General features: G+C 44.0%; 1 protein-coding gene across 1 annotated transcript; it reads left to right on the forward strand.

Annotated features, from left to right (window-relative positions):
• Nucleotides 1–637: 637 nt before the first annotated feature.
• Nucleotides 638–30704, forward strand: zgc:110329 (tetraspanin-15). The gene is made up of 8 exons (XM_014161670.3): nucleotides 638–1019; nucleotides 10695–10880; nucleotides 11220–11294; nucleotides 11647–11742; nucleotides 15068–15184; nucleotides 16273–16323; nucleotides 17008–17124; nucleotides 28963–30704. The coding sequence occupies exons 1-8, from the start codon at nucleotides 933–935 to the stop codon at nucleotides 29335–29337; spliced, it is 1104 nt and encodes a 367-aa protein (XP_014017145.1). The 5' UTR covers nucleotides 638–932; the 3' UTR covers nucleotides 29338–30704.
• The last annotated feature ends 32420 nt before the right edge of the window (nucleotides 30705–63124 follow it).

The following is a 63124-nucleotide window of genomic DNA, read 5'->3' on the forward strand; positions in this document are numbered from 1 at the left end:
TGCGTTGGCGCTGCGCTGTTCAGCGGCTGTGGTACTGAATCGGGTTCGCGGCGCTGTCCATGGTGCTGAATGTTTGTGAGCTGTGTTAGGGCACAAGCCGGTATTCCCACACATGCTAGTTAGATGTGTTCACTGTAGGCCTACCTGCGGCTTCTAAAATGTAAGCTACAACAAAGATTACTGACCTAGTAATAGCCTAGTATCCAGCATCCACATCACATACATGTGTGCCAAAAATACACCAACAAGAGCCAACCAACAACTGATGCAATAATGAGCAATAGCAGGGATGAAATGCTCTTTGTCCAGTAACAGTGACATTTTTCGGGTAGTGACACAGCCTATTTAGCGGCCAAGGGGAACCTTGGATGTGACCCATTTCCCTTAAGATGTTCGTTCCAAAGGAAAGCAAGCAATGCATGTCTGGATGATGAAAGCAAGCTCCTTTGTCTACCATCTGGGCTGTTGCACGTGATGATACTGTAATAATCGAGTGTTGTTGGATAATTGCTATAAATAGCAACAACAACAAAAAAACTAAATTGCTATGTATTTGGATAATTATTTTTAAAAGATAGAGTGAGTTGACGCGTTAATTACATCGTTAGTACAATGTACTTCACTGCTCTGGCCCTTTAAATTATGTGGCCAAATCAGAGCGTGCACGGAAGTTATTGTTTGTGGGAGTAGAGAGGGATTTGTGTGTGTGAGACAAAATTGAACGGGAATAGCTATTTGACATAAATTAAAGCGTTGACGTCCTCGTGCAAAATTGAGACGTTTTGAAAATTAAATCCGATAATATAGCTAGCTAATTTGCTGAAATAGCTAATCAGTGCAGTGTTGTTGATATTCTTCTTCTAGCATAGCTAGCTAGCTAACGTTAGCGTCCTGGCTAGCTAGCTAGCTAGCTTCTTCAGCTACCAAGCATTATGCCTTCATACAAAGAAGTGAGAAACAGCAACCGCTTCTATTATTTCATCAAATTCACCTTAAATGTCTACTCAATGCTCTTCTCGGTAAGTGTTGTTAATATGGACTTGTTGGTTTCAGGGACAGGGTTGGTGACCACTAGCTAGCTCTCAAGAACCCAAGCAGGAAATTGCCGTCTATTTGAATGGGCTAGGGGGGACCACATTGTTGGCTGTCAGAAAACCACCACCTTTGTTTAGCTAGCTAGCCAGTGTAGTAGCTAGCTAGTATAGCTATCGGTATCTTCCTAGCTCGCTAGCTAACTCTCTAATGCCAAATTGCCTGCCAGAAGATCGAAAAATACCAAGGAAATATTACTGTGTGTACACTTTGTCTGATGTAGTCGTTCATTTACCTCACTAGGCTACACTCTCATTTCTGCTTTCTGGTACAGGGCAGGGCGTGGGACTACTGAGTGATACAGTGAAAAGGGGTGGAGTGCGTCCCCTATTCCCTACATAGTGCCCTACTTTTGAGCAGAGCTCTATCTGGGTCATGGTCAAAAGTAGTGCACTATATAGGGCATAGGGTGCCATTGGGACAATAACTGTGTGTTGAGAGTCCTTTACTCTGAGAGTGAGGGCTTGAGATTGAGAGCAACCTGCCCCAGTGCTCCTAAAAGGGATGAACCGTTCACTCTGCTCTGCTTTGTCTTTGCAGAGTATAGCTATCTGTACTGTATCTTCCTAGTTCGCTAGCTAACTCTCTGGCGTCAAATTGCTTGCCAGAAGAACAAATAATGTCAAGGAAATACTACTGTGTGTACACTTTGTCTGATACAGTCGTTAATTTACTACACTAGGCTACACTCTTTCCTTTCTGTGTTGTGGTACAGGGCATGGTGTGGGACTACTGAGTGATACAGTGAAAGGGGTTAAGTGGGATATTTTATTTTTGCTAGACAGGAAACATGTTTCTAGCTGTATTCCATGAAAAAATATTATTGTTTCAGTCTAACTTCACAGCCTAGGGCCTACATATTGCAATATTGTGACAGGCAGGGCCATTCAATGTAGCTATCTATGCTATGCCTACATATTACTACGCTACATTTGATGAGGGCTCCCGAGTGTCGCATTGGTCTAAGACACTGTATCTCAGTGCAAGAGGTGTCACTGCAGTACCTGGTTTGAATCCAGGTGTTCTGAGACATGTAATGCAGCCTGGTGTTGACATGTCTCCTCTAGGTGTTCTGAGACATGTAATGCAGCCTGGTGTTGACATGTCTCCTCTAGGTGTTCTGAGACATGTAATGCAGCCTGGTGTTGACATGTCTCCTCTAGGTGTTCTGAGACATGTAATGCAGCCTGGTGTTGACATGTCTCCTCTAGGTGTTCTGAGACATGTAATGCAGCCTGGTGTTGACATGTCTCCTCTAGGTGTTCTGAGACATGTAATGCAGCCTGGTGTTGACATGTCTCCTCTAGGTGTTCTGAGACATGTAATGCAGCCTGGTGTTGACATGTCTCCTCTAGGTGTTCTGAGACATGTAATGCAGCCTGGTGTTGACATGCCTCGGTTAGGTGTTCTGAGACGTAGGGTATTTACAACATTGTAATTACAGCTTTTCAGGGCAGTAGTGGGTTACACAGGTAGGTCTAATTCTCTTAAAGTCCATGACATGCTAGCCTACATGACACATCTTTAATTGTGTGCGCTGTAGGCTTTAAGGCTAGTGACGCAGTTTACAGAGTATTAAAGGTATTGTTTGTCTGTTTAGAATAAGGGAATTTGCATCATGGATGTATTTTACAGCAAATAAGTATTTTGGTGGTGAATAAGCTTAATTTACAATGCTGCTGGTTCTACAGCTGAACTTTCTAGTGCCATTTTGTAGTGAATAGCCTAGTTTTCTGAGTGTTTAATCTTCAATTATGACACCATCTCATTGCAAAGACTGTCACTGTCTCCCAGTGTCACATGATTTGGGGATTCTGACACAGCCTTTTCACTGAAGTCATGCAACCAACACACCCACACGCAACACAGCACCATATACCTATCTCTGGGTACCATGTGGCACAAGTCACAGACTGTCATTTGCTTTACTTTGGTGATAAGCGTTGCCTGCAGTAATATTGTTTTGCGTACCCTATACCTTACATAGTGCACTACTTTTTACCAGTGCTTTATGGGCCCTGGTTAAATGTAGTGCACTGCATAGGGGATAGGGTCCCATTTGGACATGCTGTGTGTGGAGAGGCTTTTACTCTGAGAGTGAGGGCTTGAGATTGAGAGCCCCCTGTCCCTTTGCTCCTAAGAGGGATGAACTGTACTCTGCTCTGCTTTGTCTGTGAAGATTATCCATTAACCCAGTAGGATGCTGCTATGTCAGTCTGTACTGTCATCCCACCACCAGGCTGAGAGGATGCTACAGCTGAAAGAGAGAAGGAAGGGAACTGGGAAAGTTAGTAAGAGATAAGGATGGGTGGCTTGGTGACTTTAGCTTGCTTTCAATTCGTTTTCTTGGCTATACATCAGTATAGAGCTGTGGGATTTGGACAAAAGTTGCGATAAATTGCATGAATTGATACGATAAGTAGAATGATAATCTTCTAACATTAATGTCTATCACAATTTTTTTAAATTATCCTGTAAACTACTACTAGCAGTTTGATGGTAGTACCCATTGATTGTCCCATTAACAATCACCCATATTAGCAAACCTATTTCATTTCAAACGTCACATTTCTCTAGTGTAGGCTACATATCATCATGAAGGATATCAGAAAAAATGCTTGGGATAAAATTGATCGGTATGGTCGATAATTTATGTAATAAAATTCAACCTAACCTTGATTAGTGACTCAGTGTTTAAGTGATGTCTTTATGAATGTATATGCGTGCCAACGACACGACTGTGGTGGGCCTGATCGCCGACGGTGACAAGCCCTGGCAGAGTGGTGCCAGGAAAATAACCTCAATGTCAGCAAAACTAAGGAGCTGATTGTGGACTATAGGAAACAGGGGGAGTGGGCAGTCAAAAGCTCCAAGTTCCTCAGTGTGCACATCACAGAGGACCTGACATGGACCAATCACACCACCACTGTGGTGAAGAAGGCGTAAGAGTGTCTCTTCAATCTCTGGCGACTAAAGAAATTTGGCATGGGCCCTCAGATCCTCAAGAAGTTCTACAGCTGCACAATCACCTTGACCGGCTGTGTCACCGCCTCTACTGGAACGCTCTACACAGGGTGGTGCGGACGGCCCAATACATCACCGGGGGCGATGTATTGTGGCAAGAAAAAGTATGTGAACCCTTTGGAATTACCTGGATTTCTGCATAAATTGGTCGTTAAATTTGATCTGATCTTTTCTAAGTCACAACACTAACCTGGAGACCAATCAATGAGATGAGATTGGAGATGTTGGTTATAGCTGCTCTGCCCTATAAAAAACACTCACACAATTTGAGTTTGCTATTCACAAGAAGCATTGCCTGATGTGAACCATGCCTTGAAGAAAAGAGATCTCAAAAGACCTACGATTAAGAATTGTTGACTTGCATAAAGCTGGAAATGGTTACAAAAATATCTCTAAAAGCTTTGATGTTCATCAGTCCACGGTAAGACAAATTGTCTATAAATGGAGAAAGTTCAGCACTGTTGCTACTCTCCCTAGGAGTGGCCATCCTGCAAAGATGACTGCAAAAGCACAGTGCAGAATGCTCAATGAGGTTACGAAGAATCCAAGAGTGTCAGCTAAAGACTTACATAAATCTCTGGGACATGCTAATATCTCTGTTGACGAGTCTACGATACGTAAAACACTAAGAATGGTGTTCATGGGAGGACACAATGGAAGAATCCCCAAAAACATTGCTGCATGTCTGAGGTTCGCAAAAGAGCACAGCGCTACTGGCAAAATATTCTGTGGACAGATGAAACTACAGTTGAGTTGTTTGGAAGGAACACACAACACTATGTGTGGAGACAAAAAGACACAGCACACCACCATCAAAACCTCATCCCCACTGTAAAGTATGGTGGAGGGAGCATCATGGTTTGGGGCTGCTTTGCTGCCTCAGGGCCTGGACAGCTTGCTATCATTGATGGAAAAATGAATTCCCAAGTTTATCAAGACATTTTGCAGGAGAATGTAAGGCTATCTGTGCGCCAATTGAAGCTGAACAGAAGTTAGGTGATGCAACAGGACAACGACCCAAAACACAGAAGTAAATCAACAACAGAATAACTTCAACAGAGGAAAATACGCCTTCTGGAGTGGCCCAGTCAGAGTCCTGACCTCAACCCAATTGAGATGCTGTGGCATGACTTCAAGAGAGCAGTTCACACCAGACATCCCAAGAATATTGCTGAACTGAAACAGTTTTGTAAAGCGAAAGTTCCTCCTGACCATTGTGAAGCTCTGATCCGCAACTACAGAAAATGTTTGGTTGAGGTTATTGCCGCCAAAGGAGGGTCAACCAGTTATTAAATCCAAGGGTTCACATACTTTTCCCACCCTGCACTTGTGAATGTTTACACAGTCTGTTCAATAAAGACATGAAAACGTATAATTGTTTGTGTGTTATTAGTTTAAGCAAAATGTGTTTGTCTATTGTTGTGACAGATGACGATCAGATCACATTTTATGACAAACCTATGCAGAAATCCAGGTAATTCCAAAAGGTTCACATACTTTTTCTTGCCACTGTACACCAGGCGATGTTTGAGTAAGATCATCAAGGACTCCAGTCACACGAGCCACAAACTCTTCACTCGGTTTCCATCTGGCAAGCGTTTTCGGAGCATCAGGTTCTGAGACAGTTTCTACCACCAGGCCATCAGACTGCTGAACAGCTAACACTACCTTTCTCCCTGCACAGACATGTACCTCAGAGACTATCTGCAATTTAGATTTTTATTATTATTATTTATTATTTGCACTCTCCACACATTTAACCCTTACACACAAACACACACAAACAAACACACAAGCATCCACACTCGTACTTGTTATTTTTGATTTTACACGTATTATTGTTATGATACATATTGACTAATGTACTGCATTGTTGAGGGAGCTAGCATACAAGCATTTCACTACAATCTTTATACCTGCTGTAAACTGTGTACGTGACAAATACAATTTGATTTGATTGGCCTATGGGGAAATCCCCTTCATCTCTATGAGTCACCATAGACAGCCTTTGAGTGCTAGCTCCACTGTGTGCCCCTATAGTTTGGCCTCCAGATGTGGATGTGCAGCCTGAAAGGTGGTAGAATAGAACGTCTTTAAAGCAGACTATTGAACAGATCCTAGTGCTTTCTACCTCTTTTCTATTTGTCATATTTCAATTACAAACCATAGCCTAGGCTAATGGATGAGTCAGCAGTCTATTTTACTCATCCAGTTCCTTTATCAGTTAAATGTAACCCTGTCACGCCATCACTCTCTCTTTCCGACACCACTCTTAGTGAATACTCGTCATCCTGGAATCAATCAGCGGGTATAATGAATCCCTCTCTCTTTTTATTTCACCTTTTATTTAACCAGGTAGACTAGTTGAGAGCAGGTTCTCATTTACAACTGCGACCTGGCCAAGATAAAGCATAGCAATTCGACACATACAACAACACAGAGTTACACATGGAATAAACAAAACATACAGTCAATAATACAAAAGAAAACAAAAAGTATATATACAGTGAGCGCACATGAGGTAAGTTAAGGCAATAAATAGGCCATGGTGGCGAAGTAATTACAATATAGCAATTAAACACTGGAATGGTAGATGTGTAGAAGATGAATGTGCAAGTAGAGATACTGGGGTGCAAAGGAACAAGATAAATAAATAAATACAGTATGGGGATGAGGTAGGTAGAAATAGATGGGGTGTTTACAGATGGGCTATGTACAGGTGCAGTGATCTGTGAGCTTCTCTGACAGCTGGTGCTTAAAGCTAGTGAGGGAGATATGAGTCTCCAGCTTCAGTGATTTTTGCAGTTCGTTCCAGTCATTGGCAGCAGAGAACTGGAAGGAAAGGCGACCAAAGGAGGAATTGGCTTTGGGGGTGACCAGTGAGATAAACCTGCTAGAGCGTGTGCTACGAGTGGGTGCTGCTATGGTGACCAGTGAGCTGAGATAAAGCGGTGCTTTACCTAGCAGAGACTTGTAGATAACCTGTAGCCAGTGGGTTTGGCGACGAGTATGAAGCGAGTGCCAACCAACGAGAGCGTACAGGTCGCAGTGGTGGGTAGTGTATGGGGCTTTGGTGACAAAACGGATGGCACTGTGATAGACTGCATCCAATTTGTTGAGGAGAGTGTTGGAGGCTATTTTATAGATGACATCGCCAAAGTCGAGGATCGGTAGGATGGTCAGTTTTACGAGGGTATGTTTGGCAGCATGGGTAAAGGATGCTTTGTTGCGGTATAGGAAGCCGATTCTAGATTTAATTTTGGATTGGAGATGCTTAATGTGAGTCTGGAAGGAGAGTTTACAGTCTAACCAGACACCTAGGTATTTGTAGTTGTCCACGTATTCTAAGTCAGAGCCGTCCAGAGTAGTGATGCTGGACAGGCGAGCAGGTGCGGGCAGTGATCGATTGAATAGCATGCATTTAGTTTTACCTCCGTTTAAGAGCAGTTGGAGGCCACGGAAGGAGAGTTGTATGGCATTGAAGCTCGTTTGGAGATTTGTTAGCACAGTGTCCAAAGAGGGGCCAGAAGTATACAGAATGGTGTCGTCTGCGTAGAGGTGGATCAGAGAATCACCAGCAGCAAGAGCGACATCATTGATGTATACAGAGAAGAGAGTCGGCCCGAGAACTGAACCCTGTTGCACCCCTAGTGAGACTGCCAGAGGTCCGGACAACATGCCCTCCGATTTGACACACTGAACTCTATCAGAGAAGTAGTTGGTAAACCAGGCGAGGCAACCATTTGAGAAACCAAGGCTGTCGAGTCTGCCAATAAGAATGTGGTGATTGACAGAGTCGAAAGCCTTGGCCAGGTCGATGAATACGGCTGCACAGTAATGTCTATTATCAATGGCGGTTATGATGTCGTTTAGGAACTGGAGCGTGGCTGAGGTGCACTCATGACCAGCACTGAAACCAGATTGCATAGCGGAGAAGGTATGGTGGGATTCGAAATGGTCGGTAATCTGTTTGTTAACTTGGCTTTCGAAGACCTTAGAAAAACATGGTAGGATAGATATAGGTCTGTAGCAGTTTGGGTCTAGAGTGTCACCCCCTTTGAAGAGGGGGATGACCGCAGCAGCTTTACAAAAGAGAGGTTGAACAGGCTAGTAATAGGGGTTGCAACAATTTTGGCAGATCAATTCTCTCCCTCTTAGCTCAGGAACGCTCAACTCTGTTCTTTTATATCATTGCGGAGTTGATAGTATTGATAACTGGTCTCGCAATTTGCTAGCAACAACATTAAGTCGCCATCAGTTGATACTTATAAAAATGTAAATTCTGATAACGCTTACCTGTACCTATGATTGACCTGTACAACCGTGCTCCTTTGTGTTGCTCAACTGGAGACGTAGCGGCCTTGACGTACTATGTAAGCTGGGAGTCAATTGGCACATGAACATTCACGCTGAGTTGTGCAACACAAATGAGGGAAAATCGGTGGTTGTCTTCAATACATTTTTTAATGTGGAAGGACCACGGTTTTACAGGTCAAACAGGTACCGGTAAGCATTTTCAGAATTTACATTTTTACAAGTAAGGATGATGGTGATTCAATGTTGTTGTTAGCAAATCGCGCGACCAGTTATCACTACTCAACTTCGCCTCGATATAAGAGAACGGAGTTGAACGTTCCTCAGCTATCTCCCTCTCTGCTTTCTCACCCTCTGTCACACTCCATGACTCTCACCTCACAGGAAATTGCAGTCAATTTCATGTTCAATTTTCACCCCACCTCTCTTTCTTTCTGTCTGTAGCTCTGTCTCTCTGCCTGTCTCTCTCTCTCTCTCCCTACGTCAGCCATACTGCTGCTGAGTAAGAACTAGTACAACATGTCAGGGACTTCCCCCGCTTAGATTTTTATTCTCTCCATTCTTTCTAACTTCTTTCGTTAATCCTTTTTCCTTTCAGCACGGCCTCCTCTGCCGTGTTCAGATGTAATGCCTTGGCTTGTGTTCCCACAAGAGCTCCCCTGGCCCACAGCCATGCAGGAGCACTCACTGTTAATGAATGCTATTTCTTCTCCTTGTCTGTTCAATCTGCGTTGTGTAATTTCTCACAGTTTTGCGTGTAGGTTTTCTTTGAGAAGGAGAGAGTCAGTCGACTAATCCTTTGAGAGAGTATGTGTACTGTGTAGCCTCTTTGCATTGCTTCTTATCGGTCTGAAGTTTGTTCTTTTGTAAGATGACGGGTTTGTCTCTGTCTCAGTGTGTGTAGCCTCCTTCTTAGGCTACACTACGATGGATGACAGAATGAATGAGAAATGAGCTAACCGCTGTAAGAGACTTAAAGTAGGACTACATCTTTTGAAAATATCCACTGGACACAGACGTCATTTTAACATCTAGTTTTGATTTACATGTTGAGTTGCCAACTAACGTGAATTCAGTGTGAAATCAACCTACAATTTGACCCTATTTTGAGTGAAGTTGGGTGAAAACAATATGAAATTCCCTTACGTTGATGACTTTTTGCAAATCCAATCAGTATTCCACGTTGATTCAACTTAATTTTTGCCCACTGGGCAGGGACTTTTTCCGATGTTGGGCGGGGTGGTGCTGGCATTCGTGAATGGACTAAAGAAGGGAAAGAGTGATGAGGCTTGCTCTCTTAGTGCAGATTGCCTCTCTTCCTAATTGAGAATCAATAGGTAGGCCTATGGGGTTAAGATTGTTTGTTGCAGAAAGAAAGGACTATCATTATGAGTCAGTCTGCATTCCAAATGGCACCCTATTCCCGATATAGGCTAGTGCCTTCATAGTCCCTTTAATTCACTATAAAGGGAAAAGGGTGCCATTTGGGATGCAGACAACGTGAGACCCACCCAGCCATGGTTTTGAAAGCTCTCAAATGGCACACCAGGAGCTAGTCAAGTGGGGTTTGTTTGATGCTAACAAGGCTGATGCCACAACAACACAGCAGCTAGCCTAGGCCTAGTTCTCTAACCACCATCTCCTGTCGTCATTTGCCAACTTTAATTTGGGCAGCAGCCAGGGTGTGTGCAGGAGCATCAGCACTAAAGCCCTTTGTGTTTCCTAATTGACTACAAGGAACAAGGAACATGGGTCGTATCATCAGGATGCTACCACTAGAGAGGAGACATGGGATGCATCCAGGGCTCTGGTCAAAAGAAGCGCACTATATGGAATAGGGTACCATTTGGGACTTATCCATGCTATTTTGAAGAAGTCCATGTTATTTGACATCAGCAATGAGTTTACAACACAATCCAAGGGAAACGGTAGCTTTGAACATGCCGATAGCTTTGAACGTTGCTTGCTTGGTTAGGCTTTCTATGCTCACTGCTATCATGAAATGATGCTTATTCAGAAAGATGGCACACTGCAGAGCTCTGACCATCTCACCCCAACTCCTACCCTCTCTTCTTCCCCCTCTCCCTGCCTCTCCCTCTCTCTCTCCCTCCCTCTCTCCCTGCCTCCCCCTTTCTTTCCCTCATCCCTCTCTCCCTGCATCCCCTCTCTCTTTCTCTCTTTCCCTGCCTCCCTCCCCCATATCCCTGCCTCCCCCTCTCTACCTTCTCTTCTTCCACCTCTCCCTCCCCCTCTCCCTCCCCCAGCTTCTGGGCCTGTGTGTGTTGTGCGTGGGGGTGTACGCAGAGGTGGAGCGCCAGAAGAATCGTACCCTGGAGGGGGTGTTCCTGGCCCCCGCTGTGGTGCTCATCCTGCTGGGCCTGGTGATGTTCACCGTCTCCCTGGTGGGCATGGTGGGCTCCCTCAGGGACAACAAGACCCTACTACACATGGTGAGAGAGGAGAGGGATGGAAGATCGAGAGAGGGAGGGACGGGAGGGGGGAAGGGGGGATATGAGGAGCGATGGAGGTTAGGATGGAAAAGAGGAGGGATGAAGGAAAGAATAGGAGGGTTGAGAGATTAGGTAGAGGAGACCCAAGGTATATGGAGCAAGAGGGAGTGGGAGGAGGAGGAGGGGGACAAGACAGGACAAGGGGTCTCTGCTGACTGGGATATGTCAGTCAACCTGAGGATGGGGTTGCCTATCTCAGCCCAGCAATCTCTGGTCCCTCTGGCTTGATGTGTACATGTCATGCTAAGTGCATTCTCTCCCTCTCCATCTCTCTTCCAGTTTTTGTGTGTCCTGTGTGTGCTACTGTTCCTGCAGGCTGTGGCTCTCATCGTTGCGCTCATCTTTGAGAAAAAGGTCAGTTCTCTCTCTCTCTCTCTCTCTCTCCTCTCTCTCTCTCTCTCTCTCTCTCTCTCTCTCTCTCTCTCTCTCTCTCTCTCCTCTCTCTCTCTCTCTCTCTCTCTCTCTCTCTCTCTCTCTCTCTCTCTCTCTCTCTCTCTCTCTCTCTCTCTCTCTCTCTCTCTCTCTCTCTCTCTCTCTCTCTCTCTCTCTCTCTCTCACGCACACAGCTGTAACACATGTTCACACAGTACACCAGTGTCGCCTCTGGCATTGCCTCCAGTCACGATAAGATCACATCAAAGCAGCATTTAATGTGATGGATGAGGAATTTCATGGCCTATCACATCCCCCCTCTCTCTCCCTGTAGACATCAGCCCTGTTCCAGAGCAGTATACGAGAGGGAATTAAACACTATTACGATGATCTGGACTTCAAAAACATCTTGGACTTTGTGCAACAGAAGGCAAGAGGACTGATTCCCTTTTCATTATCAGAAGCAACAGACAGGAAATAGTGGTGTGTGTACTGAATGAAGAGGCCACTGACAGCTTTTTATTTAACTTGGCAAGTCAGTTAAGAACATATTCTTATTTACAATGACGGCCTAGGAACAGTGGGTTAACTGCCTTGTTCAGTGGCAGAACGACTGATGTTCACCTTGTCAGCTCGGGGATTCAATCTGGCAACGTTTCGGTTACTGGCCAGACGCTCTAACCACTAGGCTACCTGCTGCCCCACTGGGGCACACACCCACACATTACCCACTGGGCACACACCCACACATTACCCACTGGGCACACACCCACACATTACCCACTGGGCACACACCCACACATTACCCACTGGGCACACACCCCACACATTACCCACTGGGCACACACCCACACATTACCCACTGGGCACACACCCACACATTACCCACTGGGCACACACCCACACATTACCCACTGGGCACACACCCACACATTACCCACTGGGCACACACCCCACACATTACCCACTGGGCACACACCCCACACATTACCCACTGGGCACACACCCACACATTACCCACTGGGCACACACCCCACACATTAACCACTGGGCACACACCCACACATTACCCACTGGGCACACACCCCACACATTACCCATTGGGCACACACCCACACATTACCCACTGGGCACACACCCCACACATTACCCACTGGGCACACACCCCACACATTACCCACTGGGCACACACCCACACATTACCCACTGGGCACACACCCACACATTACCCACTGGGCACACACCCACACATTACCCACTGGGCACACACCCACACATTACCCACTGGGCACACACCCCACACATTACCCACTGGCACACACCCACACATTACCCACTGGGCACACACCCCACACATTACCCACTGGGCACACACCCACACATTACCCACTGGGCACACACCCCACACATTACCACTGGGCACACACCCCACACATTACCCACTGGGCACACACCCCACACATTACCCACTGGGCACACACCCCCACACATTACCCACTGGGCACACACCCACACATTACCCACTGGGCACACACCCACACATTACCCACTGGGCACACACCCCACACATTACCCACTGGGCACACACCCACACATTACCCACTGGGCACACACCCCACACATTACCCACTGGGGCACACACCCCACACATGTACCCACTGGGCACACACCCCACACATTACCCACTGGGCACACACCCACACATTACCCCACTGGCACACACCCACACATTACCCACTGGGCACACACCCACACATTACCCACTGGGCACACACCCCACACATTACCCACTGGGCACACACCCCACACATTACCCACTGGGCACACACCCCACACATTACCCACTGGGCACACACCCCACACCATTACCCACTGGGCACACACCCCACACATTACCCACTGGGCACACACCCCACACATTACCCACTGGCACACACCCACACATGACCCACTGGGCACACACCCACACATTACCCACTGGGCACACACCCCCACACATTACCCACTGGGCACACACCCCACACATACCCACTGGCACACACCCACACATTACCCACTGGGCACACACCCCCACACATTACCCACTGGGCACACACCCACACATTACCCACTGGGCACACACCCACACATTACCCACTGGGCACACACCCACACATTACCCACTGGGCACACACCCACACATTACCCACTGGGCACACACCCCACACATTACCCACTGGGCACACACCCCACACATTACCCACTGGGCACACACCCACACATTACCCACTGGGCACACACCCCACACATTACCCACTGGGCACACACCCACACATTACCCACTGGGCACACACCCACACATTACCCACTGGGCACACACCCACACATTACCCACTGGGCACACACCCACACATTACCCACTGGGCACACACCCACACATTACCCACTGGGCACACACCCCACACATTACCCACTGGGCACACACCTGGTTGAATCAACATTGTTTCCACGTCATTTTAATGAAATTACGTTAAACCAACTTGGAATAGACGTTGAATTGACATCTGTGCCCAGTGGGTAGGGTTGCAAAGAGAAGGTATATTACCAGTAAACTACTAGGATTTTCAAGGATTATATGTAACCTATCACAAGACATCTAGTGGCCCTTTTGGGTACTTCACATTATCACAGGTGTCTAATTATTTCTGGCCTCTCTCTGGCCTTATCACATGTAAAATATAACTTCTGATAGTTATGTGTTCCATTTTCAATAAATTTGACAACATTTCTAAAAACATGTTTTCACTTTGTCATGATGGGGTACTGTGTGTAGATGGGTGAGGAAATAAAATTTATTTAATCAATTTCTGAAGGCACTGTATATGAATACTTTAAAAAAAAAGTTATTTAAATATAAATTACCAACATTACGATAGATTGCCATAGATTTTCTATTAAAGCTGCAATATGTAACTTTGGGCGACCCGACCAAATTCACGTAGAAATGTGTGTTATGTCCTTTTCATTGAAAGCAAGTCCAAGAAGCATATGTTCTATGTGCTCAATTTCTATGCTTCCCGCTCTTAAGTTTATTTTTTGCTGTCTTTTACTTTCAGTTTTGTACACTAGTTTCAAACAGCTGAAAATACAATATTTTTGGTTATTGAACAGATATTTCACAGCGGTTTAGATGTTACAATGATTCTCTACACTATGCATTGCTTGTTTTGTCACATAAACTGAAATTAGATGAAATATTCAAATTTTTGCATCCAGCAAATGGCAAAGCGATTTCTGCATAGTGCATCTTTAATTGCCAAAAGTACTGAAGATTCTGGTAACTTCGGTAGTTTTGCAGCCCTAACTGACATGGATAGAGTATGATTGATCTAGTAAAAAACAATAGACTTAACTGATTTATTATTAAACCTCTCTCTCTCTCTCTCCTCTCTCTCTCTCTCTCTCTCTCTCTCTCTCTCTCTCTCTCTCTCTTCTCTCTCTCTCTCTCTCTCTCTCTCTCTCTCTCTCTCTCTCTCTCTCTCTCTCTCTCTCTCTCTCTCTCTCCTCTCTCTCTCTCTCTCTCTCTCTCTCTCTCTCTCTCTCTCTCTCTCTCTCTCTCTCTCTCTCTCTCTCTCTCCTCTCTCTCTCTCTCTCTCTCTCTCTCTCTCTCTCTCTCTCTCTCTCTCTCTCTCTCCTCTCTCTCTCTCTCTCTCTCTCTCTCTCTCTCTCTCTCTCTCTCTCTCTCCTCTCTCCTCTCTCTCTCTCTCTCTCTCTAGTTCTCTTGTTGTGGTGGGGACGACTACAAGGACTGGGGTGTCAATCAATACCATTTCTGCAATGGCACCGGGCCACTGGCCTGTGGCGTCCCTTATACATGCTGTGTCCCCCACAAGGTGAATGCTAAAAACCGTTCTCCACTCCTCTGCTTTTCTCCTCTTATCTAGACTGTGTGTAAATTAATGAAAGGAGCTCGGAAAGTTAGGATCCGATAACACATGAACCTTATCCAATATTATACCTGCCATCCCTATCAGCCTATAAGTCTCTCACATCTCTGGGGGAGACATGTTTCTGTGGATCTCATTTAGTGCTCATCCAGGCTCCCCATGCACAGAACTGTATGGCAACAAGGGACCACTTTTCTTTGTGTAAAAAAGATCGGAATTGGGCTGGCTGTGTGAATGCAGTGACTGGAAGGATCCATGTTCTACTCTCAGTAAAGCCTCTCTCCACCTGCCTGTACTTCCCCTGACCTCATGGTGCATTACTAGGTAATTAGCGCTGGCTGAATTGGTTACAGTGAAATGTGTAAAGCCACTCAGGCACAGGAAGAGGCCCGAGACCTCAGCGTCAGTGGAGAGAGTGGGAGCTAATTAAATGAATTTACTGAGCTCATGATTCATTCTCTCTCTCCCTGTCTAACTCGCGCTCTGGTTATCTCTTTCTGCCCTCTTTTTCTCTCACACTTTGTCTCCCTCTCTCTCTGTCTCTCTTCCTCTCCCTCTCGGTCTCGCTCTCTCTTCATCTATTCCTCGCCTTCTCTCTTCCTCTCCTTATCTCTTTGTATCCTTCTCTCTTCCTCTCTCTCTCTCTCTATTCCTCTCTCTCATCCTCTCCTTCTCTTTTCCTCTCTGTCTCTCTCTTGCTCTCCTTCTCTCTTCCTCTGTCTGGTCTGTGCCCACGCAGGGCAACTCCAAAGCACCAAACAGCTATAAACACAGATTAGGGGATGTCCAGCTTTTGTGTGTGTGTGTGTGTGTGTGTGTGTGTGTGTGTGTGTGTGTGTGTGTGTGTGTGTGTGTGTGTGTGTGTGTGTGTGTGTAGCCAACGTGTGTAAATGTATTTTTAACTTGGCCACAACAAGCACATCTGACTTAGGAAATGTTTGTAGTTTAAAAAAAAAATCTTTGCACAGTCGAATGGACTATACATGAATCCTCTTCTTCATAATCTTCATCTCTTCCTGTCTCATTTTTCCCAGGTGGGAGAGGTTGTCAACACTCTTTGTGGTTACAAGACTCTCAGCCAACAGGTAAGGGTAAAATAAGTTTCTATATTTCACTCTTAATAGGCTGTGAACCCCCCCCCGTGTTCTGCTCACTTGTTTGCCTTCATTAGTCTGTGGAGTTTGTCATTCTGCACAGAGACAGAAGTTACGTCCCAAATGGCACCCTATTCCCTACATAGTACACTACTTTTGACCAGGGCCCGCATCGGGACGCATTCAGAGGGACGCATTCAAAAGGGAAAAGAGCAGCAGCAGGATCATTTACTTTCATGGCCCCAAAACAATTTTTTTTCTCTAGCTGCAGCATGCTGAAAATAAGGTAGACTAATTGAGTCACGCTATATTGTGCCAGCTGGTAGTGGCTGGTGTTGTTGTGATATTGATTCAGCTGTCTCTGTTTTCTGTCCGTGAGATGTTCTCACCTCCATATTTTCTTTGGTACTATGGAAAATCTCAGGTGTTTGTGGGGAATAGTTTATTAGTTTTCAAGGCACAATATTAGTTTGTCGTAGTAGATAAAACCCCAAAAATCCACTGTTTTTCTATTGTTCGTGTTAGCATTGTAGTGCCTCATCATCTGTGAAATTACTGTCTTTCTTTTGCCTTGATGGCATGTATTTAAAACATAACTACAATCAGTCAAATGCATCTCATGTACTGTAGTCTCGCTCTCTTTCATTCTACCTGTCTTCTCTCTTTCTCTGTCAGCGTGAGCTCCTGGATGAGGTGATCCATGTGCGGGGCTGTATCCATGCTGTCAACCTGTGGATGGGAGACAACGTGGGAGCAACTATTGGGCTCTGCTGTGCTATAGGGCTGCCACAGGTCAGTCACAGACACAGACAAACACCCAACACACACGCTTGCGCAACTGCCTCCAATCAGACAACCTCCTTACCTGACCCAGGTGTGTGTGTCTAGTCACTCAGTTGCCACATCCCTGAGAGGTTTCTCACAGCCAGATTATTTCATGTATAATTCACTGTATCGCAATTCCAGTGTGTCAGAAGTTTACATACACTAAGTTGACTGTGCTTTTAAACAGCTTAGAAAATTCCAGAAAATGATGTCATGGCTTTAGAAGCTTCTAATAGGCTAATTGACATCATTTAAGTCAATTGGAGGTGTACCTGTGGATGTATTTCAAGGCCTAGCTTCAAAGTCAGTACCTCTTTGCTTGACATCATGGGCATCAAGACGTCAGAAAGCCAAAAGGTACCACGTTCATCTGTACAAACAATAGTATGCAAGTATAAACTCCATGAGACCACGCAGTCGTCATACCATTCAGGAAGGAGACGTGTTCTGTCTCCTAGAGATGAACGTACTTTGGTGCGAAAAGTGCAAATAAATCCCAGAACAACAGCAAAGGACCTTGTGAAGATGCTGGAGGAAACAGGTACAAAAGTATCAATATCCACAGTAAAACGAGTCCTATATTGACATAACCTGAAAGGCCGCTCAGCAAGGAAGAAGCCACTGCTCCAAAACCGCCATAAAAAAGCCAGACTACAATTTGCAACTGCACATGGAGACAAAGATCGTACTTTTTGGAGAAATGTCCTCTGGTCTGATGAAACAAAAATAGAACTGTTTGGTCATAATGGCCATCGTTATGTTTGGAGGACAAAGGGGGAGGCTTGCAAGCCGAAGAACACCATCCCAACCATGAAGAACGGGGGTGGCAGCATCATGTTGTGGGGGTGCTTTGCTGCAGGAGGGACTGGTGCACTTCACAAAATAGATGGCATCATGAGGGAGGAAAATGATGTGGATATATTGAAGCAACATCTCAAGACATCAGTCAGAAAGTTAAAGCTTGGTCGCAAATGGGTCTTCCAAATGGACAAAGACCCCAAGTATACTTCCAAAGTTGTGGCAAAATGGCTTAAGGACAACAAAGTCAAGGTATTGGAGTGGCCATCTCAAAGCCCTGACCTCAATCCTATAGAAAATTTGTGGGCAGAACTGAAAAAGCGTGTGCGAGCAAGGAGGCCTACAAACCTGACTCAGTTACACCAGCTCTGTCAGGAGGAATGGGCCAAAATTCACCCATCTTATTGTGGGAAGCTTGTGGAAGGCTACCCGAAACGTTTGACCGAAGTTAAACAATTTAAAGGCAATGCTACCAAATACTAATTGAGTGTATGTAAACTTCTGACCCACTGGGAATGTGATGAAAGAAATAAAAGCTGAAATAAATCATTCTCTCTACTATTATTCTGACATTTCACATTCTTAAAATAAAGTGGTGATCCTAACTGATCTAAGACAGGGAATGTTTACTAGGATTAAGTGTCAGGAATTGTGAAAAACTGAGTTTAAATGTATTTGGCTAAGGTGTATGTCAACTTCTGACTTCAACTGTACATACATAAACTCAGCAAAAAAAGAAACGTCCCTTTTTCAGGACCCTGTCTTTCAAAGATAATTTGTTAAAGTCCAAATCAAATCAAATTTATTTATATAGCCCTTCTTACATCAGCTGATATCTCAAAGTGCTGTACAGAAACCCAGCCTAAAACCCCAAACAGCAAGCAATGCAGGTGTAGAAGCACGGTGGCTAGGAAAAACTCCCTAGAAAGGCCAAAACCTAGGAAGAAACCTAGAGAGGAACCAGGCTATGAGGGGTGGCCAGTCCTCTTCTGGCTGTGCCTGGTGGAGATTATAACAGCACATGGCCTAGATGTTAAAATGTTCATAAATGACCAGCATGGTCAAATAATAATAATCATAATAGTTGTCGAGGGAGCAACAAGTCAGTAACACAGAGTAAGTGTCAGTTGGCTTTTTCATAGCCGATCTTTGAGAGTATCTCTACCGCTCCTGCTGTCTCTAGAGAGTTGAAAACAGCAGGTCTGGGACAGGTAGCATGTCCGGTGAACAGGTCAGGGTTCCAGCAGGTCTGGGACAGCAGGTCTGGGACAGGTAGCACGTCCGGTGAACAGGTCGGGGTTCCATAGCTGCAGGCAGAGCAGTTGGAACTGGAGCAGCAGCACGGCCAGGTGAACTGGGGACAGCAAGGAGTCATCAAGCCAGGTAGTCCTGAGGCATGGTCCTAGGGCTCAGGTCCTCCGAGAGAGAGAAAGAAAGAAAGAAAGAAAGAATTAGAGAGAGCATATTTAAATTCACACAGGACACCGGATAAGACAAGAGAAATACTCCAGATGTGACAGACTGACCCTAGCCCCCGACACATAAACTACTGCAGCATAAATACTGAAGGCTGAGACAGGAGGGTTCAGGAGACACTGTGGCCCCATCTGATGAAACCCCCGGACAGGGCCAAACAGGTAGGATATAACCCCACCCACTTTGCCAAAGCACAGCCTCCACACCACTGGAGGGATATCTCCAACCACCAACATACCATCCTGGGACAAGGCAGAGTATAGCCCACAAAGATCTCCGCCACGGCACAACCCAAGAGGGGGCGCCAACCCAGACAGGAAGACCACGTCAGTGACTCAACCCACTCAAGTGACGCACCCCTCCCAGGGACGGCATTGAAGAACACCAGTAAGCCAGTGACTCAGCCCCCGTAATAGGGGTAGAGGCAGAGAATCCCAGTGGAAAGAGGGGAAACCGGCCAGGCAGAGACAGCAAGGGTGGTTCGTTGATTCAGCCTTTCCGTTCACCTTCACACCCCTGGGCCAGACTACACTTAATCATAGGACCTACTGAAGAGATGTGTCTTCAGTAAAGACTTAAAGGTTGAGACTGAGTCTGCATCTCTCACATGGGTAGGCAGACTATTCCATAAAAATTGAGCTCTATAGGAGAAAGCCCTGCCTCCAGCTGTTTGCTTAGAAATTCTAGGAACAATTAGGAGGCCCGCGTCTTGTGACCGTAGCGTACGTGTAGGAATGTAGGGCAGGACCAAATCGGAAAGATAGGTAGGAGCAAGCCCATGTATTGCTTTGTAGGTTAGCAGTAAAACCTTGAAATCAGCCCTTGCCTTAACAGGAAGCCAGTGTAGGGAGGCTAGCACTGGAGTAATATGATCACATTTTTTGGTTCTAGTCAGGATTCTAGCAGCCGTATTTAGCACTAACTGAAGTTTAGTTAGTGCTTTATCCGGGTAGCCGGAAAGTAGAGCATTGCAGTAGTCCAACCTAGAAGTAACAAAGGCATGGATGAATTTTTCTGCGTCATTTTTGGACAGAAAGTTTCTGATTTTTGCAATGTTACGTAGATGGAAAAAAGCTGTCCTTGAAACAGTCTTGATATGTTCTTCAAAAGAGAGATCAGGGTCCAGAGTAACGCCAAGGTCCTTCACAGTTTTATTTGAGACGACTGTACAACCATCCAGATTAATTGTCAGATTCAACAGAAGATCTCTTTGTTTCTTTGGACCTAGAACAAGCATCTCTGTTTTGTCCGAGTTTAAAAGTAGAAAGTTTGCAGCCATCCACTTCCTTATGTCTGAGACACAGGCTTCTAGCGAGGGCAATTTTGGGGCTTCACCATGTTTCATTGAAATGTACAGCTGTGTGTCATCCGCATAGCAGTGAAATTTAACATTCTGTTTTCGAATGACATCCCCAAGAGGTAAAATATATAGTGAAACAATAGTGGTCCTAAAACGGAACCTTGAGGAACACCGAAATTTACAAGGACAAACCATTCACAGAGACAAACTGATATCTTTCCGACAGATAAGACCTAAACCAGGCCAGAACTTGTCCATGTAGACCAATTTGGGTTTCCAATCTCTCCAAAAGAATGTGGTGATCGATGGTATCAAAAGCAGCACTAAGATCTAGGAGCACGAGGACAGACGCAGAGCCTCGGTCTGACGTCATTAAAATGTCATTTACCACCTTCACAAGTGCAGTCTCAGTGCTATGATGGGGTCTAAAACCAGACTGAAGCGTTTCGAATACATTGTTTGTCTTCAGGAAGGCAGCGAGTTGCTGCGCAACAGCTTTAGGCCCATAGTTTTAAAAAATAATTTCTGGGTCAAGATTTGGCTTTTTCAAGAGAGGCTTTATTACTGCCACTTTTAGTGAGTTTGGTACACATCCGGTGGATAGAGAGCCGCGTATTATGTTCAACATAGGAGGGCCAAGCACAGAAAGCAGCTCTTTCAGTAGTTTAGTTGGAATAGGGTCCAGTATGCAGCTTGAAGGTTTAGAGGCCATGATTATTTTCATCATTGTGTCAAGACATATAGTACTAAAACACTTTAGTGTCTCCCTTGATCCTAGGTCCTGGCAGGGTTGTGCAGACTCAGGACAACAGAGCTTTGGAGGAATACGCAGATTTAAAGAGGAGTCCGTAATTTGCTTTCTAATGATCATGATCTTTTCCTCAAAGAAGTTCCTGAATTCATTACTGCTGAAGTGAGAGCCATCCTCTCTTGGGGAATGCTGATTTTTAGTTAACTTTGCAACAGTATCAAAAATACATTTCGGATTGTTCTTATTTTCCTCAATTAAGTTGGAAAAATAGGATGATCGAGCAGCAGTGAGGGCTCTTCGATACTGCACGGTACTGTCTTTCCAAGCTAGTCGGAAGACTTCGAGTTTGGTGTGGCGCCATTTCCGTTCCAATTTTCTGGAAGCTTGCTTCAGAGCTCGTGTATTTTCTATATACCAGGGAGCTAGTTTCTTATGACAAATGTTTTTAGTTTTTAGGGGTGCAACTGCATCTAGGGTATTGCGCAAGGTTAAATTGAGTTCCTCGGTTAGGTGGTTAACTGATTTTTGTCCTCTGACGTCCTTGGGTAGGGAGAGGGAGTCTGGAAGGGCATCAAGGAATCTTTGGGTTGTCTGAGAATTTATAGCACGACTTTTAATGGTTCTTGGTTGGGGTCTGAGCAGATTATTTGTTGCGATTGCGAACGTAATAAAATGGTGATGAATTATGATGAAAAACATTAAGATCCACAACATTTATTCCATGGGACAAAACTAGGTCCAGAGTATGACTGTGGCAGTGAGTAGGTCCAGAGACATGTTGGACAAAACCCACTGAGTCGATGATGGCTCCGAAAGCCTTTTGGAGTGGGTCTGTGGACTTTTCCATGTGAATATTAAAGTCACCAAAAATTTGAATATTATCTGCGATGACTACAAGGTCCGATAGGAATTCAGGGAACTCAGTGAGGAACGCTGCATATGGCCCAGGAGGCCTGTAAACAGTAGCTATAAAAAGTGATTGATTAGGCTGCATAGATTTCATGACTAGAAGCTCAAAAGACGAAAACATCGTTGTTGTTTTTTTGTTGTTGGTACATTTAAATTTGCTATCGTAAATGTTAGCAACACCTCCGCCTTTGCGGGATGCGCGGGGGATATGGTCACTAGTGTAACCAGGGGGTGAGGCCTCATTTAACACAGTAAATTCATCAGGCTTAAGCCATGTTTCAGTCAGGCCAATCACATCAAGATTAGGATCAGTGATTAGTATAACTTCACAGATCTTCATTTTAAAAGGTTTATACACTGTTTCCCATGCTTGTTCAATTAATGACCATGCACCCGTGGAACGGTCGTTAAGACACTAACAGCTTAGGCAATTAGGCAATTAAGGTCACAGTTATGAAAACTTAGGACACTAAAGAGGCCTTTCTACTGACTCTGAAAAACACCAAAAGAAAGCGGCCCAGGGTCCCTGCTCATCTGTGTGAACGTGCCTTAGGCATGCTGCAAGGAGGCATGAGGACTGCAGATGTGGCCAAGGCAATGGATTGCAATGTCCGTACTGTGAGACGCCTAAGACAACGCTACAGGGAGACAGGATGGACAGCTGATTGCCCTCGCAGTGGCAGACCACCTGCACAGGATCGGTACATCCGAACATCATACCTGCGGGACAGGTACAGAATGGCAACAGCAACTGCCCGAGTTACACCAGGAATGCACAATCACTCCATCAGTGCTCAGACTGTCTGCAATAGGCTGAGAGAGGCTGGACTGAGGGCTTGTAGGCCTGTTGAAAGGCAGGTTCTCACCAGATATCACCGGCAACAACGTTGCCTATGGGCACAAATCCATCGTCGCTGGACCAGACAGGTCTGTCAAAAAGTGCTCTTAACTGACGAGTTGCGGTTTTCGTCTCACCAGGGGTGATGGTCGGATTCGCTTTTATCGTCGAAGGAATGAGCATTACATCGAGGCCTGTACTCTGGAGCAGGATCGATTTGGAGGTGGAGGGTCCGTCATGGTCTGGGGCGGTGTGTCACAGCATCATCGGACTGAGCTTGTTGTCATTGCAGGCAATCTCAACTCTGTGCGTTACAGGGAAGACATCCTCCTCCCTCTTCTGGTACCCTTCCTGCAGGCTCATCCTGACATGACCCTCCAGCATGACAATGCCACCAGCCATACTGCTCGTTCTGTGCGTGATTTCCTGCCAGACAGGAATGTCAGTGTTCTACCATGGCCAGCGAAGAGCCCGGATCTCAATCCCATTGAGCACGTCTGGGACCTGTTGGATCGGAGGGTGAGGGCTAGGGCCATTCCCCCCAGAAATGTCCGGAAACTTGCAGGTGCCTTGGTGGAAGAGTGGGGTAACATTTCACAGCAAGAACTGGCAAATCGGGTGCAGTCCATGAGGAGGAGATGCACTGCAGTACTTAATGCAGCTGATTGCCACACCAGATACTGACTGTTACTTTTGATTTTGACCCCCCCTTTGTTCAGGGACACATTATTCCATTTCTGTTAGTCACATGTCTGTGGAACTTGTTCAGTTTATGTCTCAGTTGTTGAATCTTGTTATGTTCATACAAATATTTACACATGTTAAGTTTGCTGAACATAAATACAGTGAGTGAAAGTTGACAGTGAGAGGACATTTCTTTTTTTGCTGAGTTTATATACATATACATACGTACCCATATATATATATATATAACATTCATACATATACACATATAAAGATACATACATACATACATACATACATTCCCTCATACAGTGAGGGAAAAACGTATTTGATCCCCTCTGATTTTGTACGTTTCTCCACTGACAAAGAAATGATCAGTCTATAATTTTAATGGTAGGTTTATTTGAACAGTGAGAGACAGAATAACAACAAAAAATCCAGAAAAACGCATGTCAAAAATGTTATAAATTGATTTGCATTTTAATGAGGGAAATAAGTATTTGACCCCCTCTCAATCAGAAAGATTTCTGGCTCCCAGGTGTCTTTTATACAGGTAATGAGCTGAGATTAGGAGCACACTCTTATTAAAGGGAGTGCTCCTAATCTCAGTTTGTTACCTGTATAAAAGACACCTGTACACAGAAGCAATCAATCAGATTCCAAACTCTCCAGCATGGCCAAGACCAAAGAGCTCTCCAAGGATGTCAGGGACAAGATTGTAGACCTACACAAGGCTGGAATGGGCTACAAGACCATCGCCAAGTAGCTTGGTGAGAAGGTGACAACAGTTGGTGCAATTATTCGCAAATGGAAGAAACACAAAAGAACTGTCAATATCCCTCGGCCTGTGGCTCCATGCAAAATCTCACCTCGTGGAGTTGCAATGATCATGAGAACGGTGAGGAATCAACCCAGAACTACACGGGAGGATCTTGTCAATGATCTCAAGGCAGCTGGGACCATAGTCACCAAGAAAACAATTGGTAACACACTACGCCGTGAAGGACTGAAATCCTGCAGCGCCCGCAAGGTCCCCCTGCTCAAGAAAGCACATATACATGCCCGTCTGAAGTTTGCCAATGAACATCTGAATGATTCAGAGGACAACTGGGTGAAAGTGTTGTGGTCAGATGAGACCTAAATGGAGCTCTTTGGCATCAGCTCAACTCGCCGTGTTTGGAGGAGGAGGAATGCTGCCTATGACCCCAAGAACACCATCTCACCGTCAAACATGGAGGTGGAAACATTATGCTTTGGGGGTGTTTTTCTGCTAAGGGGACAGGACAACTTCACCGCATCAAAGGGACGATGGACGGGGCCATGTACCGTCAAATCTTGGGTGAGAACCTCCTTCCCTCAGCCAGGGCATTGAAAATGGGTCGTGGATGGGTATTCCAGCATGACAATGACCCAAAACACACGGCCAAGGCAACAAAGGAGTGGCAAGAAGAAGCACATTAAAGTCCTGGAGTGGCCTAGCCAGTCTCCAGACCTTAATCCCATACAAAATATGTGGAGGGAGCTGAAGGTTCGAGTTGCCAAACGTCAGCCTCGAAACCTTAATGACTTGGAGAAGATCTGCAAAGAGGAGTGGGACAAAATCCCTCCTGATATGTGTGCAAACCTGGTGGCCAACTACAAGAAACATCTGACCTCTGTGATTGCCAACAAGGCTTTTGCCACCAAGTACTAAGTCATGTTTTGCAGAGGTCAAATACTTATTTCCCTCATTAAAATGCAAATCATTTTATAAAAAATTTTGACATGCGTTTTTCTGGATTTTTTTGTTGTTATTCTGTCTCTCACTGTTCATTTAAACCTACCATTAAAATTATAGACTGATCATTTCTTTGTCAGTGGGCAAACGTACAAAATCAGCAGGGGATCAAATACTTTTTTTCCCCTCACTGTACATACATACATACCTACATACATACGCTTTTTTTTTAGAATATACCTTTATTATTCTCCACAAACCCTACCACCCCTCCCCCAATTGGAGTAAACTAATAAATAATACACTTAGGCTTTTACCTTCAGTTTATACATATTATACACATTTTACAGACACAATCTATTTTACAATAGTTATATTTTGTTTGTTTTCAGTCCTCTTCTATTTCTGATGTCCATCCAGTTTGATTTCTATTTGTAACTGTGCTCTTTCACAAAATGTCTGAACCTATATACATTTTACAAACCCCATATATTTTACATTGGTTATCTTGTTATTAGTCCCACCCTTCAGCTCCATTCAACCCCTCCCATCAATCTCTTAACACCATCCATTTTTTTATATTTCTATTTGCCATATATTTTTCAACTATTCTCATAGCTTCTACAGACTGTAAATTAAAGATACAATTTTTGCTAAAATAATTATTATATTATTGATCGATTGACTATGATTTTTCAAATCACCCAGTATTGCTATCTGCAGCGTTAGTTCTAGGTAAATGTTGCAATTCTTCAGCCATTCCTGGACCTGTGACCAAAAACAAGCTACATATGGACAATACCAAAATAAATGATCTAATGACTCTGCCTCCTCACAGCAAAATCTGCAGAGCTTAAATGAAATTGGTCTATGTTTTTATTTATCACAATTTTCTTTAACCATTTATGGTCTTTAATGCAGGGCCGACAGACAAGTTCCTTACTTTTTCCCCCTTCTACTTGCCTCTTCCATTTTTGTCATAATGATGTAATTAGTTTGTTGTAATTTTGGGTAGAGCAGACTTTTCCATGTCTGTGTTAGCTGCATCTGTGACGTAACTCCACCAGTCTTATTTATAATATAATTTACAAATTTTATCGAAAAATACGTTTATTCGTTTCCCAGATATTTCATAGTATTCCATTGTTTCCAGTACTTGTCTTATCGTATCTCCAATGTATCGTCCAAGTAAAAAAACATGTCTGAGTAGGATGAATGATATGACAATGCCTTTTTAATTATATGCACCAAGCATTTAGCTAGAATTTTTGCATCACAACACTGAAGTGTAAGAGGCCTCCAATTTCTTAAACGGACTGGATCTTTATATATACCACTTGGGTCCTTTCAGTAATAATGAAATCAGACCTTCTTGTCCCATAATCTACCGTTTATTATGTCCTATAATCTACCGTTTATATAGGAGTGGTTAAAACACGCTAATAATGGTCCTCTGAGTATATAAAAAAAAGTGGTATACTTCCACTGGTATGCATTTCTATGTTGAAGATTGAAAAATAATTTGGTGCATTTTTCCCTGTATTCCATCCAGTTCGCTTTATTTTTTGTAATATATTACACTGGATCTTTCTTGAATAAGTTCCTCCATTTATTTTTATTTTTCCTCTATCATATTCTGTGCCTCTATGGTACAGTTTTTATTGCTATCTAACTGTACTGTTAGTTCTTCAATTTCCTTTGTTAATATGGACTCTTTTGATCTAAATTGCTTTTGTTTAATAGATGAGTACTGAATTGCATGGCCTCTAAAGACACATTTAAAAGTGTCCCATACAATAAGGGGATCTGCTGTACCTATGTTATGTCTGAAAAAGTCAGTTATAAATGATTCTGTCCTAGTTAAAAACAAGTTATCCTCCTGTAGGCTTTGATAAAATTTCCAATATCCTCTCCCACGTGGAAATTCTGTAAGAGTAATATATATGCCAATTATGTGATGATCCGATCGCATTCTGTCCCCATCAACACTTTTTAAACTTTTGGTGCCAGAGAGAATGGCATAAGAAAGTATTTAAAACCATATTAAAATCCCCCACCATAATAATAGAGTCTAATGTTACTTGTAGAGTTGATAAATTCTTATATATATCTTCAAAGAAGCTTGGATCATCATTATTTGGACCATATAGGTTAATAAGCCATATCTGTTTATTGTCCAATAACATATTTAAAATAATCCATCTACCTTGATTATCTGTTGTCTGTCTGTCTCTAACTTATTTTGTCCCCCATCCTCTCTTCCTCTCCTCTTTCTCTTTCATCCATTCTCTCTATTCCATTTCCTACCCCGGACTCACTCCTCTCCTGTGCTGTGAAAGTTTTGCAGCCAGACTTCTATGTGAGCCCCCCTGGAGACGTGTAATAACACCACATACTGAGTCTGCAGCCGCTGCACTATTAGGTCATGAGTCCAGTAGCAGACAGACAGTCCAGTCCAGTAGACAGACAGGCAGTATCAGATATTCCAGTCCAGTATCAGACAGTCAGTCCAGTATCAGTCAGTCAGTCCAGTATCAGACAGACAGTCCAGTAGCAGACAAACAGTCCAGTAGCAGACAGACAGTCCAGTCCAGTAGCAGACAGACAGTCCAGTTCAGTAGTAGACAGACAGTCCAGTAGCAGACAGACAGTCCAGTCCAGTCCAGTAGCAGACAGATAGACAGTCCAGTCCAGTAGCAGATTGTTCAGTCCAGAAGCAGACAGTCCAGTCCAGTAGCAGACAGACAGTCCGGTCCAGTAGTAGACAGACAGTCCAGTTGCAGACAGACAGTCCAGTACACCAGGGTTCAGTAGACCACAGACTGGCTGCAGAAAACTTTCTCAAATGGAAAAGGAAACTGGGGGTTCTTATCAGGCCAGCTCAGGTGAACTAGTCCATTTTTAAAGCACTGGGGAATGGACAACAGCACGCTCAAGTTGGCTTGCCCAGGCATAGCTCACCTTGGGACCAAAGTAAGATATTACTTAATTCAAAAGTTGGATATTTGTGTGCCTCTGCAACGTTTGTAGTGTCAGGTACATACAAGCACATGAAACACACATGACAGTGCATTATATTTAAGTACATAGTTACATGGTCCTTGTATCTCCAGCTGTAATATTTCCCCCTGGCTGTGGGTACCAGTCCCTATGGGCCCTGGTCAAAAGTAGTGGAATATAAAGTGAATAGGGTATCAGAGTCTAACCCTAACTGGTCTCTCTGGTCCTCTATGTTCCCTGTCTCAGCTGATGGGCTGTGTTGTGTACTAGTCCCAGTGTCAGAGTCTAAATGCAACTGGCCTTTCTGCTCTGTTCCCTGTCTCTCTCTCCAGCTGATGGGCATCATGCTGAGCTGTATGTTCTGGAACCTTCTGGTGGAGATGAGTGAGTCCATGGACATGGTGGACTTCAAGATCCTCAAGAGGGCTGGCTTCGAGTACAGCGAGCTGGACCTGGCTGGTGCTGGCTGCTGCCTGTGTCTGCCCAGAGATGGAGGCTACCTCCCTCTGCCAGCCTTAGACCCCATCTTGTCTGACCCTGACCTAAAGCCCATCCCCATCCGGGTCCAGCGGCCCCTGCCCGTCCAAGTCCATAAGCCCCTGGCCCAATCCCTCCAAGACCTCCAGCTATCTGGGCTTAGACTGGATGAGGTAGACATTGGGCGTAAGCAGAATAAGCAGAATAAGCAGAAAAGAAGGGAATATTGATTTGTGAATTTCCTCAGTTGTTTTGTTGTTGTTTTGGTCACTGTGTTTGTTGAAGGACAGGTTAGACCTGGTGTTCTATTTGGTGGTCAAACCAATCAATGGTCATTAACTGACAGGATTACAGGTTATAATGGTCACGTTCCTAGTTGACTACATTGCAGATGCATGCCAGATCTCAATTCCTGGATAGGTGTTTAACATATCAGCTAACCGCAGCATATGATATATCAATCTCATTCCCGACTGCTCAGTCGATGATGTGGCACACAACAATTGGTTGATGCGATGCATGTAGTTGGTCTGGAAAGCGACCAGAGGTATGTCACTTTGGCAAGGCATTATTGGTGCAATCGTTTTCCTGTTTTTATAATTTTTTATTTTGAAATCCAAATCTTTCAAAGAACAAGATGCTGCAGTGGCTTTTAGGCACCCCTCTAAGTGTGTCGTTTTTTTGTTAAGTTTTTAAAAATGTAACTTTCAAATGGAGCTGCCGTCTCTGCATTATTTAAATATTTCCTATCATTTTGTTCCAGGTATTTTTGGGGCTTTTGATTTTGACCTTCGTCTCAAATGCTGAAGTTAAAGCATACCTCAGGCTGTATTCAAATGTAGCCCAGTAGTCAGAAGAAGATTTACGTCATGTATATTTACTATACAGACTTTATGAAATGATCAGTTTGAGATGATCATTCTAGTCAGAGCAGAGGAATAGGAATAGTCAGTCTTGTCTTGCGTTGCGTGTCTGTGAAGGATGTGTAGCCTAATGTTTCTTTTTTTAGTATGAACTCTTCGATTCCATTTGTACCGGTATGTATGCTATGAACTGCCTATTCAGGAACAACGTGGGAAGCATGTGTGTTTTGTATTTTAATAAAGTTAAAAAACTGTTTACAGCTCTTTTAGGGTCTCATCAGGGGTTTTCAGTCTCTTCTCAATTTCCGTCATATTTATTATACTTAGCAGGTTTGGTACAAAACCAACATTATAAGGGATAAAACAAATCCAGTCCAAACGAGCGGACTGGGACCAGAAATCAGCCCTGGCATTTCTAACACACCTGCCCATTTTTTGTTGTTGTGACACCCACACCAGCCCATTTTTCCCCCCTTGAGGTCCTCATTGTTACCCAGATAATGATCATTTTGCGCAAAAATAAAAAAGTTACACAGGCCCACTGGGCTAAAAATGGATCAGCCCATCTCGCATTTGCCCGAATAGCCAGATGGCCTGTCCGCCCATGAGTCCAAATTATATCAATCCATGTTTAGCTAGGATCTTTTTTCATATCTGATTTATTTTAGATTCATCTTAGCTCTGGCCTTGTATAAACACTACTGTCATTGTCAATAAAGCCGTTTTGAACTTGATTTCTTTGCTGTTATGTCATCTGTATTCTGCATGTAAACATGTGATGTATGCAACCATCTCCCATGAAAAGTATGGTTGCGTCCAAAATGGCACTATAACCCTATGGGCTCTGATCAATGGTAGTGCACTATAAAGGAAATAGGGTGGCATTTGGGATGCACCCTGGGCCTGCAAAGCCACCTTTTGTGGTTGGCACACAGGGCAAATTGCAGCAGATGCTTGGAGGCAGGCCAGAGATTAATAGTACCACCACCAGTAGCATGTGCTGCAATGTGCTTTGAGTTAATATGAAGCCTATGCACTTTGCATTCACTCAAAAGGGAAATGTAATTTCACAGATGCATTTCTGAAATGGGTAACTGCCAATGCCTATCCTAGATCTGTTGGCTTTAATTGTCAATCATTACTCGGTACTTTACCCTGCAGCTTAGAGACTGCTGCCCTATGTACATAGCTGTCATCAAGGCAAAGGGTGGCTACTTTGAAGAATCTCAAAATGTATTTTGATTTGTTTAACACTTTTTTTTGGTTACTACATGATTCCATATGTGTTATTTCATAGTTTTGATGTCTTCACTATTATTCTACAATGTAGAAAATAGCAAAAATAAAGAAAAACCCTTGAATGAGTAGGTGTCCAAACTTTTGACAGGTACTGTATGTAAATATATATTCCGGTCTCTGACATTGCTCAGTCTGATATTACTAATTCCTTCAACATTTTGGGGATTTGTGTGTATTTGTTAGGTATTACTGCACTGTTGGAGCTAGAAACGTAAGAATTTTTCTGCACCTGCGAAAACATACAAAATATGTTAACGCGACCTTTCAAATTTTATTTTGAATCGTCAGTCATAGCCCTGGTCAAAAGCAGTGTACTACAGTATATAGGGAATAGTGTGCCGTTTTGGACTCTGCCATAGAGTGGTATCCCCTTTGACATGTTCGACTCTCCCGAGCTGCTGCTTATCACATTAAAAGGAAACACTTTACTCATAATGGAATTCTAAGAAAGACTCTTTCAATGAAATGCACATACAGGTATGCATCAATTCATTTCTACAAACAGAACATGACACATATCTTGAGAGGGGCAGAGAGATGGCTAGAATAGAGAGGGGGTAGATGGAGAGAAAGAGACAGCTCTCTCTATTCTACCTCTCTCTGTGTCTCTTCTCACCTCTGTGATGGTGATCAAGAGCAAGCGGGTGGAATAATTATATACAGGCGAGAGGCTCAATGGGAGGAAATGAATTGCATCGCCAAAATAACACTCGGTGGGCTGAGTGCAAGAACGAGACGCATCCAAACAGCCATTATGATAATAACAACATGAATGCTGCTGTTGGTAATTACCAAGAGCAGACAGGGAGCCTCAAGGACAAACCCCCATGTCCCCTATCCCCCCTCTAAGAGCTGATCTACGACTGAGCTTTAGACTGGGATTAAGATGTAACAGATGCAAAATCAATGGCTGGTACAGATAGTGCCTGTTCAAACTTGGGTGGAAAGAAGGGTTTTTGTGTCTTGTTATCTATGGTAGTTCTGAAGAGAGGACTATAAGAGAATTTGAGAAAGATGGCAGATGGGAAAATCACAGAAAACAATAATGGAAGGCCAAAATTGTTTTTCATGTCATGTTTCACAGAAAGGCAGAGCAGAAGTGGAAAAAGTCCAAGTTGCAGGTTCATTATGATATTCTGAGAGAGCAACTTGGCATGCATAACAAGGTGTCACGAACCGGCTCGAAGCCCGTAACAAAAAGGGAGACAATATGGAGATAAGGAATAACAAAAATATATTTTTGAACTAAAGTAAACTATAGCAATGGTGTATGTAGTCAGTAGTGTAAGTGAGTGGTTGCGTGCATAGATGTGATAATGAGGGGTGTTGAAAGTTGCCAAAGCAAACAAACAAAGCAAGCAAACAAAGCAAGCAAACAAAGCAAGCAAACAAAACGGCCACAACCAAAATCCAACAGTGTGTCTGCATGGAGAGAGTCTCCTCAATTCCCTGTGGCTCAGTTGGTAGAGCATGGTGTAGAGCATGGTGTTTGCAACGCCAGGGTTGTGGGTTCGTTTCCCACGGGGGGCTAGTATGGAAAAAAATTCAAAATATAATGTATGAAATGTATGCATTCACTACTGTAAGTCGCTCTGGATAAGAGCGTTTGCTAAATGACTAAAATGGAAATGTAAAAAATGGAAAGATATTTATCCTGGGACACACCCGGGCCCAGGTGTGTCCCATTTGCTGACGACCCTCCCGGCTCCGCCCACAAACATCCTATTAAGGGAAACAAAGTGAAAAGAAAGAACTCAGCAGACAGAGTGGGAGGGTCATCACAAAGGCAATCCAACATGCCAGACGGGTGCATTTTTTGAACTTGATCACTAATAATCAGAATAATTCGAGAGTGCTTTTCTCGACCATTGATGGCCTGATAAATCTTACCCCTCCAAACCTATGTGAACTTTCCTCAACATCTAAATATGATGAGTTTGCAGCAGATTTCAGACATAAGATAACATTAGGCTGGGTATCAGTCAAGCAAGACCTGATGAGAAGTTTGATGATTATGTATCCTAGCCTACCACACAAAGGCATTATGGATTTATTTTCCCTGGTTGACACAGACATGTTCAGGAAGGTGGTATCATAACTTAAGACTTCAACCTGCCTATCCCCACCACCTTCTTCAAATCGGTTTTAATTGCATATCTGAAGAAGTGCAAGCTTCACAGGCACTTTCTACTGCACTAAAAACTACTATGGTGAAACCCGTTCTGAAGAAAAGTAATCTAGATTCTTCAGTTTTTAGCAAATTACTGCCAATCTCCATCCAACCTTATATTCTTAAGCCAAATTTTGGAGAAATTGGTTTTCAAACAGCAAAATTATTTTTTAAGCGCCAAAGGTATTTAAAAAAAAATTCTAATCTTGTTTTCGTGCCCACCACAGCACAGTGCCATGACGTTACCCTGTTGGTGAGGTGTATGACCCCCATAAACACCTTTCCCCCTTTTCTCTCCACTCTACAGAATGGACTTTTGGAAAGCCCTTTGTTAACATAGAGAGAGTATTGTAACATCAAAAGGTTGGGGAATGGAACAATATTCCTGTAATCCAACCAGTTGGAAGTGTCCGTTGGTACTTAAAGAATATGATGTCAGGTCAGTTGGTGTCTGAGACATTAAATCTGATGATAGGACGACATAAGTTGTATCTTGGAAAGTCTACATATTCTAGTTCAGATTCACATGGAATTGTTTTGCAATTTAAATGTTTAAATATGAAACTATTTGTGAAAAGATTAAATGTAATTTTAGCTTCTAAATGAGAGAATTGTTTGCATAAGTAAACTATGCTCACTCAGTGGCCACACCCAAGTGAACAGACATTGGTTGAGAATAATGAAACACGCCCTTCTCTCCCCCAATACAAAAGCCTGTTGACGGAAGTCAACCTCAGTTCCTGACAACGTGAGGACTGGTGTCCATATGTTTAAAAGGGCTAATTTCAATGTGGAGGTGGCGATCACCAGACTGGAAGAATGAATTTCTAGTAGACCAGCTCGAATTCAGTGCGAGCTGATTATGGCAAAATGGTATGAACTTTGAACTCTTATTCACTGAAGAAGAAGTGATACATCCTAGAAGTCGAGTTATCAGCTGCAGCTGTAAACGTACGTGGCCTAGGAAAGGACAGACAATCTCCTATGAGAACAGCAGGGTACTTCAACGTATCCGCTCTACAACACAACAACCAGAAAGATTCTACAAAGGACAAGGGAAATCTCTGCTGGGCAAAACAGTCTTCCATTTTTGACCCATCTATCGAAGCGCAGCTCAGTGTAAATATATATCTCGCGTTTGCTTTTTCCGAATGGGCTGTTATTAGATGCATAAGATTCTGTATTTACGGAAGTATGGCTTCTCAAGGTCCGATAGAGACCCAATTCCCTTTGTCCCTCAGTCTTCTCGCTCTTTCATTCAAATCCAACCCCCTTTCTTTGTGTAACCAGCCGTCATATCGGTTTTGTCTGCTAGGGACTTTTTCTTTTATGACGTGATTACTAATTTATGTGTGATCCAGCCTGTGTATATGTAATTCTGTGTGATTATTTAGGTATTTAGTAAATAAATAAATCAGCCAATTTTTGTATTGCTGATTCAACTTGTTAGCCAGGGTTCATAAAGATAACCAAGTACTTATGACAATCAGAATGAGACTGATAGGTGACGATTAATAATTGACTGCTATTGATATAAAAGATTTAAGAGTTTATTCAGAAGACAGCAGCTCTATAAACACTCTTCCGTGATGCCCCAGGGTATTAACGAGTTATTTGTTGCATGGTTTAATTGAATCACGTAATCAATCAAACGTTAGGTAATCGATTTGATAAAATAGCATGTCATAATAATTTAATCAGTCAGAGACATGACAACAGAGACCACCTTGGTTAAAGTGGTAAATCATCTTAGGGCCAGCACAGATACCAAACAGCTCTCTGTCCTTGTACTCTTGGATGTAAGTGCTGCATTCGACACTGTTGACCACGATGTCCTTCTGGACAGACTAGAGAGGTGGGTTGGCCTCTCCGGTCGAGTTCTAAATTGGTTTAGAACCTATTTAACCGGTCAAGAGTTTTTTGTCACCCTTGGTGAACACAACTCAGAGAAAATACATATCACATGTGGCATTCCACAAGGTTCGATTTTGGGTCTGGTACTGTTCAGTATATATATGTTACCCCTTGGCAGCGTTATCAGAAAGTACAGCATTGATTTTCACTGCTATGTAGACGATACACAACTTTACATTTCTGTGTCACGAGAGGATTTTAGATCCACAGATACATTTTTAGACTGTACTAGTGATTTAAATACTTGGATGGCTCACAACTTCCTCCAGCTAAATCAAGACAAGACTGAGGAACTTATTATTGAAGCCAAAGCACAGAGAGAGAATCTGGTCACACATTTTAATTCACGGACAATATAGATAAAACACCAGGCAAAAAACCTAGGTGTTATTTTAGATTCTGAATTCAATTTCGAATCACACATTATGTCATGGTTCCAACCGTCACCAGAGGGCGGCAGAGACCGTCCTAGAGACATTAATGAGACTCAGGTGTGTCCAATTGACTTATTATTTGTCTCAGTGAAGGGCAGTAATTTGGTTTAGGAACTATCTTTCTGACAGATCACAATGTGTAAATACTGACAATCACAAGTCTAGCTTTCTTGAGATTAATAGAGGTGTGCCACAGGGTTCCATTTGAGCTCCTGTGTTGTTCTCAATTTTTATGAATGATTTGGGAAATGGGATGCAACCAGCAAAGTTACATCTATATGCAGATGATACAGTTATATATTCATGTGCTCCTTCTCTGGTTAAGACTGCTTTTCAGTCACTGCATGCCTCCCTTTATGGTCTCAAACTAGTCTTGAATGTAAAAAAAAAAAAAATCATGACCTTTACCAGAGCTAGCACTCAGCCAGAGAACGTTAGCATTGTCACATCTAGTGGCTTATCCATTGAAAAAGTGTCATCCTACAAATACTGAACCTACAAATTTGGTTGGATGACAAGTTGTCCTTTCAAGTTCATGTGGATAATCTTGTGACAAAGCTTAAATTGGAATTTGGTTTTTATTTTCGTAATAAGGCTTGCTTCCCGCTTATGGCTAGAAAGAAATTGTTTCAGGCCACTTTTCTCTCTGTTATTGATTATGGTAACTTGTTGTACATGCATGCAACCTCCTCCGTCTTACAGAGACTGGACTCTGTTTATCATGCATCCTTGCGCTTTATTACAAATGCCAAGTCACTCACTCACAACTGCCAATTGAACCAAATGGTAGGTTTGACCTCACTTAATATGAGCAGAAAGATACATTTGTATGTGCTCATCTACAAAGCACTTTTGGGTAAACTCCCTCTTTACCTCAGTAGGCTGGACTCCTTCCCCACCAGCAGTTACTGTACCCGATCTGCTAGGTGGTTGCTACTTAAAGTTCCCAGAACATTCACAGTATTAGGCAAGACTGCCTTCTCTTCTTGTGCCCCAAACGCATGGAATAATCTACGATCCATGCTTCATCTAGATATGTTAGTGCCACTGAATGAATTTAAAATATTGATAGGAGACTCTGTTACAGAGGAGTGTAAATGCTTTTTTTAGGCTGGATCATGTTGTTGTAATGTATTGTTGTATGTTTTAATTATGTAATGTATTGATTGTTGCTGACTTCTTGGCCAGGTGTCCCTTGAAAAAGAGACTCTGGGTCTCAATGGGCTTTTCCTGGATAAATAAAGGTTAAATATAACAACAACAAAAAAGATTTCCCTGTTAAAAGAGGTATTTTTTCTGTTGTCCTTTGCAGAAGCTTGAATTGTTTACCGTGTGCGTTCATTTGCTGAGTGAGTTTTCGAGACATAGTGTTTGTTGTTTTTTCAAGTGTACTGTGATCCTGCGGCTACCGTTTCTCAGTAAAATATTATGTTAATCCTTAACCACTGATTCCTCGTCTGGTCTCTTCTCTGCACCTGAGTCCAACCTTACCACGTCACACATTAGGAATGTGACCAAAATAGCTTTTTACCACCTGAGGAACATTGCCAAGGTGCAGTCGTTTCTATCTCAGGCTGATACAGAGATTCATCCATGCTTTTATTACAAGCAGGCTTGACTACTGTAATGCTCTCCTGTCTGGTCTACCCAAGAAAGCCATTGGTCAACAGACTGCTCCAGCACGGGTACTGACCAAGGCAGGTTTTAAGGTCTCTGCACTGGCTGCCTGTGAGTTTAAGAATTCATTTTAAGATTTTTCTATTGGTTTTTAAATCAATCTAAGAATGTGCACCCCAATACATGTCAGACATGCTTTTGAGTTACAGTGGGGGAAAAAGTATTTGATCTCCTGCTGATTTTGTACGTTTGCCCACTGACAAAGAAAGGATCAGTCTATAATTTTAATGGTAGGTTTATTTGAACCGTGAGAGACAGAATAACAACAAAAATATCCAGAAAAACGCATGCCAGAAATGTTATAAATTGATTTGCATTTTAATGAGGGAAATAAGTATTTGACCCCCTCTCAATCAGAATGATTTCTGGCTCCCAGGTGTCTTTTATACAGGTAACGAGCTGAGATTAGGAGCACACTCTTAAAGGGAGTGCTCCTAACCGCAGCTTGTTACCTGTATAAAAGACACCTGTCCACAGAAGCAATCAATCAATCAGATTCCAAACTCTCCACCATGGCCAAGACCAAAGAGCTCTCCAAGGATGTCAGGGACAAGATTGTAGACCTACACAAGGCTGGAATGGGCTACAAGACCATCGCCAAGCAGCTCGGTGAGAAGGTGACAACATTTGGTGCGATTATTCGCAAATGGAAGAAACACAAAAGAACTGTCAATATCCCTCGGCCTGGGGCTCCATGGAAGATCTCACCTCGTGGAGTTGCAATGATCATGAGAACAGTGAGGAATCAGCCCAGAACTACACGGGAGGATCTTGTCAATGATCTCAAGGCAGCTGGGACCATAGTCACCAAGAAAACAATTGGTAACACACTACGCTGTGAAGGACTGAAATCCTGCAGCGCCCGCAAGGTCCCCCTACTCAAGAATACATATACAGGCCCGTCTGAAGTTTGCCAATGAACATCTGAATGACTCAGAGGACAACTGGTGAAAGTGTTGTGGTCAGATGAGACCAAAATGGAGCTCTTTGACATCAACTCAACTCGCCGTGTTTGGAGGAGGAGGAATGCTGCCTATGACCCCAAGAACACCATCTCCACCGTCAAACATGGAGGTGGAAACATTATGCTTTGGGGGTGTTTTTCTGCTAAGGGGACAGGACAACTTCACCGCATCAAAGGGACGATGGACGGGGCCATGTACCGTCAAATCTTGGGTGAGAACCTCCTTCCCTCAGCCAGGGCATTGAAAATGGGTCACGGATGGGTATTCCAGCATGACAATGACCCAAAACACACGGCCAAGGCAACAAAGGAGTGGCTTAAGAATCCCATAGAAATCCCATAGAAAATCTGTGGAGGGAGCTGAAGGTTCGAGTTGCCAAACGTCAGCCTTGAAACCTTAATGACTTGGAGAAGATCTGCAAAGAGGAGTGGGACAAAATCCCTCCTGAGATGTGTGCAAACCTGGTGGCCAACTACAAGAAACGTCTGACCTCCGATTGCCAACAAGGGTTTTGCCACAAAGTTCTAAGTCATGTTTTGCAGGAGGGTCAAATACTTATTTGTATTATTTGTAAATGTAAATCATTTTTGACATGCGTTTTTCTGGATTTTTTGTTGTTATTCTGTCTCTCACTGTTCAAATAAACCTACTATTAAAATGATAGACTGATCATTTCTTTGTAAGTGGGCAAACGTACAAAATCAGCAGGGGATCAAATACTTTTTTCCCCCACTGTATGTACCCATTAGGTCCCTCAGGTCCTGTGTCGCGTGTCTTTTTCACTATCCCAAAGCCTAGGACCAAGAGACATGGAGAGGCAGCCTTTAGTAATTATGCCCCCAGCCTCTGGAATAGTTTGCCAGAGAACCTGAGGGGGGCCGAAACTGTGGACATACTTAAATAAGATCTTAAAACACACCTTTTTAGCTTTGTTTTTCCTTAGGGTGCTTTTTAGTCATTCAATTGTTATTTTATTTTTTATCCTCTTATGTTATGTAGTAAATATTTCTGTTTTTAATTCATTTTTTCCTGTGAAGCACATTGCGTTGCATTCCATGTCTGAAATGTACTGTATAAATCAAGCTTGATTTTATGTTTAGGTGAATTAATGCCATTGATTGGCCATGATCATCACAGTGTGAAACAGGTGGTCTATATGTCACATGCTGGTCAATGGCTATTTATCTTGGCCTTTCTTCTATGTGATTTGTGCACACAATTTATAATGTTCACAATTCCCCATTCACTCATTTATTTCTGGTAATCAATGGCATCTGTCATCTGGTTGGCTTAATAATTGATCCCTTCCCTGGACTCAGATGAAACCTATCCCTGGACCAAAAAGCACTTGGAGATCCTCTGTTGAGCATGTTTTTTGGTCCAGGGGCGGAATGGCCATCTGACATTTCAGGCAAATACCAGATGTGCTCTTCCATTTTCAGCCCAGTTGGCCTGTCTAACTAGATTTTTTTCTGCGCAAAATGATCATTATCTGGCTAATAATGGGTGCTTCAAGGAGATAAATTGGCCTGTGTGGGGGCCTCTATGAAAAATATGGGCCAGTGTTTTAGAAATGCCAGGGCTAATTTCTGGTCCCAGTCCATCCCTGCCTAGCCCTAGGCTTAATCTGTCCCAGGGGGCATAAGGTGTGTCCAATAGTGTCTGTGCACTCATGATTCAATTACCTATGAGTCTATGTTACCGTCATCAGTTTCAGGTTCGTATTGACCTGGATTTAACCCAGAGTCAATTTCATAGTCGAGTCGATGCACCTTGGCCATAGGGTGAAGGTGAGTGTGTTTGACCAGTAAAGCCAGGCGCGGCTGAAGAAAGGAGTTGGATTCAGACGTAGGGACGCAGACATAATGTATCTGGACGGTTGCACACCGGGCGATCATTATTTCTTACAATGACTGACTAATGAGGGTTTGAAGGTTATACGATGAAAATGGTATCCAGTGTTTTGAAACGGTTCTCTGCATTTTCACTATTGCGGTCTTCATCAAGCTTTTAGCATCCTGCTATGCCACTGCTCATACCCTACCCCCCTCTGCTTTGCAATTAGTTCTGCTCTTTTATTCAGTTTAATTTATCTCTGTGACATGCCATTGCCAAAACTGTCTTTGGGTTTAAAGCTGGAATCCTTAGCGGTGAAACTGCCATATCGCCTGGGAGCGATCACTGGCGCTGTTTCACCTTTCACGGATCCCAGCTTTAAACTGCACTTGTTTTTGACTTTGATTTTGTTCATAAAATGCTTCACATCAAATAATTCCTGAGCCCTTTAAAAAAAACTACAGCTAACTAAGTTTTAATAGAGAAGATAGACTGTGTGTGTGTGTGTGTGTGTTAGGCCCCATATGACAGAGACATACAGGCTGTCATCATCTTGTGTGGACAATTATGGCCTCATAATTTGCAATAAATTATATAGTCCTATAAATAGAATAAACCAATTTGTAAGATGGGAAACAACATATTTGGTATGGAAATATAGATTATCTAGCCTAGGTAGGGGGTGGGGGAATGTAGTTTTGTGTTAAAAAACAATAAAATCACCAGGAATTCAGCAAAAAAAATGAGGTTTTTTTTGGAAATCTGTTCAACAAGTATTCCTACAAATAAATAAGAGACGTACTTGCCTTCAGAAAGTATTCACACACCTTGACTTAAAAAAAAGTGTCAATTGAGTTATAGAGAACCAGCAAGATGGTGCCGACAGACATGGCAGCTCTGCTTCTAGCTCCTAAGCAACTTTGCAGTATTTTTTTTGTGTGTTATTTCTTACACTATTAGCCCAGAATGTTTTTGGTGTTATTACAAACAGCCAGAAATAACTTTTGGATAACAGAGGGGCGGGTAACTCACCAGCAAGGCGACCAGGAATACGTCTTTCCCGAATTGGATCCTTTGTTCGCATGCAATTGAACTTATCCCAGAGGCTGCTCCAAGACGCCGCCGGCGGAGAAGAGGTTTTCGGAGTGGACTTCTAGTCCGACTCAGGAGGTGGACACACCATCTACCACTTCCGATTATTGTCTCTGGACAATAAAGTAGATGAGCTCAGGGTGAGGATCTCCTTCCAGCGAGACTTCAAGGACTGTAACATACTCTGTTTCACGGAATCATGGCTCTCTCCGGATATACTGTCCCCGTCCATACAGCCAGCTGGGTTCTCAGTACATCGCGCAGACAAGAATAAAGAACTCTCCGGGAAGAAGAAGGGCGTGGTGTATGTTTCATGATTAACCACTCATTGTGTGATTGTGATAAGGTACATAAACTGAAGTCCTTTTGTTCACCCGGCCTAGAATACCACCGTATTACCTCCTAAGAGAATTATCTTTGGTTGTAGTCACAACCGTGTATTTTCCCCCTCAAGCAGATACCATGACTGCCCTCAAGGACTTTATGCAAACTGGAAAACACATTCGGAGGCCGTATTTATTGAAGTTGGGGATTTTAACAAAGCAAATTTGAGGAAAATGCTACCAAAGTTTCATCAACACATTAACTGTAGTACTCACGCTGGGAAAACATTCAACCACTGCTATTCTCTCTTCCGGGATGCCTATATAGCCCTCCCCCACCCTCCCTTTGGCAAACTAGATCACGATTCCATTTTACTCCTCCCTTTCTAAAGGCAGAGACTCAAACAGGACGTACCTGTGCTAAGGTCTATTCAACGCTGGTCTGACCAATCGGAATCCATGCTTCAAGATTGTTTTGATCACACGGACTGGGATATGTTCCGGGTAGCATTGGATAATAACATTGATGTATACACGGTGACAGAGTTCATCAGGAAATGTATAGGGGATGGTGTTCCCACTGTGACTATTAAAACCTACCCAAAACAGAAACCGTGAAAAGATGGCAGCATTTGCGCTAAAGGTGACTGGAAACATGGTCGAATACAAACACTGTAGTTATTCCCTCCGTAAGGTAATAAAGCAGGCAAAACAGAGACAAAGTGGAGTCGCAATTCAACGGCTCAGACACGAGACGCATGTGGCAGGGTCTACAGACAATAACGGATTACAAAGAGAAAACCAGCCACATCGCAGACACCGACGTCTTGCTCCTAGAAAAGCTAAACACCTTCTTCGCCCGCTTTGAGAATAACACAGTGCCATGGACGCGGCCCGCTACCAAGGACTGTGGGCTCTCCTTCTCTGTGGCTGACATGAGTAAGACATTTAAGCGTGTTAACCCTCGTAGGGCTGCCGGCACAGACGGCATCCCTAGCCGCGTCCTCAGAGCATGCGCAGACCGGCTGGCCGGGGTGTTGACGGACATATTAAATCTCTCCCTATCCCAGTCTGCTGTCCCCACTTGCTTCAAGATGTCCACCATTGTTCCTGTACCCAAGAAAGCAAAGGCAACTGAACTAAATTACTATCGCCCCGTAGCACTCTCTTCTGTCATCATGAAGTGCTTTGAGAGGCTAGCTAAGGATCATATCACCTCTACCTCACACCCCAGACCCACTTCAATTTGCTTACCGCCCCAATAGATCCACAGATGATGCAATCACCATTGCACTGCACACTACCCTGTCCCACCTGGACAAGAGGAATAGCTATGTAAAAATGCTGTTCATTGACTATAGCTCAGCCTTCAACACCATAGTACCCTCCACGCTCATCATCGAGCTCAGGGCCCTGGGTCTGAACCCTGCACACAACTCAATCATCAAGTTTGCAGATGACAACCGTAGAAGGCCTAATTACCAACAATGACGAGACAGCCTACAGGGAGGAGGTAAGGGCCCTGGCTGAGTGGTGCCAGGAAAATAACCTTCAACATCAACAAAACGAAGGAGTTGATCGTGGACTTCAGGAAAAAGTAGAGGGAGCACACCCATATCCATATTGGTGGGACTGCAGTGGAGAAGGTGGAAAGCTTCAAGTTCCTTGGCGTACACATCACTGATGATCTGAAATTGTCCACCCACACAGACAGTGTTGTGAAGACGGTGCAACAGCACCTCTTCAACCTCAGGAGGCTGAAGAAATTTGGCCCCTAATCAAATCAAATTTTATTAGTCACATGTGCTGAATACAACAGGTGTAGACCTTACTGGGAAATGCTAACTTACAAGCCCCTAACCAACAATACAGTTTAAAAAATATGAATAAGTATAAGAAATAACAGTAACAAGTAATTAAAGAAAAGCAGTGAAATAACAATAGCGAGACTATATACAGAGCGGTACTGGTACAGAGTCAATGTGCAGGGGAACCGGTTAGTTGAGGTAACATGTAAATGTAGGTAGAGTTATTAAAGTGACTATGCATAGATGATGACAACAGAGAGTAGCAGCGGTGTAAAAGAAGGGGCGGGGGGGATGCAAATACTCTGAGTAGCCATTTGATTAGATGTTCAGGAGTCTTATGGCTTGGGGGTAGAAGCTGTTTAGAAGCCTCTTGGACCTAGATTTTTCACTCCGGTACCGCTTGCCGTGCGGTAGCAAAGAGAACAGTCTATGACTAGGGTGGCTGGAGTCTTTGGCAATTTTTAGGGCCTTCCTCTGCCACCACCTGGTATACAGGTCGTGGATGGCAGGAAGCTTGACCCCAGTGATGTACTGGGCCGTTCGCACTACCCTCTGTAGTGTCTTGCGTTTGGAGGCCAAGCAGTTGCCATACCAGGCAGTGATTCAACCAGTCAGGATGCTCTCGATGGTGCAGCTGTAGAACCTTTTGAGGATCTGAGGACCCCATGCCAAATCGTTTCAGTCTCCTGAGGGGGAATAGGTTTTGTCGTGCCCTTTTCACAACTGTCTTGGTGTGGTTGGACCATGTTAGTTTGTTGGTGATGTGGACACTTCAAGGAACTTGACGCTCTCAACCTGCTCCACTGCAGCCCCGTCGATGAGAATGGGGCGTGCTCTGTCCTCTTTTTCCTGTAGTCCACAATCATCTCCTTTGTCTTGATCACATTGAGGGAGAGGTTGTTGTCCTGGCACCACATGGCCAGGTCTCTGACCTCCTCCCTATAGGCTGTCTCATCGTTGTCGGTGATGAGGCCTACCACTGTTGTGTCTTCGGCAAACTTAATGATGGTATTGAAGTCGTGCCTGGCCGTGCAGTCATGAGTGAACAGGGAGTACAGAAGGGGACTGAGCACACACCCCTGAGGGGCGGATGTGTTGAGGATCAGCGTGGCGGATGTGTTGTTACCTACCCTTACTACCTGGGGGTGGCCCATCAGGAAGTCCAGGATTCAGTTGCAGAGGGAGGTGTTTAGTCCCAGGGTCCTTAGCTTATTGATGAGCTTTGAGGGCACTAAGGTGTTGAACGTTGAGCTGTAGTCAATGAATAGCATTTTCACATAGGTGTTCCTTTTGTCCAGGTGGGAAAGGGCAGTGTGGAGTGCAATAGAGATTGCATCATCTGTGGATCTGCTGGGACGGTATGCAACTTGGAGTGGGTCTAGGGTTTCTGGGATAATGGTGCTGATGTGAGCCATAACCAGCCTTTCAAAGCACTTCATGGCTACAGAAGTGAGTGCCACGGGTCGGTAGTCATTTTGGCAGTTTACCTTAGTGTTCTTGGGCACAGGCACTGTGGTGGTCTGCTTAAAACATGTTGGTATTACAGAATCGGACGGGGAGAGATTGAAAATGTCAGTGAAGACACTTACCAGTTGGTAAGGTCTTACTCACATCGGCTGCGGAGAGCGTGATCACACAGTCCTCCGGAACAGCTGGTGCTCTCATGCATGTTTTAGTGTTATTTGCCTCGAAGCGAGCATAGATGTAGTCTGGTAGGCTCGTGTCACTGGGCAGCTCTCGGCTGTGCTTCCCTTTGTATTCTGTAATGGTTTGCAAGCCCTGCCACATCCGACGAGCGTCAGAGCCAGTGTAGTACGATTCGATCTTAGTCCTGTATTGACGCTTTGCCTGTTTGATGGTTTGTCGGAGGGGATAGCGGGATTTCTTATAAGCTCCTGGGTTAGAGTCCCGCTCCTTGAAAGCGGCAGTTCTATCCTTTAGCTTAGTGCGGATGTTGTCTGTGATCCATGGCTTCTGGTTGGGGTATGTATGTATGTACGTATGTACGGTCACTGTGGGGATAACGTCATCGATGCACTTATTGATGAAGCCAATGACTGATGTGGTGTATTCTTCAATGACATCGGAGGAACATATTCTAGTCTGTGCTAGTAAAACAGTCCTGTAGCTTAGCATCTGTTTCATCTGACCATTTTTTTTTATTGATCTTGTTACTGGTGCTTCCTGCTTAAATTCTTGCTTGTAAGCAGGAATCAGGAGGATAGAATTATGGTCAGATTTGCCAAATGGAGGGCGAGGGAGAGCTTTGTATGTGTGTGTGGAGTAAAGGTGGTCCAGAGTTTTTTTCCCTCTTGTTGCACATTTAACATGCTGATAGAATTTTGGTAAAACGGATTTAAGTTTCCCTGCATTAAAGTCCCCGGCTACTAGGAGCGCCGACTCTGGGTGAGTGTTTTCTTGTTTGCTTATGGCGGAATACAGATCATTCAATGCTGTCTTAGTGCCATCTTCAGTCTGTGGTGGTATGTAAGCAGCTACTAAGAATACATATGAAAACTCTAGGTAGATAGTGTGGTCTACAGCTATCATGAGATACTCAGGTGAGCAATAGCTCAAAACTTCCTCAGATATTGTGCACCAGCTGCTATTTTCAAAAATACGTAGTCCGCTGCCCCTTGACTTACCAGACGCCGCTGTTCTATCCTGCCGATACAGCGTATCACCAGCCAGCTGTATGTTGATAGTGTCGTCGTTCAGCCACGACTCTGTGAAGCATAAGATATTACAGTTTTGAATGTCCCGTTTGTAGTTTAATCTTGCGCGTAGGTCATCGATTTTATTCTCCAAAGATTATACGTTTGCTAGCCGAATGGAAGGAAGTGGGGGTTTATTCGATCGCCTATGAATTCTCAGAAGGCAGCCCGCCCTCTGACCCCTTTTTCTCCACCTCTTCTTCACGCAAATCACGGGGATCTGGGCCTGTTCCCGAGAAAGCAGTATATCATTTGCGCCGAGCTCGTCAGACACGTTAAAGGAAAAAAAGTATTCTGCCAGTCCATGGTGAGTAATCGCAGTCCTGATGTCCAGAGGGTGGTGCGGTCTGCCCAACCCATCACTGGAGGCACACTGCCTGCCCTCCAAGACACCTACAGCACCCTATGTCACAGGAAGGCCAAAAAGATCATCAAGGACATCAACCACCCGAGCGAAGGCCTGCTTACCCTGCTATCATCCAGAAGGTGAGGACAGTACAGGGCCAGCAAAGAGACTGAGAGACTGAAAAACAGCTTCTATCTCAAGGCCATCAGACTGTTAAATAGCCACCATTAGCTGGCTACCACCCAGTTAATCAACCCTGCACCTTAGAGGCTGCTGCCCTATATACATAGACATGGAATCACTGGTCACTTTAATAATGGAACACTAGTCACTTTAATAATATTTACATACTGCTTTACACATTTCATATGTATATACTGTACTCTATTCTACTGTATTTTAGTCAATTCCACTTCGACATTGTTCATCCTAATATTTATATACTTCTTAATTCAATTATTTTACTTTTAGATTTGTGTGTATTGTTTGGTCCTAATATTTATATATTTCTTATTTCCATTATTTTACTTTAGATTTGTGTGTATTGTTGTGAATTTTTAGATATTACTGTTGGAGCTAGGAACACAAACATTTCGCTACACCCGCAATAAAATCTGCTAAATATGTGTATGTGACCAATAACATTTGATTTAATTTGATATTGTGTCACTGGCCTTCACACAATACCCCATAATGTCAAAGTGGAATTATGTTTTTAGACTCTTGTACAAATTAATTAAAAATGAATAACTGAAATGTATTGAGTCAATGAGAATTCATCCCCTTTGTTATGGTAAGCCTAAATAATAAGTTCAGGAGCAAACATTTGCTAAGTCACATAATGAGTTGCATGATCGTGTTAAACATGATTTCAATGACTATATCATCTCTGTACCCCACACATAAAATTACCTTTCTTAGCATTCTTTAACTTGGGTCAAACGTGTTGGGTAGCCTTCCACAAGATTCACACAATAAGTTGGGTGAATTTTCCATTCCTCCTGACAGAGCTGGTGTAACTGAGTCACGCTTTTTCAGTTCTGCCCACAAATTTTCTATAGCATTGAGGTCAGGGCTTTGTGATGGCCACTCCAATACCTTGACTTTGTTGTCCTTAAACCATTTTGCCACAACTTTGGAAGTATGCTTGGGGTCATTGTCCAGTTGGAAGACCCGTTTGCAACCAAGCTTTAACTTCCTGACTCATGTCTTAAGATGTTGCTTCAATATATCAACATAATTTTCCTCCCTCATGATGCCATCTATTTTGTGAAGTGCACCAGTCCCTCCTGCAGCAAAGCATCCCCACAACATGCTGCTGCCACCCCCGTGCTTCACAGTTTGGATGGTGTTCTTCAGGCTTGCAAGCCTCCCCCTTTTTACTCCCAACATAACAATGGTCATTATGGCCAAACAGTTCTATTTTTGTTTCATCAGACCAGAAGACATTTCTCCAAAAAGTACGATCTTTGTCCCCATGTGCAGTTGCAAATCTAGGTGTCTGGCTTTTTTATGGCGGTTTTGGAGCAGTGGCTTCTTCCTTGCTGAGCGGCCTTTCAGGTTATATCAATATAGGACTCGTTTTACTTTGGATATAGAAACTTTTGTACCCATTTCCTACAGCATTATCACAAGGTCCTTTGCTGTTGTTCTCGGATTGATTTGTACTTTTTGCACTTAAGCACGTTCATCTCTAAGTAACAGAACACATCTCCTTCCTGAGCGGTATGACTGCTGCGTGGTCCCATGGTGTTTATACTTGCCTACTGTTGATGAACGTGGTACCTTCAGGTGTTTGGAAATTGCTCCCAAGGATGAAACAGACTAGTGGACTATACCATTTTTTTTCTGGGGTCTTGGCTGATTTCTTTTGATTTTCCCATGATGTCAAGCAAAGAGGCACTGAGTTTGAAGGTAGGCCTTAAAATACATCCACAGGTACACCTCTAGTTGACTCAAATGATGTCAATTAGCCTATCAGAAGCTTCTAAAGCCATTACATCATTTTCTGGAATTTTCCAAGCTGTTTAAAGACACAGTCAACTTAGTGTATGTAAACTTCTGACCCACTGGAATTGTGATACAGTGAATTATAAGTGAAATAATCTGTCTGTAAACAATTGTTGGAAAAATTACTTGTGTCATGCACAAAGTAGATGTACTAACTGACTTCAAAAACTATAGATTATTAACAAGAAATGTGTGGAGTGGTTGAAAAACAAGTTTTATTGACTCTAACCTAAGTGTAGGTAAACTTCCGACTTCAGCTGTATTAGTGTTCATATATAATCTCAATTTAGTGTTTAGTTGTGGTCAATTTGCAGTGTACAAATAATAATAATTATGATGTTTTGGCCAGCCAACCATCCTCTCCAACAAAAATCAGCCGATGGCAGGTAGTCTTGGGCCAGTAACTGGAAGGTTACTGGTTCGAATCCCTGAGGTGGCAAAATCTCTTCTGGTGCTGATGATGTGGTTCTTGATTAAGGAAGCCCGCCTGCACTTCTATGATTCAAAGAGGTTGGGTTAAACGTGGAAGACACATTTCAGTGGAATGCGTTCAGTTGTGCAACTGACTAGGTATCCCCTTTCTTTTTGTCTACCTCTAAAGTAGTGAGACAGTCCATGAAAAGGAAAATAATTCATTTCCTACTGAAGCATGGCCGTACATATTATCACAGCAAAGGCAGAGGTCATTGAATCCTTTCCCGAGGACTCAAATTATGAATGCCATTTTTGTCAGCCATATGAAAGTAAATATACTTCCATATTAGCCTTTGAGATTAGACATGGAAATTCTATTAAATCATGAACTCCATTCAATCGCTTGTTCTCAAGCACAAAGGGAGATAAGAGCAGCTCTCTTGGGATTTCCTCAATGTGATACTGTACCTTCAAACTCAAAGAGCACCTCCTCCCAGCTGTCCACTGCACTGAGGATAGGAAACATTGTCACCACCGATAAATCTACAATAATCGATCATTTCAATAAGCATTTTTCTACGGCTGGCTATGCTTTCCACCTGGCTACCCCTACCCCGACCAACATCTCAGCACCCCCTGTAGCAACTTGCCCAAGCCCCCCCTCCCCTGCTTCTCCTTCACCCAAATCCAGACAGCTGATGTTCTAAAAGAGCTGCAAAATCTGGATCCCTACAAATCAGCAAGGCTAGACAATCTGGACCCTCTCTTTCTAAGATCATCCGCCAAAATGGTTGCAATCCCTATTACTAGCCTGTTCAACCTCTCGTTTTGTCTGAGATCCCCAAAGATTGGAAAGCTGCCACGGTCATCCCCCTGTTCAAAGGGGGAGACACTCTAGACCCAAACTGTTATAGACCTATATCCATCTTGCCCTACCTTTCTATAATCTTCGAAAGCCAAGTTAACAAACAGTATCACCGGCCATTTGAAATCCCACCATACCTTCTCCACTATGCAATCTGGTTTCTGAGCTGGTCATAGGTGCACCTCAGCCACGCTCAAGGTCCTAAACAATATCATATCCACCATTGATAATAGACAGTACTGTGTAGCCGTTGTCATCGACCTGGCCAAGGCTTTCGACTCTGTCAATCACAGCATTCTTATTGGCAGACTGAATAGCCTTGGCTTCTCAAATGTCTGCCTCGCCTGTTCACCAACTACCACTCAGATAGAGTTTAGTGTGTCAAATCGGAGGGCCTGTTGTCCGGATATCTGGCAGTCTCTATGGGGGTGCCACAGGGTTCAGTTCTCGAGCCGACTCTTTTCTCTGTATATATCAATGATGTCGCTCTTGCTGCTGTTGATTCTGATCCACCGCTACGCAAACACCATTCTGTACACATCTGGCCCTTCTTTGGACACTGTGCTAACAAACCTCTAATCGAGCTTCAGTGCCATACAACACTCCTTCCGAGGCCTCCAACTGCTTTTAAATGCAAGTAAAACTAAGTGCATGCTCTTCAACCGATTGCTGCCCGCACCCTCCCGCCCGACTAGCATTACTACTCTGGACGGTTCTGACTTAGAATATGTGGACAACTACAGGTGTCTGGTTAGACTGTAAACTCTCCTTCCAGACTCACATTAAGACTCACATTAAGTGTCTCCAATCCAAAATTACATCTAGAATCGGCTTCCTATTTCGCAACAAAGCCTCCTTCACTATTGCTGCCAAACATACCCTCGTAAAACTGACTATGCTACCGATCCTTGACTTCAGCGATGTCATTTACAAAGTAGCCTCCAACACTCTACTCAGCAAATTGGATACAGTCTATCACAGTGCCATCCGTTTCGTCACCAAAGCCCCATATACTACCCACCACTGCGACCTGTATGCTCTCGTTGGTTGGCCTTCACTACATATTTGTCGCCAAACCCACTGGCTCCAGGTCATCTGTAAGTCTATGCTAGGTAAAGCCCCGCCTTATCTCAGCTCACTGGTCACCATAGCAACACCCACCCGTAGCACGCGCTCCAGCAGGTATATTTCACTGGTCACCCCCAAGCCAACACTTACTTTGGCCGCCTTTCCTTCCAGTTCTCTGCTGCCAATGACTGGACCGAATTGCAAAAATTACTTTAGCCTCATATCTCCCTCTAACTTTAAGCATCAGCTGTCAGAGCAGCATACCGATCACTGTACACAGCCAATCTGTAAATAGCACACCCAACTACCTCATTCCCATATTGTTACTTATCCCCTTTTGCACCCCAGTATCTCCACTTGCACATCTCTCCAGTGTTAATGCTAAATTGTAATTATTTTGTCTCCATGGCCTATTTATTGCCTTACCTCCCTACATTTGCACACACTGTACATAGATTTTTCTATTTACAGTACATTCTTTGTTTTTGTCACACTACTTTGCTTCATCTTGGCCAGGTTGCAGTTGTAAATGAGAACTTGTTCTCAACTGGCCTACCTGGTTCAATAAAGGTGAAATAAAAATAAAGTGAGATGAGTATGCAATATAGCTTGCTTTATTCCTTATCACATAATGTTGTTTTCATTGTAGCCCATTTCCAAGCAGGTGTCTGTTTTGGTGGGATGGAGTTGTTCTTCCAATGTGAATTCATGACACCAGTTTTCCCCTCCCCACTTAGACCACTCCCAATCAAGTCCTAGCAAAATTGTTGCTTGAGAAATTGCTCTTTGCTAACAAGCTATTTTTTTATGACCATTTTAATAGAAAACTATCACAGTAATGTACTTACTTGTTACCCAGAAATTATATTGAGATAAAAACTGCATTGGATGTCAACGTCGTCGTAAAAACTGGACCAAGGCGCACCGTACGTAGCTTTCCACATCTTTATTATAAAGTGAAACTTCAGCACAAACAAAACAATAAAGAACAAACGAAACGTGACGTGACGTTCTGGAGTGCTCACAGGTAACTACACAAAAACAAAACAAGATCTCACAAAACACAGTGGGGAAATGGCTGCCTAAATATGATCCCCCAGAGACAACGATAAATGGCTGCCTCTGATTGGGAAACATACCAGGCCAACATAGAAATAAAACAACCTAGATTACTCACCCTAGTCACACCCTGACCTAACCAACATAGAGAATAAGATGCTCTCTATGGTCAGGGCGTGACATTGGACCTCTAATGCTTAGGCTATTTCTATTTGCCTATGCTTGCAATGCAGCCCGCCTCTCCAGTGTAGGCCACTAAGCAATGGTCATTAAGGACACCGTGTGAATGGGGAGAGGAGTGACAGACAGCTCAAAAGCATTCTGGTAAGTAGACTTACCTTCATACTTGTCGACCCTATCGAAGGGGCTGTATTTTTCATGCCACAATTGTGCAGCTTGAGTGTGTGCGGAAAGGATCACAGACTACCTGCGCTTTGACAAAAAAAAAGGGAAAAGTTAGTTTTACTTGGGTGTGTTTTGTTTCTAAAATCAGTGGAGATTTTATATACCTTTCGAAATAGTGAATAGTTAGTGCTATCCGGCATCCTTGGGACGTCCATAAACCCTAACCCTTACCATAATCCCAACCAAAACCCTTACCTTAACCCTTTATCATAACACAAGGTGAGACAGGAGGCAGATGGTTGGAGTCTTAGATGTTTAATAATCCAAAAAGGAGTATGCAAGATAATCGTCGTGGACAGGCAAAAGGTCAAAACCAGTTCTGAGTCCAGGAGGTACAGAATGGCAAGCAGGCTCAAGGTCAAGGCAGGCAGAATGGTCAGGCAGTCGGGTACAGAGTCCAGAAACAGGCAAGGGTCAAAACCGGGAGGACTAGAAAAAGAAGCGTAGCAGGGGAATGGGGGAAAAACCGCTGGTTGACTTGGAACATACAAGATGAACTGGCACAGAAAGACAGGAAACACAGGGATAAATACACTGGTGAAAACAAGCGACACCTGGAGGGGGTGGAGACAATAACAAGGACAGGAGAAACAGATCAGGGTGTGACACCCTTGCCATAATCATTTTAACGCAATTTCAATGGGGTGATGTCAGAGTTGGATGTTCCAAGGTATCCTTCTTCTTGACAGTGATCATTCCTCCCAGTCAGATGTTTTCCTACCAATTTCAATATACTGTTGAGCCATGTGTATCCCAGTCTCAGCCTTGTGATGACACTTTTCTCCCTTCTCTCTCGACCTGAGGACCTCCCTGCCCCCACCTTTTCCTGGATCTTAAACAGTTCTCTTCCCTTTCCCTCCCTGTTCCACAACTCTTGACATTTGTTTTTAACCACTGTTATTTTTAACCCATTGGCTTCTGCTTTACTGATTTGATATTTCCATATCAGGATTTCAACATCATCATATCATACTAGGATGTTTGAGAGCCTGCTTGGAACGAGCACCCCCGTTGTTCGCTTTACAACATGTTAATTCATTTGCCTTGCGACCATGATATAAGGGCACTGCGTTCATCCACCACTGGCCTGCTGGCCCCCCTACCTCTGAGGAAGCACAGTTCCCGCTCAGCCCAGTCAAAACTGTTCGCTGCTCTGGCACCCCAATGGTGGAACAAGCTCCCTCACGACGCCAGGACAGCGGAGTCAATCACCACCTTCCGGAGACACCTGAAACCCCACCTCTTTAAGGAATACCTAGGATAGGATAAAGTAATCCTTCTAACCCCCCCCCCCCCCCCCCCTTAAAAGATTTAGATGCACTATTGTAAAGTGGTTGTTCCACTGGATATCATAAGGTGAATGCACCATTTTGTAAGTCGCTCTGGATAAGAGCATCTGCTAAATGACTTAAATGTAATGTAAATGTAAATAGGCATAAAGGCCGAGACAATTAGAAGACACAATGGCAGAATATATTCGCCACACCTTTGTTTTATCACAAAACCGGGTAGCGACCTCTGTCCAGTGAAGTCCACAAAGCATATTGCATGACCCACAGCATGGTCAAGCAAGTTAATGTTTCCACCATTTTCGGACAACTAAACAACTATTGATTTAGACCTACAGAGATAAAAAAAATGTAACCTTTATTTAACTAGGCATATCAGTTAAGAACAATGATTCCCTACCAAAAGGCCCCCCGCAGGGACAGGGGCTGGGATTAAAAAAATAAATGAAAAAACATTTAAAAATAGGAAAAAACACACATCACGACAAGATAGACACCACAACACTACATTAAAGAGAGACCTAAGACAACAACATAACATGGCATGGCAACATACAACAACACAGAGTTACAGAGTCACCACAAGTCACAAAGAAAACAGGAGCTGCCTGCACTATTCCAGCACCATTTCACTTCAACATTTCAACATCATCAAATCACCTCAGCTTAGTCTAATACAGTGACAACTAAAAGATACCAAAACCGATTTAGTCCAATCAACATAAACTAAATATAGTGTGGCCGTCCATGATTCTGATTTCTCTGTGTGTGTGTGTGTGTGTGTGTGTGTGTGTGTGTGTGTGTGTGTGTGTGTGTGTGTGTGTGTGTGTGTGTGTGTGTGTGTGTGTGTGTGTGTGTGTGTGTGTGTGTGCACGTGCACGTTCGTGCAAGTACAAAAACATTTTGACTCACCCTACTTGTAGAGAAATGCCAATGCCATCCTCCTCTCTTTTATGTTGAGGGAACAGTCTATCACTCTATCATATAGTACACTTTTTAATTTGTTGTTGTCCTAGGCTACCTGTTTAAAATGCTTGCTCGCTAGCCTAACTTCCATTCATTGGCAACGTTAGCTTGTTAACATTAGCCTTCTATATCTAGCTACATACTGAACTTCCATCCTCCCAGGCCAGGGGCACAACAATGTATGAATTAATGGTTGGATCAGAATCTCAGAGAATTAAGTAAGACCACAAGTCCAAATCCTTATATCCATCCATGGATGATTTAGGAACCAGACAATTTTAGCTAGCTGGAATGCAACAATTCAAGTTTTTCTGTCAATGACATATGCTCTCAATGGGATTTGATAGGACTGACGCCAAATCCAAGCTGGCTTCCATTAACACTTTTTTGTTGTTGCTCCAGGACAATTCACAGTTGAGCTCGCTCAGTTTAGCTCAACGCTATTCTTTTTTTTATCAAGGGAGGCCAAGTGCTCAGCTTGCTTCCCTTGCCTTCAATGCTACGGTCGGCAACGATGTCATACTGGTTTGGACCAGACAGCATCAGTTAGATGGCCTACACGTAGAGAGACAGAGGGGCGCTGTTTTTCTCACTCTGATGTTTTCTCCTGTGAGAAACATTCAGCCTTTTGCAAACTGAAGGAAAATTATGAAACACAGAGAGACGAAAGATCAATTATTTTATGATATAGAAGTTATATATTGATACATTTTTGGGGGTGTCACGTCCTGGCCAGTATAAAGGTTAATTAGTATTGTAGTTTGGTCAGGACGTGGCAGAGGGTATTTGTTTTATGTGGTTCAGGGTGGTGTGTGTCTAGTGAGTCTAGTGAGTGTATGTCTATGTTTGATTAATTGGGGTTGGGACTCTCAGTTGAAGGCAGGTGTTGTCTATCTGCCTTTGATTGAGAGTCCCATATAGTAGGGTGTGTTTGTGTTTGCTTTTGTGGGTGATTATTCTGAGTTTAGCCTTGTGCCTTACCAAACTGTCTGTATTTCGTTCGGTCACTTGTTTTGTTATTTTGTACATTCATTTTTGGAAGTTAATAAACAAGATGAGCATACACATACCTGCTGCGTATTGGTCCTCCATAACTGACGACAAGCGTGACAGAATCACCCACCAACTATGGACCAAGCAGCAGAAGAAGGAGCAGAGGGACTTCGAGTTGGACTGGCGGGAGAAGTGGACCTGGGAGGAAGTTCTGGATGGGGCCGGACCTTGGCACCAGGCTGAGGATTATCGCCGCCCGCAGTGGGAAATTGAGGCAGCCAAGGCAGAGAGGCGTAGGTACGAGGCCATGGACGCGCTGAGGGAGAAGCACGAGAGGCACCCCCAATAATTTTTTTGGGGGGGGCACACGGGTAGTTTGGCTAGGCGTAAGAAGAGCCGGAAGCCAGCTACCCGTGGTTATATGGAGGAGCGTATGGGGTGGAGAGCGCTATGTTTCGCTGAGGAGCGCACTATCTCACCCATACGCACGCACAGTCATGGTGCGCGTTATTCCAGCCCCTCGCAGGTGCCGTGCTAGAGCGGGCATCCAGCCTGGTAGGAGGATGCCTGCGCAGCGCATCTGGTCGCCGGTACGCCTCCGAGGACCAGGCTACCCAACTCCCGCTCTACGCACGGCTACCATCAGGCCCCTGCACAGCCCAGTCTGCCCTGTACGAGCACCCCGCTCGTACAGGGCTACTAGTTCCATCCAGCCAAGGCGGGTTGTGCAGGAGGTAAGATCTAGACCGACTGTGCACCTCCATAGCCCTGGGTTTCCAGCTCCTGTCTCTCGTGCGGACCCGGAAGTGCGTCAACCCAGTCCGACTCGTCCTGTTCCCGCTCCCCGCACTAGCCTGGAGGTGCGTGTTCATAATCTGGTAAGCCCAGTACCAGCACCACGCACCAGGCTACAAGTGCGTCAACCCAGCCACGCCAGTCAACAGTCACCAGAGCTGCCCGCCAGTCAACAGTCGTCACCAGAGCTGCCCGCCAGTCAACAGTCGTCACCAGAGCTGCCCGCCAGTCAACAGTCGTCGTCAGAGCTGCCCGCCAGTCAACAGTCGTCGTCAGAGCTGCCCGCCAGTCAACAGTCGTCGTCAGAGCTGCCCGCCAGTCAACAGTCGTCGTCAGAGCTGCCCGCCAGTCAACAGTCGTCGTCAGAGCTGCCCGCCAGTCAACAGTCGTCGTCAGAGCTGCCCGCCAGTCAACAGTCGTCGTCAGAGCTGCCCGCCAGTCAACAGTCGTCGTCAGAGCTGCCCGCCAGTCAACAGTCGTCGTCAGAGCTGCCCGCCAGTCAACAGTCGCCAGAGAGGCCAGACTGCGCCGAACTGCCGGAGTGGCCAGACTGCGCCGAACTGCCGGAGTGGCCAGACTGCGCCGAACTGCCGGAGTGGCCAGACTGCCCCTCGGCGATGCCAGAGTGGCCCGACAGCCTGGAACGGCCGGAACCAGAGCCACCTCCAGATATAGGTGGGTTGGGGAGGGGGGGTGTAGCACAGTGCCGTCGTTGACGGCAGCCACCCTCCCTTCCCTCCCTTTAGTAGAGGGGAATTTTGGTTTTGTTGTTTGGGGTTGTTTTTTTTTTTTTTTTCGTTTTAAGGTGCTTCCGGGGTTAGCACCTTTAAGGGGGGGGGGGGGGGTACTGTCACGTCCTGGCCAGTATAAAGGTTAATTAGTATTGTAGTTTGGTCAGGACGTGGCAGAGGGTATTTGTTTTATGTGGTTCAGGGTGGTGTGTTTTGTAAAAAGGGTGTTTGATTTAGTAATTCCGGGTTTTGGTTTATGTTTAGGTATTTCTATGTGGAGTCTAGTGAGTGTATGTCTATGTTTGATTAATTGGGGTTGGGACTCTCAGTTGAAGGCAGGTGTTGTCTATCTGCCTTTGATTGAGAGTCCCATATAGTAGGGTGTGTTTGTGTTTGCTTTTGTGGGTGATTATTCTGAGTTTAGCCTTGTGCCTTACCAGACTGTCTGTATTTCGTTCGGTCACTTGTTTTGTTATTTTGTACGTTCATTTTTGGAAGTTAATAAACAAGATGAGCATACACATACCTGCTGCGTATTGGTCCTCCATAACCGACGACAAGCGTGACAGGGGGAAGTATGGCTTCCCATGGCACACATGAATACACGCCACTGCTAGCCTTACCACCAGCTGTCTCACCCTAAACAGGCACTGCAAAATCACATACAATACATCTTGGATGCTCCTTCGACACAAATTCATTTAAACTCATCAGTGCTGCACATGAAACAGAGCAGATAACAACTCCATTGTGTAAACAGATAAATGATAAATGATCTTTTTGTCAATGTTCCCTTAAACTCAGGAACACTATAAGCTGCACCTGTCCTCCCTGTTTTAGGGTCCTTAGATGCATCAGTGAATATATTTAAGACAGCATAGTACTGAGATCTTACATATTCACTTACAATATTTACTGGATTACCCTCTCAAGCAATGTCCCACGGAACCTGGATAGCAAGGACCCTTTTTGAAATGGCTTCCTATTGCTCCAGGGACCAATCACAATAGGAATATAAATAAAATGCATTGTGATTGGTAACTGAGATGCAAAAATCTGAACAATTAGAAGAACCCATATGAGGCTATTTTAAAAGGTATAAAACCAGTCATCCTTTCCTTTTTTGATCAGTAAAACCTATAGAGATAGATACTTGGAAATAACCCGTTTTTGCATGGACTTTGCTGTTGAGGACTTACACCATTTAAAGCAGTCAGCTTCCTATGGGTTAAGGAAGGATCACACAAAGCAGGGGGCAGCCTTAATTGAAATCCACGTCATCGGCACCCGGGGAAGAGTGGGTTTACTGACTTGTTCAGGGGCAGATATGACAGATTTTTACCTTGTCAGTTCAGGGACTCGATCCAGCTTCGGGTGCTGGCCCAACGCTCCTACCCACCAGGCTACCTGCCTGGCAGTCCTCAATCGGAGTTAATTCTACAGTATTTAAATGAATGTTTTGAGGACAAAATTACATGTATTCAACTATTTTGTTGTTGTAGTAGGGACAGTAACATTAGAAATTTCAAAAAATTATACTTTAAGGATACAAATATATATATATATATATATGTGTATGTTTAGCTCACATAATATTATGTAAAAGTATACATGAAGGTGTCTGTAATAGAATAAGTGTGCCAAAAACAAATGTAGACTTTAATAAATCCATTTCTATAGCTTCCGAAATACACTGCTCAAAAAAATAAAGGGAACACTTAAACAACACATCCTAGATCTGAATGAAATAAATAATCTTATTAAATACTTTTTTCTTTACATAGTTGAATGTGCTGACAACAAAATCACACAAAAATAATCAATGGAAATCCAATTTATCAACCCATGGAGGTCTGGATTTGGAGTCACACTCAAAATTAAAGTGGAAAACCACACTACAGGCTGATCCAACTTTGATGTAATGTCCTTAAAACAAGTCAAAATGAGGCTCAGTAGTGTGTGTGGCCTCCACGTGCCTGTATGAGCTCCCTACAACGCCCGGGCATGCTCCTGATGAGGTGGCGGATGGTCTCCTGAGGGATCTCCTCCCAGACCTGGACTAAAGCATCCGCCAACTCCTGGACAGTCTGTGGTGCAACGCGGCGTTGGTGGATGGAGTGAGACATGATGTCCCAGATGTGCTCAATTGGATTCAGGTCTGGGGAACGGGCGGGCCAGTCCATAGCATCAATGCCTTCCTCTTGCAGGAACTGCTGACACACTCCAGCCACATGAGGTCTAGCATTGTCTTGCATTAGGAGGAACCCAGGGCCAACCGCACCAGCATATGGTCTCACAAGGGGTCTGAGGATCAAATCTCGGTACCAAATGGCAGTCAGGCTACCTCTGGCGAGCACATGGAGGGCTGTGCGGCCCCCCAAAGAAATGCCACCCCACACCATGACTGACCCACCGCCAAACCGGTTATGCTGGAGGATGTTGCAGGCAGCAGAACGTTCTCCACGGCGTCTCCAGACTCTGTCACGTCTGTCACATGTGCTCAGTGTGAACCTGCTTTCATCTGTGAAGAGCACAGGGTGCCAGTGGCGAATTTGCCAATCTTGGTGTTCTCTGGCAAATGCCAAACGTCCTGCACGGTGTTGCGCTGTAAGCACAACCCCCACCTGTGGACGTCGGGCCCTCATACCACCCTCATGGAGTCTGTTTCTGACCGTTTGAGCAGACACATGCACATTTGTGGCCTGCTGGAGGTCATTTTGCAGGGCTCTGGCAGTGCTTCTCCTGCTCCTCCTTGCACAAAGGCGGAGGTAGCGGTCCTGCTGCTGGGTTGTTGCCCTCCTACGGCCTCCTCCACGTCTCCTGATGTACTGGCCTGTCTCCTGGTAGCGCCTCCATGCTCTGGACACTACGCTGACAGACACAGCAAACCTTCTTGCCACAGCTCGCATTGATGTGCCATCCTGGATGAGCTGCACTACCTGAGCCACTTGTGTGGGTTGTAGACTCCGTCTCATGCTACCACTAGAGTGAAAGCACCACCAGCATTCAAAAGTGACCAAAACATCAGCCAGGAAGCATAGGAACTGAGAAGTGGTCTGTGGTCCTCACCTGCAGAACCACTCCTTTATTGGGGGTGTCTTGCTAATTGCCTATAATTTCCACCTGTTGTCTATTCCATTTGCACAACAGCATGTGAAATTTATTGTCAATCAGTGTTGCTTCCTAAGTTGACAGTTTGATTTCACAGAAGTGTGATTGACTTGGAGTTACATTGTGTTGTTTAAGTGTTCCCTTTATTTTTTTGAGCAGTATATTTTTTACAATGCTGGGGAGTGTAAAGATAGAGGTGCAGTGGCTTCAAAACAGCGCCCCCCGTCAGTCATCTAGTGTACATATAAATTATTGGGTAATGCCCTCATAGAGTACCACAGTATGAGTCATAATACCCATCAAATCTAGCGGTTAAACAGGGAAATGGTTACGATCGTTTTTTCGACCATTCAGTTTTCCCATAGAGGATTTTAGAAACACTTTTACTTTTAATAAGGGCTGTGTTTCGTGTAGGCTTACCCTGGCGTGACATTTTGCTAACAGTGTAAATCTCTCTCAGACAATGGGATTCCAAATATAAAATACAAATACAAATCCAGGCCCCCCTCATATTCTGTTCGCATTCCACTTTCTTTTGTACAACACCCTTGGTTTTGACAGCGACTTCTAGGATGGCAGATTCAGAGAGTGAAGTGGAGTTAAATTCAAGATGAGTCGTCACATCAGGCAAGCCTACTACAGTGAGAATCAATGATGATGTAGTTTCTCTAGACAGAAGGTATATAACAGTTGGTTTATTTGTGTGTGGCAGGGGCAACTAGTGTTCGAAATAAGTACACCTCATTGATGGTGGAACTGGCATACAGGGTTCAATTGAATTAAAAAAACGGTATAACTGACAATATAAATATGTTATGCCCTGGTCAGCTGAAGGGTATGTGTGTGAGTGAGGGAATTTCTATGGACTTATATAGAGTAGTCATATCACTGTAGAAGGTTTATCAGTCAACCCCACCACCACCCAAACCAGCCTGTAGCCCATCCTCAATCCCAGTTGTCCGGTTAGAGAGAGACTTAGGAAGATGAGAGCGAGAGAAACGGGTGGGGGGGGGGGTATGGGGGGTGAACTGAGAGAGAACAACTCTTCCCCATTCCTCAGTTTGGTGTTGTCAGTAGTTCATTAGAGCTCCATTAGTACAGTAGACTATGTTTTCATTGATGCATCCCTGCAATTAACAGAAGACCTCTCTCTCCGTTTGCTCATTTCAGGCCAGGGAAACTACACCAGGTAAGCCATCTTTGTGCTTATATTAACCTGTCCTCCAGGTCTTGTTTAGTCTGGTTCTATTTGCAGAATCAAGGCTCCCTGCTGGAGATGGCAAATAGAACCGAAACTCACACTGTCAACTACTTACTGAAATGCAGATGATGATATCCTAAAGTCTGTATCAATTGTTGAAACTTGATGGTTTATTAAATTAATTTGGGAATTATATTTTATCTTGTATATTTTATCTTGTATATATATCCCAGCGATATATATATATGAACTGGCGCCTGTCAATGAATACTCTTTTAGAGATATGGGCACAAAAAATTAATTCATCTAAGAAGCAATGTTCTTGGGGAATAAACATCATTGGGGTACAAAACTAAATTTAGTTTAACTCAATGAGCAGTACGGTTCCTGATACAACAGAAATGTCCAGAGGGCTGGCCTTTTTTGGGTGCAGGGGTTGTTTTCAGCTAGAAACAGTATAATCTGCTAGGCAGATGTGATGTGACAATTGATTGTGAGATGGGGAGATGGGGGAGTGCAGTGCACGTGTGTTGAGAGAGAGAGAGAGAGAGAGAGAGAGAGAGAGAGAGAGAGAGAGAGAGAGAGAGAGAGAGAGAGAGAGAGAGAGAGAGAGAGAGAGAGAGAGAGAGAGAGAGAGAGAGAGAGAGAGAGAGAGAGAGAGAGAGAGAGAGAGAGAGAGAGAGAGAGAGAGAGAGAGAGAGAGAGAGAGAGAGAGAGAGAGAGAGAGAGAGAGAGAGAGAGAGAGAGAGAGAGAGAGAGAGAGAGAGAGAGAGAGAGAGAGAGAGCACACACCATTGTTTGTATCAGTGTGCTGTGGCTGTTCACATTGAGTTTAAGTGCCTTTGCAGGCAGATCGATCAGGCTGTCAGAGCAGAGCGGTGATGGCCTGCAGGTCCCACTCTGCCTGCCCACTGGGTGTGAAGGACACTGATGTGACAGGACTAATTACACACACAGGAAGCCAGCAGTAACAAGAGCCACACACAGGAAGCCAGCAGTAACAAGAGCCACACACAGGAAGCCAGCAGTAACAAGAGCCACACACAGGAAGCCAGCAGTAACAAGAGCCACACACAGGAAGCCAGCAGTAACAAGAGCCACACACAGGACCCACGCAAGCTCAACACAGCCTTAACCATCTATGGCCCTTAACCATCTATGGCCTTAACCAAGCTTTTTCCTACTCTGCCTGCTATCCATTTGATAGTAATTGTAGGTTGGATAGTGATATTAGCAAAGGGTGGACTCATAGTTGGTAGCAAGGCATACACAGGTGGTATAGTTTGAAAGGAAATGGATATTAACTATTGTTACCCTTTTCCCTGCTTGATGATTTTGTGTTAAAGTGGAGTCAATGTAGTCAAGGTCAATTCCACAGTAACAGAAATGACGCTGAGACACAGATATTATACATCAAATGTATGTCAAACAAAAAACATTGATTACAAAGTTAAACAAAACATTACAACTCTATGCACAATTACTAATTTTAACAATTTCCACAGAAAATTGTACAAAAGCACATTTACTTAAAGAATAGTGCAGGTACAAAGTTTGGTAACAATGACCGTGTTTTCTAAAAAGTCTGTTAAATATCTCATTTGAATCAAGCTTCAAATATGTCTGTGGAAATAATGCGGTGTCAGCTATTGATATGACACCTTGGGTT

Source organism: Salmo salar, chromosome 20 (assembly GCF_965601325.2).
Source record: "Salmo salar chromosome 20, fSalSal1, whole genome shotgun sequence".
NCBI lineage: Eukaryota > Metazoa > Chordata > Actinopteri > Salmoniformes > Salmonidae > Salmo > Salmo salar.

Bases quoted from the DNA above. Each gene is read 5' to 3' on its own strand.
- zgc:110329 (XM_014161670.3), top strand. From the start codon at position 933: ATGCCTTCATACAAAGAAGTGAGAAACAGCAACCGCTTCTATTATTTC. The intron at 1,020-10,694 runs GTAAGTGTTGTT...TCCCTCCCCCAG, and splicing joins TCTACTCAATGCTCTTCTCG to CTTCTGGGCCTGTGTGTGTT. The intron at 15,185-16,272 runs GTGAATGCTAAA...CATTTTTCCCAG, and splicing joins CATGCTGTGTCCCCCACAAG to GTGGGAGAGGTTGTCAACAC.